The following is a 72089-nucleotide window of genomic DNA, read 5'->3' on the forward strand; positions in this document are numbered from 1 at the left end:
CAATAATCATCATAGATAGGAGGCATGCTTTCATCATAATAAATTTGCACATCAAAACTTGGGAGACTACAAATATCATCTTCATTAAACATAGCTTCCCCAAGCTTGTGGCTTTGCATATCATTAGCATCCTAGATATTCAGGGAATTCATACTAACAACATAGCAATCATGCTCATCATTCAAAGATTTAGTGCCAAACATTCTAATGCATTCTTCCTCTAGCACATGAGCACAATTATCGGAATCCTTATTTTCATGATAGATATTAAAAAGATGAAGCATATGAGGTACCCTTAGTTCCATTTTATTATAATTTTCTTTTATGGACTAAACTAGTGATAAAACAAGAAACAAAAAGATTCGATTGCAAGATCTAAAGATATACCTTCAAGCGCTAACCTCCCCGGCAATGGCGCCAGAAAAGAGCTTAGTTGACGGGGCGTTAGTGCCGCTTACCTAGCCTCCCCGGCAATGGCGCCAGAAAAGAGCTTGATGTCTACTACACAACCTTCTTCTTGTAGACGTTGTTGGGCCTCCAAGTGCAGAGGTTTCTAGGACAGTAGCAAATTTCCCTCAAGTGGATGGCCTAAGGTTTATCAATCCGTGGGAGGCATAGGATGAAGATGGTCTCTCTCAAACAACCCTGCAACCAAATAACAGAGAGTCTCTTGTGTCCCCAACACACCCAATACCATGGTGAATTGTATAGGTGCACTAGTTCGGCGAAGAGATGGTGATACAAGTGCAATATGGATGGTAGATAAAGGTTTTTGTAATCTGAAAATATAAAAACAGCAAGGTAACTAATGATAAAAGTGAGCACAAACGGTATTGCAATGCTAGGAAACAAGGCCTAGGGTTCATACTTTCACTAGTGCAAGTTCTCTCAACAATAATAACATAATTGGATCATATAACTATCCCTCAACATGCAACAAAGAGTCACTCCAAAGTCACTAATAGCGGAGAACAAACGAAGAGATTATGGTAGGGTACGAAACCACCTCAAAGTTATCCTTTCTGATAGATCTATTCAAGAGTCCGTAGTAAGATAACATGAAGCTATTCTTTCCGTTCAATCTATCATAGAGTTCGTACTAGAATAACACCTTAAGACAGAAATCAACGAAAACCCTAATGTCACCTAGATACTCCAATGTGACCTCAGGTATCCATGGGTATGATTATATGATATGCATCACACAATCTCAGATTCATCTATTCAAACCAACATAAAGTACTTCAAAGAGTGCCCCAAAGATTCTACCAGAGAGTCAAGACAAAAACGTGTGCCAACCCCTATGCATAGGTTCATGGGCGGAACCCGCAAGTTGATCACGAAAACATACATCAAGTGGATCAATAGAATACCCCATTGTCACCACGGGTATCCCACGCAAGACATACATTAAGTGTTCAATCCTTCAAGACTCAATCCGATAAGATAACTTCAAAGGGAAAACTCAATCCATTACAAGATAGTAGAGGGGGAGAAACATCATAAGATCCAACTATAATAGCAAAGCTCGCGATACATCAAGATCGTATCACCTCAAGAACATGAGAGAGAGAGATCAAACACATAGCTACTGGTACATACCCTCAGCCCCGAGGGAGAACTACTCCCTCCTCATCATGGAGAGCGCCATGATGATTAAGATGGCCACCGGTGAGGGGTTCCCCCTCCGGCAAGGTGCCAGAACGGGTCTAGATTGGCTTTCCATGGCTACGGAGGCTTCTGGCGGCGGAACTCCCGATCTATTCTGCTCCCCGAAGTTTTTAGGGTATATGGGTATATATGGGAGGAAGAAGTACATTGGTGGACCTCCGGGCTGTCCACGAGGCAGGGGGATCAGCCAGGTCACCGGTGAATCCAAACCCGAGATTTGGCTGGAAGAATACCGGGTGGCAGTCCAGATCGGCGGCGGCAACAACAACATGGCCATGAAACATCTGCCACTCAGGCTTGGCTGACATAGCTCCCGCTGAGTAGAAGCTTCGTCGTCTACAGTCCACCACCCCCGCTTGAACCACACTTGCGCTAGTTTCGCGCGGCACCGAGCGAATTTTTTTTGCCACCGCGGAAATATCTATCTCCCCACCCTTCCCTCTTACCAAAATCCACATTTCCACTGTTCCTCCTTGCTTTCTAAGTTCAAACCTTCACTGCTGCTTACCTCCTTCTGGCAGTGCCACCTCCTTGCTGGCTACCCTTCTTCTTGCAGTGCCGCCTCCTCGCCGGTGACCCTTCTTCTTGCAGCGCCACCTCATCGCCGGCGACCCTTCTTCTTGCTGCGCAGCCTCCTCGCCGCCAACCCTTCTTCTTGCTGCGTGGCCTCCTCGCCGCCCACCCTTCTACTTGCTACGTGGCCTTGCTGATATGATCAGGTAATCCACACCCCAGCCACACCATTCTCCTCCTTTCCCGTCCCACATGCCTCGACTAACGGAGCAACACCTTCCACCGAAATAAGTGCCCCCTCCTCGAATTAAGCACCGCCCACTGTTGGAAATATGCCCTAGAGGCAATAATAAATTAGTTATTATTATATTTCCTTGTTCATGATAATCGTTTATCATCCATGCTATAATTGTATTGATAGGAAACTCAGATACATGTGTGGATACATAGACAACACCATGTCCCTAGTAAGCCTCTAGTTGACTAGCTCGTTGATCAATAGATGGTTACGGTTTCCTGACCATGGACATTGGATGTCATTGATAACGGGATCACATCATTAGGAGAATGATGTGATGGACAAGACCCAATCCTAAGCCTAGCACAAGATGTGTAGTTCGTATGCTAAAGCTTTTCTAATGTCAAGTATCATTTCCTTAGACCATGAGATTGTGCAACTCCCGGATACCGTAGGAGTGCTTTGGGTGTGCCAAACGTCACAACGTAACTGGGTGGCTATAAAGGTACACTACAGGTATCTCCGAAAGTGTCTGTTGGGTTGGCACGAATCGAGACTGGGATTTGTCACTCCGTGTGACGGAGAGGTATCTCTGGGCCCACTCGGTAGGACATCATCATAATGTGCACAATGTGATCAAGGAGTTGATCACGGGATGATGTGTTACGGAACGAGTAAAGAGACTTGCCGGTAACGAGATTGAACAAGGTATCAGGATACCGACGATCGAATCTCGGGCAAGTATCGTACCGCTAGACAAAGGGAATTTGAATACGGGATTGATTAAGTCCTTGACATCGTGGTTCATCCAATGAGATCATCGTGGAACATGTGGGAGCCAACATGGGTATCCAGATCCCGCTGTTGGTTATTGACCGGAGAACGTCTCGGTCATGTCTGCATGTCTCCCGAACCCGTAGGGTCTACACACTTAAGGTTCGATGACGCTAGGGTTGTAAAGGAAGTTTGTATGTGGTTACCGAATGTTGTTCGGAGTCCCGGATGAGATCCCGGACATCACGAGGAGTTCCGGAATGGTCCGGAGGTAAAGATTTATATATGGGAAGTCCTGTTTTGGTTACCAGAAGAGTTTCGGGGTTTATCGGTAATGTACCGGGACCGGGTCCCGGGGGTCCACCAAGTGGGGCCACCTGCCCCGGGGGCCACATGGCCTGTAGGGAATGCTCCTTGGTCTACATGGGCCAAGGGCACCAGTCCCACTAAGGCCCATGAGCCTAAGAGATGGAGAGGGGGCAAACCCTAATGGGATATGGGCCTTAGGGCCCATATTGGTGCGCCTCCCTCTCCCATCCCCTCTTGGCCGCCCCCTTGCTCCCCATCTAGGGCTGCCTCCCCCCTAGGGGTGGGAACCCTAGAGGGGGCGCAGCCCCTCCCCTTCCCCTATATATATGAGGCATAGGGCTGTCCATAAAATACGCGATTCGATCTCTCGTTGGTGCAGCCCTGCATCTCTCTCTCCCTCCTCTTCTGTGGTGCTTGGCGAAGCCCTGTAGGATAGCCACGCTCCTCCATCACCACCACGCCGTTGTGCTGCTGCTGGGTGGAGTCTTCCTCAACCTCTCCCTCTCTCCTTGCTGGATCAAGGCGTGGGAGACGTCACTGGGCTGCACGTGTGTTGAACGCGGAGGTGCCGTGCGTTCGGAACTTGGTCATCGGTGATTTGAATCACGACGAGTACGACTCCATCAACCCAGTTCACTTGAACGCTTCCGCTTAGCGGTCTACAAGGGTATGTAGATGCACTCTCCTTCCCCTCGTTGCTGGTCTCTCCATAGATAGATCTTGGTGACACGTAGGAAAATTTTGAATTTATGCTACGTTCCCCAACAGTGGCATCATGAGCTAGGTCTATTGCGTAGATTCTATGCACGAGTAGAACACAAAGTAGTTGTGGGCGTTGATTTTGTTCAATATGCTTGCCGTTACTAGTCTTATCTTGATTCGGCGGCATCGTGGGATGAAGCGGCCCGGACCGACCTTACACGTACTCTTACGTGAGACTGGTTCCACCGACTGACATGCACTAGTTGCATAAGGTGGCTAGCGGGTGTCTGTCTCTCCCACTTTAGTCGGATCGGATTCGATGAAAAGGGTCCTTATGAAGGGTAAATAGAAATTGGCATATCATGTTGTGGTCTTTGCGTAGGTAAGAAACGTTCTTGCTAGAAACCCATAGCAGCCACGTAAAACATGCAAACAACAATTAGAGGACGTCTAACTTGTTTTTGCAGGGTATGCTATGTGATGTGATATGGCCAAAGGATGTGATGAATGATATATGTGATGTATGAGATTGACCATGTTCTTGTAATAGGAATCACGACTTGCATGTCGATGAATATGACAACCGGCAGGAGCCATAGGAGTTGTCTTTATTTATTTATGACCTGCGTGTCAACTTAAACGTCATGTAATTAATTTACTTTTATTGCTAACCGTTAGCTGTAGTAGTAGAAGTAATAGATGACGTGACAACTTCATGAAGACACGATGATGGAGATCATGATGATGGAGATCATGGTGTCATGCCGGTGATGATGATGATCATGGAGCCCCGAAGATGGAGATCAAAAGGAGCAATATGATATTGGCCATATCATGTCACTATTTGATTGCATGTGATGTTTATCATGTTTATACATCTTATTTGCTTAGAACGACGGTAGTAAATAAGATGATCCCTCATTAAAATTTCAAGAAAGTGTTCCCCCTAACTGTGCACCGTTGCGACAGTTCGTTGTTTTGAAGCACCATGTGATGATCGGGTGTATAGATTCTTACGTTCGAATACAACGGGTGTTGACGAGCCTAGCATGTACAGACATGGCCTCGGAACACATGCAAAACACTTAGGTTGACTTGACGAGCCTAGCATGTACAGACATGGCCTCGGAACACAGAAGACCGAAAGGTCGAGCATGAGTCATATGGTAGATGCGATCAACATGAAGATGTTCACCGATGTTGACTAGTCCGTCTCACGTGATGATCGGACACGGCCTAGTTGACTCGGATCATGTAATCACTTAGATGACTAGAGGGATGTCTATCTAAGTGGGAGTTCATAAGATGAACTTAATTATCCTGAACATAGTCAAAAGGATTTTGCAAATTATGTCGTAGCTCACGCTATAGTTCTACTGTTTAGTTATGTTCCTAGATAAAATTTAGTTGAAAGTTGATAGTAGCAATTATGCGGACTAGCTCCGTAAACTGAGGATTGTCCTCATTGCTTCATAGAAGGCTTATGTCCTTTTTGCACCGCTCAGTGTGCTGAACCTCGAACGTCGTCTGTGGATGTTGCGAACATCTGACATACACGTTTTGATAACTACATGATAGTTCAGTTAAACGGTTTAGAGTTGAGGCACCATAGACGATTTCGAAACGTCGCAAAACATATGAGATGTTTTGAGGGCTGAAATTGGGATTTCAGGCTCGTGCCCACATCAAAAGGTATAAGACCTCCGACGATTTTCTCAGCCTGCAAACTGAGGAGAAAAGCTCAATTGTTGAGCTAGTGCTCAAATTGTCTGAGTACAACAATCATTTGAATCAAGTGGGAGTTGATCTTCCAGATAAGATAGTGATGTTTCTCCGAAGTCATTACCACCAAGCTGCTAGAGCTTCGTGATGAACTATAATATATCAGGGACATATATGATGATCCTTGAGATATTCGCGATGTTTGACACCACAAAAGTAGAAATCAAGAAGGAGCATCAATTGTTGATGGTTGGTGAAACCACTAGTTTCAAGAAGGGCAAGGGCAAGAAGGGATACTTCATGAAACGGCAATTCAGCTGCTGCTCTAGTGAAGAAACCCAAAGTTGAACCCAAACCCGAGACTAAGTGCTTCTGTAATAAGGGGAACAGCCACTGGAGCAGAATTACCCTAGATACTTGGTAGATTAGAAGGCTGGCAAAGTCGATAGAAGTATATTGGATATACATTGTGTTAATGTGTACTTTACTAGTACTCCTAGTAGCACCAGGGTATTAGATACCGGTTCGGTTGCTAAGGGTTAGTAACTCGAAATAAAAGCTACAGAATAAATGGAGACTAGCTAAAGGTAAGCTGACGATATGTGTTGGAAGTGTATCCAACGTTGATATAATCAAGCATCGCACGCTCCCTCTACCATCGAGATTGGTGTTTGCGTTGAGCATAGACATGACTGGATTATGTCTATCGCAATACGGTTATTCATTTAAGGAGAATAATGGTTACTCTGTTTATTTGAATAATACCTTCAATGGTCTTGCACCTAAAATGAATGGTTCATTGAATCTCGATCGTAGTGATACACATGTTCATGCCAAAAGATAGTAATGATAGTACCACCTACTTGTGGCACTGCCACGTAAGTCATATCGGTATAAAACGCATGAAGAAGCTCCATGTTGATGGATCTTTGGGCTCACTCGTTTTTGAAAAGTTTGAGACATGCGAACCATGTCTATTGGTGTATATGCATGAAGAAACTCCATGCAAGTGGACCATTTGGACTCACTTGATTTTGAATCACTTGAGACATGCAAATCATACCACATCGGCAAGATGACTGAAAGCCTCGGTTTCAGTAAAATGGAACTAGAAAGCAACTTGTTGGAAGTAATACATTTTGATGTGTGCAGTCCAATGAGTGCTGAGGCATGTAGTGGATATCGTTATGTTTTACTTCACAGATGATTTGAGTAGATGTTGAGTATATTTACTTGATGAATCACGAGTCTGAATTATTTAAAGGTTCAAGTAATTTCAGAGTGAGGTTGAAAGATCGTCGTGACAAGAGGATAAAATATCTATGATATGATCATAGAGATGAATATCTGAATTATGAGTTTGGCACAGAATTAATATATTGTGGAAATTGTTCCACAACTAATACAGCTTGGAACACCATAGTGTGATGGTGTGTCCGAACATCATAACTGCACCCTATTGGATATGATGCATACCATGATGTCTCTTATCGAATTACCACGATAGTTTAGGGGTTAGGCATTAGAGACAACCACATTCACTTTAAAAGGGGCACCACGTAATTCCGATGAGATGACACCGTATGAAATATGGTTTAGAGAAACCTAAGCTGTCATTTCTTAAAAGGTTTGGGGCTGCGACGCTTATGTGAAAAAGTTTCAGGCTGATAAGCTCGAACCCAAAGCAGATAAATGCGTCTTCATAGGACACCCAAAACAGTTGAGTATACCTCCTGTCTCAGATTCGAAAGCAATTGTTTCTAGAATCGGGTCCTTTCTCGAGGAAAAGTTTCTCTCGAAAGAATTGAGTGGGAGGATGGTGGAGACTTGATGAGGTTATTGAACCGTCTCTTCAACTAGTGTGTGGCAGGGCACAGGAAGTTGTTCCTGTGGCACCTACACCAATTGAAGTGGAAACTTGTGATAGTGATCATGAAACTTCAGATCAAGTCACTACCAGACCTCATGGGATGACAAGGATGCGTACTACTTCAGAGTGGTACGTAATCCTGTCTTGGAAGTCATGTTGCTAGACAACAATGAACCTACGAGCTATGGAGAAGCGATGGTGGGCCTGGATTCCGATATTTGGCTCGAGGCCATAAAATCCGAGAGAGGATCCATGTATGAAAACAAAGTGTAGACCTTGGCAGAACGGCTCGATGGTCGTAATGCTATTGAGTGCAGATGGATTTTGAAAGGAAGACGGACAATGATGGTAAGTGTCACCATTAAGAAAGCTCGACTTGTCGTTAAGATATTTTCTGACAAGTTCAAGGAGTTGACTACGGTGAGACTTTCTCACTCGTAGCGATGCTAAGAGTCTGTTGGAATTATATTAGCGATTACTGCATTATTTATGAAATCTTGCAGATAGGATGTCAAAACATTGTTTCCTCGACGTTTTTCTTGAGGAAAGGTTGTATGTAATACAACCGAAAGTTTTTGTCAATCCTGAAAGATGCTAATAAGTATGCAAAGCCCCAGCAATCCTTCTGAGGACTGAAGTAAGCATCTCAGAGTTGGAATGTATGCTTTGATGATGATCAAAGATTTTGGGTTTATACAAATTTTATGAGAAACTTGTATTTCCAAAGAAGTGAGTGGGAGCACTATAGAATTTCTGATGAGTATATGTTGTTGACATATTATGGATCAGAAATGATGTAGAATTTCTGGAAAGCATGCAGAGTTATTGGAAAGTGTTTTCAATGGAAAACCTGGATTAAGCTACTTGAGCATTGAGCATCAAGATCTATAAGGATAGATCAAAAGGCTTAATGGTACTTTCAAATGAGCACATACCTTGATATGATCTTGAAGGTGTTCAAGATGGATCAGTCAAAGAAGGAGTTCTTGCCTGAGTTTTAAGGTATGAAGTTAAGACTTAAAGCTCGACCACGGCAGAATAGAGAGAAAGGACGAAGGTCGTCCCCTATGCTTAAGACATAGGCTCTACAGTATGCTATGCTGTGTACTGCACCTGAAGTGTGCCTTGCCATGAGTCAGTCAAGGGGTACAAAAGTGATCCAAGAATGGATCACAGGACAGCGGTCAAAGTTATCCTTAGTAACTAGTGGACTAAGGAAATTTCTCGATTATGGAGGTGGTAAAAGAGTTCGTCGTAAAGGGTTATGCCGATGCAAGCTTCGACACTAATCCAGATTATTCTGAGTAGTAAACTGGATTCGTATAGTAGAACAGATATTTGGAATAGCTCCAAATAGAGCGTGGTAGCTACATCTAGGAGATGACACAGAGATTTGTAAAGCACACACGGATCTGAAAGGTTCAGACCCGTTGACTAAAACCTCTCTCACAAGCAACATGATCAAACCCAGAACTCATTGAGTGTTAATCACATAGTGATGTGAACTAGATTATTGACTCTAGTAAACTCTTTGGATGTTGGTCACATGGCGATGTGACCTATGAGTGTTAATCACATGGAGATGTGAACTAGATTATTGACTCTAGTGCAAGTGGGAGACTGTTGGAAATATGCCCTAGAGGCAATAATAAATTAGTTATTATTATATTTCCTTGTTCATGATAATCGTTTATCATCCATGCTATAATTGTATTCATAGGAAACTCAGATACATGTGTGGATACATAGACAACACCATGTCCCTAGTAAGCCTCTAGTTTACTAGCTCGTTGATCAATAGATGGTTACGGTTTCCTGACCATGGACATTGGATGTCATTGATAACGGGATCACATCATTAGGAGAATGATGTGATGGACAAGACCCAATCCTAAGCCTAGCAAAAGATCATCTAGTTCGTATGCTAAAGCTTTTCTAATGTCAAGTATCATTTCCTTAGACCATGAGATTGTGCAACTCCCGGATACCGTAGGAATACTTTGGGTGTGCCAAACGTCACAACGTAACTGGGTGACTATAAAGGTACACTACAGGTATCTCCGAAAGTGTCTGTTGGGTTGGCACGAATCGAGACTGGGATTTGTCACTCCGTGTGACGGAGAGGTATCTCTGGGCCCACTCGGTAGGACATCATCATAATGTGCACAATGTGATCAAGGAGTTGATCACGGGATGATGTGTTACGGAACGAGTAAAGTGACTTGCCGGTAACGAGATTGAACAAGGTATCAGGATACCGACGATCGAATCTCGGGCAAGTATCGTACCGCTAGACAAAGGGAATTGAATACGGGATTGATTAAGTCCTTGACATCGTGGTTCATCTGATGAGATCATCGTGGAACATGTGGTATCCAGATCCCGCTGTTGGTTATTGACCGGAGAACGTCTCGGTCATATCTGCATGTCTCCCGAACCCGTAGGGTCTACACACTTAAGGTTCGATGATGCTAGGGTTGTAAAGGAAGTTTGTATGTGGTTACCGAATGTTGTTCGGAGTCCCGGATGAGATCCCGGACGTCACGAGGAGTTTCGTAATGGTCCGGAGGTAAATATTTATATATGGGAAGTCCTGTTTTGGTTACCGGAAGAGTTTTGGGGTTTATCGGTAATGTACCGGGACCACCGGGAGGGTCCCGGGGGTCCACCAAGTGGGGCCACCTGCCCTGGGGGCCACATGGGCTGTAGGGAATGCTCCTTGGTCTACATGGGCCAAGGGCACCAGTCCCACTAAGGCCCATGCGCCTAAGAGATGGAGAGGGGGCAAACCCTAATGGGATATGGGCCTTAGGGCCCATATTGGTGCGCCTCCCTCTCCCATCCCCTCTTGGCCGCCCCCTTGCTCCCCATCTAGGGCTGCCGCCGCCCTAGGGGTGGGAACCCTAGAGGGGGCACAGCCCCTCCCCTTCCCCTATATATATGAGGCATAGGGCTGTCCATAAAATACGCGATTCGATCTCTCGTTGGTGCATCCCTGCATCTCTCTCTCTCCCTCCTCTTCTGTGGTGCTTGGCGAAGCCCTGCAGGATTGCGACGCTCCTCCATCACCACCACGCCATTGTGCTGCTGCTGGGTGGAGTCTTCCTCAACCTCTCCCTCTCTCCTTCCTGGATCAAGGCGTGGGAGACGTCACCGGGCTGCACGTGTGTTGAACGCGGAGGTGCCGTGCGTTCGGCACTTGGTCATCGGTGATTTGAATCACGACGAGTACGACTCCATCAACCCCGTTCACTTGAACACTTCCGCTTAGAGATCTACAAGGGTATGTAGATGCACTCTCCTTCCCCTCGTTGCTGGTCTCTCCATAGATAGATCTTGGTGACACGTAGGAAAATTTTGAATTTATGCTACGTTCCCCAACACCCACAGCCATTTTACACGCAGTATAATGTGGAGCTGAGTAGCATGTGGCCGCACGCGCAAACGAGGTCGCTATGGTTGCCATGCGTGTCGACCGCCAAATCTTGGAGGAGCACCTCATCTTCAAGGCCACCGTCGACACCGCCACGCGGTTGTCTACTTTAAAATACAGTTCGTGATGTTTTCTCGAGGCCACCGCCAGTGCCTTCTAGTGACTTGTCCTCTATAATATTAATATGCAATCTGATGTTCAGTTAACAGTTTGGTCCTCTGAAATGTAATGTTCAGTTAACACTTTGGTCCAACAATTGCTACATTTCATAGTACTGTTCTCAAGCATTCTTTGCTTTGTTAACTGTCTTAACTTCTAGTACAAGTTTCTATTCTGCAATGTCGTGCTTAGTTAACTATTTTCGTTCATTTGGTCTACTGTCCATTTAACTATTTGGTTCAGTTCTGCAATTTGATTTTCATTTGCTGTGGGTACAATTTTGTATTGTTATGCATGTGACACTAATCGAATTTGGCTATACTCAATACATATTCTACTGGTAGTATGGCAACTCTCAGTTGACTTGATCAAGATCTTCCTTATGTGTGTTGCAGGGAAACAATGGGAGACACTGCGGTTTACCATCGAGGTTTGTTCAAGCAGGGTCCTTTTCTTAATAGCACATTATTGTGTAGTTGCAAGAATCATTCTGATATTTAGGTTTCTTACAATTTGGTCTTGCACATGTAGGTCCTGCTGTGAGAGGCTTAGACCCACTGTTCGACCCATTTTGCATATGGGGAAATGAGATGTCCATGAATATCAGTCAAGTCAAGAAACTCAGAAAGATTGTTAGGATGAAGAAAGTTGCATTGAATAACAACAAGATCATTGTTTGCACAATGAAGAAGACATCAGTCAACTATAGGATGGTACCAACTCTTTTACCTTGTTTTTACCCCTTGCGCCATTTCAAAATTTACAACATTGATTTATGCATAGCTTTGTTTTTAGTACTTGTCAAAGCAGTTCACCGATAATTACCTCTCAAACCACCTGCATGGTCAAGAGGTGACAAAGGTAATCATTCAACACCCATGGTACAATATTGAAGTCTTGCTGAAGGGGATGAAGGTTGGGTAGCTAATTATCCATAGCCACTGGCCTAAAGTTGCAAGGACATTTAACATCATTGAAGGCTCAATATTTGCCTTCCACTTCCGCAATTTCCCAGATGAGATTCATCTGTCTATTTACCGTGTATGATGCTACTTTCCAAAGGTTTTTGATGCTGCATGTGAAACTTGGTGCTATTGTGTAATGACGTAACTGAGTGCCAAAGCTATCTGATGTAATTCGATTATGAAATCCTGGCTGCTTTTATACGGATATGAAATACTTGGCATGTTTTATAAGAAATATCAGTTTGATTAGTACATGGATTATCAATAATAGGCTAATTACCCTGCTTATTGGGGTTTTCTGTTGCAAACAATTACTCAGACAGCACCGTGGGCGATGAACTCAAACAACCTGCACGGTTTCTAGAAAGTAGGCATGTTCGATCAACTAACAATCACACACAGCTTCCGGCAACGAATTGTTTGCGTTAGGCCACCTTGCACAAACGTTTCCACACAAATAACTGTGTGTGATATACATACTTAGGGAAATGTTTTTCTAGGATTCACCGTGTGGGATGTACATACCTACGGAAATGATTTTCTGGGATTCAGCGTGTGGGATGTACATACCTACGGAAATGATTTTCTGGGATTCACCATGTGGGATGTACATACCTATGGAAATGATTTTCTTGGATTATCATGTGGGATGTACATACCTACGGAAATGATTGGGTTTCGATGCCTCACCTGATTGCACATGGCCCCAGCCTGGGTCCCAGGAGGGCCTATCCCCGACGATTTCTGGGTCATGTGGGAAGGACACCCTATCGCACACACTCACTTGGCGCCGGTTCCAAATGTCGTCGCGGAAAGAGGTTAAAAACCGTTTGTTTAGGACATCGATGTACCAGTGAGAGTCACTTGTTGTGGGCAGGGGGAAAAGGCAACACATTACTTACCATCCTAAAGTTCATTGTTGTCTTTGACAAAGTGTAAATAAAGAGCTTAATTCCCATCACCCGTTTCTTTCGCCTAACAATCATTCTTAGTTTTCCTCACTTGACGCTTGTTCATGAATATCTCATTACCCCATACGCAAAAGGGATCAAAGCGTGGATCAGTACCGCTCATATAAGTACCTACAAGCAACTAGTAAATGTTAGAAGTTAAACTGAGATTGCACAAATGATGTAAAATACAACTACCTACGTTCCTAAGTATAAGTATTTTTAGAGATTTCAATATGAACTACATAAGGATGTATATAGAATTATAGATATAGTTTGGATTAGAATCTAGATTCACTCATTTTGCTCCTTACGTAGTCTATATTGGAATCTCGAAAAATGCTTATATTTAGGAACAGATTGTGTATAAGACATGGGATGTCGCTAACCTCGACGGCAAACAACAGCATCACCCATTGTAGCCCTTTTTAAGTACATGGAAAGCCGGTGTTAACTACAACAGGGTTAACATCCACAAAAAATAGCAAATGGTAATAAAACGGCAACATCTGTAGTGATATCTTCATTGCGAAAGAGTAGCACGTAGCAAAGGGACGGACTAAAAAATGGATACAACTGTTAATTGCAATAGGCTTAACATCATCCTATGTCATGTTTTGTAAGTTTCTAGCCATTGAAATACAACTGTTTAAAAATGGATACAACTGTTAATTCCAACAGGCTTGATAGCCATTGAAACCGGTACTGATAAAAATCCAATTGGCAGAGTTAAACATCACAAGGTAGGTGCTGCCAGAGCATAGAATGGCCCAGATATCTATAAAAAGGTAAGGAAAATAGCTAACACATGTTAGACATGTTTACTACAACATGCTTAATACAGCAACCATACAAAACATAGCCATTAATTGCAACTGGTATTGGTAAGATTGAATTGGTGAGCTCATACTTGGTAAGTCCCGAGAGGTAGTTGCCGGAGCACTTCATTTTGGCCAGAGCCCGCCCAAAGTCAGCACCGGCGGAGGTGAGCGCTTCCTCCGGGTCGAAGCGTGGATCAGTGTCGCTGACATGTGTACCTACAAGAAGCAATTAAATGTGAGAAGCCAAACTGCAATTGCACAAATGATGTAAAATACTGTAAGACATGGGATGCAGATAACCTCGATGGAAAACAACAACATCGCCCGCAATGGCCCTGCGCAAGTACATGGAAATGCATGTTAAGTCCAACAGGGTTAGCATCCACCAAATATAGCAAATGGACATCATCTCTATTATATCTTCATTATGGAGAGTAGCACGGTAGCAAAGGGACAGATTAAAAAATGGATACAATTGTTAGTTGCAACAGGCTTAACAACATCCTAAGTCATGTTTTGTAAGTTGGTAGCCATTGAAATACAACTATTTAAAAATGGATACAACTATTAATTGCAACAGGCTTAATAGCCATTGAAACTGGTACTCATAAAAATGCAATTAGTAGAGTTAAACATCACAAAGCAAGTGCTGCTGGAGCAGAGAACGACCCAGTTGTCTATAAAAAGGTAGGGAAATAGCTAAAACATTTTAGGCATGTTTACTACAACATGCTTCATACATTGACTGTAGAAAACATAGCCATTAATTGCAACTGGTATTGGTAAGATTGAACTGGTGAGTACATACTTGGTAAGTCCTGAGAGGTAGTTGCTGGGGCACTTCATCTTGGCCAGAGCCCGCCCAAAGTCAGTGGTGGCGGAGGTGAGGTGTTCCTCCGGGTCGAAGCGTGGATCAGTGCCACTGACATGTGCACCTAGAAGAAACCAGTAAATGTTAGAAGTTAAATTGCAATTGCACAAATGATGTGAAATACTGTAAGACATGGGATGCAGCTAACCTCGACGGCAAACAACAACATCGTTCGTTATGACCCTGCGTAAGTACATGGACATGCATGTTAAGTACAATAGGGTTAGCATCCACCAAAAATAGCAAATGGGCAGCATCTCTAGTGATATCCCGAGTCATGTATTATAAGTTTGTTGCTGGTATTGGTGAAATTGAGCTGGAAAGTTAATACCTGAACATCACACAGTGTTAGGTGTAGCTGGTGTATTTGGCGGTTCCCTATTCAATGCTATGCATGGTTCCTTGGTAACCTCTAGTTTGATCAGGGAAACTATTGAAAATGAATCTGCTAATGAGGGTTACAAATTTGGTCAAGAGGAAGAAACTTATAATATTGTGGCTGCTCATGGTTATTTTGGCAGTACTAAAATAAACATGGCACAAACATGCTTAATACATCAACCATGCAAAATATAGCCATGCAAGTAGTATTGGTAAGATTGAGCTGGTCAGATCATTCCTATCAAGTCCTAGGGGGTAGTCGCTAGGGCACTTCATCTTGGCCAGAGCCTGCACCAAGTCGGCGGCGAAGGAGGCAAGGTGTTCCTCCAGGTCAACATGCACAGTGGCCATCGCGCCATGGACCGCGATCAGCTCCTCGACCTCCATGTAATATGTGGTTGGGCTTGTGCGGCGATGCTCTGGAGGTAGGGGTGGTGGGGATTTGGAGGCATGAGGATGTTTCACAGGCGCCATTTAAGCAATCAGGCCGGGGCTGTGATAGAGATCAGTGGGATACCTGAATGGATTCGAGTAGAATGTACATGTGGTTGAAGCTGTGGTTGCGGCGACGGCAGTTTGAGCTGCCGGTAGGGGGAGGGGGGAGGGGGAGATACTTAGGAAATTTGATGGGTGGGGATGTGGTGGGGAAACACACAACACAGACAAAGCGCGTATAATAATCGTGTGTGAGAAAAGAGAAAATTCGCAAACCCTGTCCCCCAAAAAATGTACATGTGTAGTTGATTTTTTTTGGTCAATGGTACACCTGGTTTATTAGGAAACATCTCACAGGTAACTTACCTATGGATCATTAACGCAAAAAACGCACACGGGTACGCCATAGAAACCGTGTGTTCTGTGATCTTCTAATAATTCTTATATCCATCAGCATCTCCAACTGCACCTAATTTCAAAAATCTCTTTCAATGTACATGAACGAGGCAAGGTGACACCCAATGAGCAATCATCGGTTTATGAAATTCAATCAAGTGTCAACCTGCCTCTCTTGCGTAGCCAGATTTGATCCTAGGCAACAAGGGAGAAGCTTGCTACCATCCGTCGGCATGACAATTTAAGCCGGTATGCGGCTAACTCGCGTGGCGAGGTGGGACTAAAAACCAACTGCGGCCAGCTCCAGTTGAGCGAGTCCTGGATTAAGGGGTCCTCGGGTGTCCGGGCCGTGTTATATGGGTCGGACTGATGGGCCGTGAAGATACAAAGTAGAAGGCCTTCCCCCTTGTCCGGATGGGACTCTCCTTTGCGTGGATGGCAAGATTGGCGTCCGAATGCATAGATTCCTTCTTGTGTAAACTGACTCTGTACAACCCTAGGCCCCTCCGGTGTCTATATAAATTAGAGTGTTTAGTCCGTAGAGGCAATCAGAATCCATATAGGCTAGATAGTTAGGGTTTAGGCTTTACGATCTCGAGGTAGATCAACTCTTGTAACCCCTATACCCATCAAAGTTAATTAAGCAGGAAGTAGGGTTTTACCTCCAGCAAGAGGGCCCAAACCTGGGTAAACATCGTCTCCCCTTTGTCTCCTATTACCTTCGATCCTCAGATGCACAGTTCGGGACCCCCTACCCGAGATCAGCCGGTTTTGACACCGACATTGGTGCTTTCATTGAGAGTTCCTCTGTATCGTCGATGGAAGGATCGATGGATCACCTTGTCATTAATTACGGTATCTCCTCTGGAAGGCCCTGGCTCCAAGACAGGTCCTCCAGCTTGGCGGCTTCACCATGGGCGCCCGCTTGGCCGTTAATCCAAAGGCAGCCCCCGCGATTGCCAATCACCACCTCTGCATCACCCTCGAACAATCCAAGAAGATGGATCTGACAGATGTCTCGTCCTTGAACGAACTACTAGATCACACCGCCGCCCTAGCAGTAGCAATGGATTATGATCGGATTGGGCTAAAACCCGATCAGACGGAAATCAAGTCCCCGCCAATCACCCATCTCGTAGCGGCTGTGGAGGAGCAAGCCGAGAATACTTCTCCTCCCAAGTTAAGAACGAGTTATGTTCGGATTTCCAAGCCCTGTGTGCCGGATACCCGTCTTCAGGAAGGGACGGTATGTCCTTCGAACATGGAATCAAGCGTCAAGCGCGAAAGTCTCCAGGACCCTCCGGATCATGGAGTAGTGACCTCGGAGATTCTTCAAGCTCCAGATCCAATGGCGGGTCGGGGTTTAGAATTTAACCTGCCCACCCACCACAAGCAATATTCCCGAAGAAATTCAGGTCCTCCAAACGTATGTGACCTAATGTACGTATGACAGCAGCCTCAGGAAATGGTCCATCACTTCTCGGCCAGGTTCCTCCTTGTTAAAAACAAGATTAAAGATTGCTGCGAGGACGATGCGTTCTCAGTTTTTTGCCGCAACTATACGGATCACGGAATCCTCAATGCCCTCAACCGCCACCGCATACTGCACTTTGCATATTTGGCACAGATAGTACGAAAATACTATGCAATGGAAAGCGCTTGGAAAGCCCAGACAGCCCGATGGGATCCTCCTGCCTTTAAGTAGCCCACTAGACAGGCTAAAAGGATGCACCCTTATGGGCCACCCAATCATCAACTCATTGACAAGAGAATCAAATCCTTCACAGGACATAGAACTGTCCTTGACAAACGGCTGGACAAGCCCTGTCAGATACACACTACACCGAATACCGAACCAATACATAACCTTCGGGCATGTTGGGTGCTATGGCAAGTGGCTAAGAGCGGCAAGGCCATCCTCACCAACATCACCCTGGAGACGCACTCTTCGGAAGACGACGATCTCAATCTCTTTACGGTCTTTGAGAACTTTTCTTCAAACAATCGGTGCAAAAGGGCGCTCCGCGACCTCGCCGAAGTCAAACAAGTAGTCGCAATAAATCCTTGGAACGATATGACAATTACTTTTACTACCGACGATGAACCAAAGGCCAGATCAATCCGAGCACCTGCCGCCTTGGTCTTAAACCCAATTGTGGATGGTTTTAGGCTCACCAAGGTGCTCATGGACGACGGCAGCAGACTAAACCTCATCTACGAGGAAATGCTCAATAAAATGCAAATGGACAAGAGTCGCATCGAGCAAAGCATTACCACCTTTCGAGGCATTATCCCCAGTCGAGAAGCACAATGCTTGGGGAAAATCAAACTTGATGTAGTATTCAGCACACTGGAGAACTTCAACTCCGAACAGTTACTCTTCCACGTGGCACCTTTCTACAGTGGATATCTCGCCCTGTTGGGGCGTGACGCCTTCACACACTTTCAAGCAATACCCCATTATGGGTACATGAAGCTCAAAATGCCAGGGCCCAATGGAGTTATCACCATCACCAGTGATCCAAACATAGCACTCTGCACCGAAAAAAATCAGCATCCTTGGCCCTCGAGGCACTATTTGAGGCCGTCGCGGCCGAGGAGTTAACCGCTCCGTGGTCCACAGTGGACAAAGACGATGTAATCCTTGATAAGAGGCCCAAGTCCACTTCTTTCAAACCAGCAGACGAAATAGTTAAATTGCAAGTGCACCTGACGGATCCTAACAAGATAGCCTCCATTGGAGCATGTCTAGATCTGACGGTCGATGTCGCCTCACGAGCGTTCCTGCGCGAAAATTGGGACATCTTTGCCTGGCATCGTTCGGATATGCTAGGAATCCAACGAAGACTAACCGAACACACCCTCAACATAATAAAGGGGTTCAAACTAGTCAAGCAAATGCTGCGACGATTTTCCGAACCCAAACGACAAGCTATGGGGGAGGAGCTATCCAAGTTACTTGAAGCCGGGTTCATTAGAGAGATCAAACACCCGGACTGGCTGGCAAACCTGGTCATGGTGCCAAAGAAGGATAAATCCTAGTGCCTTTGTTTCGATTTCAAGGACCTCAATAAGGCTTACCCTAAGGTCCCCTTCCCACTGCCCCGCATTGACCAAATCATTGACGGAACCGCAGGATACCACTCACTATGTTTCCTTGATGCATACTCTGGATACCATCAAATTAAGATGGAGGAGTCCGACTAGGCTGGAACAACATTCATTACCCCCTATGGGCCTTTTTGCTTCAACAGTATGCTCTTTGGGCTCAAAAACGCAGGTGCCACTTACCAACGAATGATACAAACATGTCTGGAAAAGCAAATTGGCAAGACAGTGGAGGTATACGTAGATGATGTCTCCATCAAGACTAAAGATGTCGAATCATTGGTGGACGATCTGTGACTCACATTTGACAACCTCCGAACATACAACATACGGCTCAATCCGGAAAAATGTGTCTTCGGTGTCCCAGCCGGAAAACTACTTGGGTTCATCGTTTCCAATAGAGGAATTGAAGTGAACCCAGCAAAAATCCGGGCCTTGTCACAATTGGCGACGCCAATAGACTTAAAGCAAGTCCAAAAATTAGCGGGGTGCATGGCAGCCCTGAGCTGCTTTATCTCCAGGTTGGGAGAAAATGCGCTACCGCTTTATCGACTACTCCGACACACCGACCACTTTGAGTGGACGGATGCAGCTACAGCCGGATTGGAAGAAATAAAAACTTTTCTAGCAAGCAACCCAATCCTTGCCGCACCACGTGTCGGCGAACCCATGTTGTCTACATATCTGCGACTCACTAGGTAGTGAGCGTGGGACTCGTCATCGAACGACAGGAGGAGGGACATAAATTCCCTCTCCAGAAACCAGTGTACTATGTGTCGATGGTTCTAACACCAGGAAATTCTCGATACCCACACTATCAAAAGATAGCATATGCGGTCTCCATGGCATCTCGGAAGCTGCGACACTACTTTCAAGACTGTTCGATCACGGTGGCTTCCGAACTTCCACTCAATGACATCATCAACAATCAGGATGCCACCGGCCGCATTGCCACATGGGCAATTGAGCTCTTGCCATTTGAAATAACATACAAGCCACGCCGAGCTATTAAATCTCAGGTGTTGGCCAACTTCGTCGTCGAATGGACAGAAGCCGAGCTCCCTAAAGAGTACAACACATATTGTAACTAGGTGATGTACTTTGATGGCTCTAAAATGTTAGCCGCATTGGGGGTCGGTGTCATCGTAACATCCCCTACAGGGGACACAGTCCATTACGTGTTACAAAACAAGTATATGGACTCCAACAATGCGGCCGAATATGCGGCACTATAGCAAGGTCTCCGAATGGATGTTTCCATGGGTATACGACACCTTGAGGTGCGAGGGGACTCGAACCTCGCCATATCTCAAATAAATGGAGATTTTGATGCAAAAGATCCAAAGATGGCGGCATACCGCAATGCCGTACTCAAAATATCAGCTCGGTTCGAGGGGCTCAAGTTTCAACATGTTGCTCGAGACAGTAATCAGGCAGTGGACATCCTCGCTCGAACGGGCGCTAAACACGACCCCGTCACACCTAACAGCTTTGTGGAAAAGCTCTTTAAGCCATCCGTAGTATGGCAGGACGAGAGCGGTAATACCAATCTCAAGCCGATCATGCCCTCAGATGTCGAACACAATTCTGATATCATCGGGAGGCTCGGACACCGAAATGACACCTTCCGCCCATGTAATCATGGATGTCATTGCTCCATGGACCGAACCCTTCCTAGCCTACCTTAATAGGCAGGAGCTGCCTGATGGCCAGAATGAGGCCCGTCGCATAGTCCGATGCTCGAAAGCCTACAAAGTTCATGAATGAGAACTCTACAAGAAAAGTGCTACTAGAGTTCTTCAAAGATGTATCTCCGAAGAGGAGGGGTGGCGGCTCTTGGCTGAAATACATGTTGGTCTCGGTGGCCACCACGCCGCAACTTAGGCCCTCGTAAGTAAAGCCTTTCGTACAGGTTTCTTTTGGCCCACGACTCGAGCAGATATGCAGGCCCTTGTACAACGCTGTGCCGGGTGCCAGCTGTTCGCCAATCAAAGTCATATGCCGCCCACTGCCCTAAAAACAATCCCCATTACTTGGCCTTTTGCGTCTGGGGGCTCGATATGGTCGGACCCCTTAAAGGGGGAAGCCACCAGAAAAATTATTTGCTGGTTATGGTGGATAAATTTAATAAATGGATAGAGGCCAAACCATTCAAAATAGCTGAAGCTAGGCCGGTGATCGACTTTATATCCAGTGTAAACCGTTACGGTGTCCCGCACAACATTATTATTGATAATGGCTCCAACTTTACAGTCGATGAGGTGAAAAACCGGTGTGCTAACCTGGGCATTAAGCTGGATTATGCTTCTGTATATCACCCTCAAACAAACGGTCAGGTCGAATGGGCTAACGGTATGATAATGAGCGGCATTAAACCCAGACTAGTGTGATCCCTACGGGAGTCAGATAAACACTAGGGCGAGGAACTTGATTCCGTAATCTGGGGACTGCGGACAACGCCCAATCCCACGACCGGATACACAGCCTTCTTCATGGTGTACGGCACAGAGGCTTTCTTGCCCTGTGACATCATTCATGACTCACCTTGAGTGCGCATGTATGAAGAGAGAGAAGCCGAGCTTGATCGGAAGGACGACCTAGAGGGCCTGGAGGAGGAGCGCGATGTCGCAAAAGCCCGTTCCGCATTCTATCAACAACAGGCTCGGAGATACCAAAGCAGAGAAGTGCGGGCCAAGACTTATAATGTCGGGGAACTCGTTTTGTGCCTTCCGGAGAATAAAAAGGACAAACTCAAACCAAAATGGGAGGGTCCCTTCATTATCGATGAAGTTCTCACAGGAGGAGCCTACCGACTTCATGATGCTGTGGATCGCCTTGAGCCAAATCCATGGAACGTTGCTCGGCTCCTAAGATTTTATGCATAAGTTTGGCTATACTTCTTTCTTGTTCCTTATTCTCCTCTTCATTTTTTTCTCGTTTCGGTACGATTGCCATGATGCGTTCAGATATGCCGAACACTTGAGGGGTACACATCCTTAAATGTATATATATCCCAGCATGACTGGGGGCTTCTTTAACCGAAGCTTACTATCATTTCGAGCCTGGAGCTCATAATATAAGAGTCGTTTGCTGATATACATCCTTTTTTGCCATCACATGCACCTCTATGACTTAAGTTTTTGCAAAGCTGGGTTTCCTCGCTCCTGTGTTTATGCCCTACGTTCCCGATTGTTCGACTAGGGCGTAAAGGGAGCACCTCTACAATTGTTACAACCGGGTCATCCGGACATATACCTCAGACGGGTGAAGCCGAAAGCTAGCATTCTTAAGAGAATAAGTGGTCGGCAATCAAGTGACAAATTGTTACATTATGGTGACCCCTCTAACACAGTGGGACACTTCTCTCTCGTACTACTGACCAATGTCGTGCCGTGCATAATTCCAGCATGCCAACCTAAGGAAAGGGACCCTTAACGAACCTATTTTCCTTGGAAGATGTTTCTTACATATGTCATATAGCATACATCCTAAACTAAACTTTTTGTCTGTTCGAGCACAATGACTAGGTTGCTTGGTTTTCGGACATAATACATACTTCTTTCATTTCGAAAAAGTATCCGGAAACACTCCACCAATTTTTTGTTCAGAGGATAAAAGCCAAAGGCCTGCGATGACAAAATTTTCACATGTTTGGATAAAGGTACATGTTGACTAATAAAAACCCCTATTCCTTATCTACTCCATCTATAAGACTGTCTAACTTACAGTCCTCCCGCGAGTACTTCGTAGCTACCATTACTTGGTCATAAGACAACTTCACTGGAATTTGTTCCCCGTCTAGTCCCCGTGGTCCCACTGGGGCCATGTGATTTGGATCTAGCTTGGTGAAGCGTGTTTTTACCATGGCCTAGGCTTCTCGTGTGCCTTCCCGACAGGCGGATGTCTTCTATAGCTCGAACCGACGCTGGGCACCCTTGAACAAGTTTGCCAAGCCCTCCATACTTTCTGGAGGGGTATCAGAGGGCCATAATGCCTTCACCATACTCTTCATGGCTTTCCGAGCCCGGGCATGTGTAACGCCCTCGATGCGGCTATATCTCCCATGTGTCGAAGCACGACTTAGAGGCATAACCGCATTCAAAGCAATGTCGCAAGTGAGGTAATCTTCGCAAACAACCCATGTAATACATAAAGGGAAAGAGATACATAGTTGGCTTACAATCGCCACTTCACACAATACATGAATAAAGCATTACATCATCTAGATACAATCAAGGTCCTACTACGGAACCAAAATAAAAGAAGACTGCCCCAATTGCTACACAGATCCCCGATCGACCCCAACTGGGCTCCACTACTGATCAACTAGAACAAAACAACACAAAGGACAAGATCTTCATCGAGCTCCTCCTTGAGCTTGGTTGCGTCACCTGCTCAGTAACATCGGCACCTGCAAACTGGTTTTCGAAGTATCTGTGAGTCACGGGGACTCAGCAATCTCACACCATCGCGATCAAGACTATTTAAGCTTAAAGGTAAGACAAGGTATGAGGTGGAGCTGCAGCAAGCGACTAGCTTATATGGTGGCTAACATACGCAAATGAGAGCGAGAAGAGAAGGCAAAAGCACGGTCGAACAACTATGATCAAGAAGTGATCCTAGAACAACCTACGTCAAGCATTACTCCAACACCATGTTCACTTCCCGGACCCCGCCGAGAAGAGACCATCATGGTAACACACGCGGTTGGTGTATTTTAATTAAGATCAACTTCAGGTTTTCTACAACTGGACATTAACAAATTCCCATCTACCCATAACCGCGGGCACGACTTTCGAAAGTTCAAAACCCTGCAGGGGTGTCCCAACTTAGCCCATCACAAGCTCTCACGGTCAACGAAGGATATTCCTTCTAGAGGGAAGACCCGATCAGACTCGGAATCCTGGTTACAAGACATTTCGACAATGGTAAAACAAGACCAGCAAAGCCACCCGAATGTGCCGACAACTCCCGATAGGAGCTGCACATATCTCTTTCTCAGGGCACACCAGATTGTCCAAGGTTCCAGTAGGCCAGCCCAGAGTTTCCCCTGGTGGCCACCGGCAGCTGACAGGTTGGACCAACACTCAGAGGAGCACTGGCCCGGGGGTTCAAATAAAGATGACCCTTGGGCAGGCCTACCCAAGGGAAAGAAAAGGCTAGGTGGCAAATGGTAAAACCAATGTTGGGCCTTGCTGGAGGAGTTTTATTCAAGGCGAACTGTCAAGGGGTTCCCATTATAACCCAACCGCATAAGGAACGCAAAATCCGGGAACATAACACCGATATGACGGAAACTAGGGCAGCAAGAGCGGAACAAAACACCAGGCATAAGGCCGAGCCTTCCACCCTTTACCAAGTATATAGATGCATTAATTAGATAAGAGATATTGTGATATCCCAACAAGTAAACATGTTCCAACAAGGAACAACATCTCCATGTTCCAACAAGGAACAAACATCAATCTTCACCTGCAACTAATAACGCTATAAGAGGGGCTGAGCAAAGCGGTAACATAGCCAAACAACGGTTTGCTAGGACAAGGTGGGTTAGAGGCTTGGTTCAACAATATAGGAGGCATCATAAGCAAGTGGTAGGTATCGCAGCATAGGCATAGCAAAAGAGCGAGCAACTAGCAAGAAAAGATAGAAGTGATTTCGAGGGTATGGTCATCTTGCCTGAAATCCCGCAAGGAAGAAGAACGAGTCCATGAAGAAGACAAACGGACGTAGTCGAACGGTTCCTCACAAACGCGGCATAATCGGAACCACCCCGAAGAAGAAACATTGGAAAGAAGCACACAACATAGTAAACAACCACCACATAATCATGGCACGATGCACAAACAAGTATGATGCATGTCCGGTTTAATGAGGCATGGCATGGCAAAGTGCACAAACAATCCTACAAATTAAGTGGAGCTCAACATGCAACTCCGTTGCATATTGACGAAACACCACATTCAAGTTATTTAGTTCGATCTCGTTTATGTACCCAACAATATTAAATGTTGTTAAACATGGCAAGAGGGTGAAGCAAAGTAAAACTACCTATCCAGGTAAGGTTAAATGAGGCTGGAACAACAAATGACAAGTCCGGAAAACTCCTCATGTGCATATTTTAAGATTTTGTACTGTTCTGCCCTAAGCCATATTTTAGAGTTGTTAAACATGCAAAGAAAGTGAACCATGTTAAACTAGGCATTTTTCTACCCCATTTACATATATAATTTATTTAATTCAGAGCTATGGTTAAATTAGTTATGACATAAACCATTTTATCATGACATTAATGCAAATTAATGCAAACAACAATTTTTAAAATTTAAACATAGATGAAAGTTCCAAATTAATAATCTACACAAAATTCTAAGCATTTTACATATATAAAGTATTTTAATCCGATGCACGGTTTAGAAGTTATTAAATGCATGAACATGGAGGGGTTTTCTACAAAATCTACAGTCTCTGATTAAAAAGCAAAATCACAGGCGCTGGAAAAAAAATACACGGGCCGAAACTAGTTGGGCCAAAGGAAGGAAAAAAAGAGAGGCACTAGGAGGTCTGCCTCACCATGGGCCTTGGCCCGATTGAGGAAGAAGGCCCGGCCTGGGGAACGAAGATCGTTGCTGGGCTTTGGTCAATATGATAACGAGGAACCGCTCCTCCGTCCTCTGCTCGACAGAGACAGAACGCGGCGCTGAAGGTCAACTGCGAGGCAGCAGTGGGTCTCGGCGCAGCAACAGGCGATGCAGGGGAGTCGACACGGGCGTTGGTCGCTGGTCGTTCTCGTCCTCGAAGCAGCGGGAGTAGGTGCGCGACGGCGCCGGGAACAGCAAGAAGATGGGCTCCGGTCGGGGATCGAGGGACTTGGCCGCTGGGGCTCCAGGTGATGCAGAGGTCGACTGAGGTTCACAGGGAAGACGCAGCGGGTGGTGGACTTGATGGAGCTCGACGAGGGGATCCGTCACGGCGGCGCCGGGCTTGAGAGGAGGCCATCAGGAGGTGGCTTCCTGCAGAATGGGAGGGAGAGAGAGAGAGGTGAGCTCGGGAGAGATAGCAGGAAAAGGAGAGGAGGAGGAAGAACGAGGGAAGAAATAAAATAGGGGTGGCGCTCATCAGTTGGTTGTAGCTGCCGACAACGGCCGGACCTGGAGGCTTCGGTGGTGGTGGTTGAGGTTGCTAGCGGCGGCGATGGGCAGTTGGCTCGGGCGCTGGTTGGCCATCGGGAGCGGGGAGAAGGAGACAGGGAGCAGGGGGGCTCTGGTTGGTGTGGTGGTGAAAGCGAGGAGGGGCTTTTGTATCGGGGAGGAAGCGGATTGGATCTGGATCCCGAGGAAGATACGGTAGGTGGCGGCGGCTCGGCGGGACAAAGTCCCTAGATTTTAGGGTTGGACCTATATATATATAGCAGAGGATTTTTGGGTATGGGCTAATCCGTCCCTCCGATCGTAATCGGACGGTCGGGAAAAAATAGGCTAGGGAGCCCAAATAAGAAAATGAAGACGTTTTGTAGACGTTTGGGGATGATCTGGACCCAACGGTGACGACTGCCCGGGTCGGGTCCGGGACAACTTTCGGACGCGCGTGCAAGGAGGGACGCGGTGTGACGACAGAGGTTAGGTTGGACGTGGCGGTAGGTAGTGGGCTGTGCAGAAAGCCTTGGGCTAAGAGAAGAGAAGAGAGAGACCCGCCGACTGTCTCCGGAGACCGATAACGTCCGACGAAAAGACTGGCTATAATGCCGCTATAGTTTAACGGTTGGGCTATCAAACGAACTGCGAATGCGATGAAACTTGACAGGCGGTCTATCTACACTATAATAAGACCACACATCAACTCTCATCTCATTCCAAGAACATTTTCCGGCCACTTATAAAATAATATTCGGACGTGCCACGAGCGCGTGCAAGTGTGTCTGGGCTCAGAACGGACAACGGAAAGAAACGAGGAGACCGGGACGGATGCAAGTTTTGAAAACATGATGATGCTATGCACATGATGACATGATGAAATGCAACACACAAGCAAATGACATGGCAACGCAGCGAATAACTGGAAGACACCTGGCACATCGGTCTCGGGGCGTTACAACACTCCACCACTACGAGAGGATCTTGTCCCGAGATCTAGAATGGCACCGGAGGGAAAATGAAGGAAAAGAGAAGAGGTAAAACTAGGTTGCTTCTTTTGACAAACGAGTGAAACCAAAGAACCTTACAAGGTTGAGCAAATTGAAAGAAATAAAACAACAGAGAAGAACAAAGTTGAAAACACTCCATTAAGAAAGAGGAAAAGAAAGAACCGATTCGGGTAGCACTTCGGTTGAGAAGGGATGCAGACTTGATAGGATGAAAAAGGACTTGAGCAGAGGGCACAACGCTCCGGTTAAATGGATAAGCACGAATCACACGAACCTGACAAGACAAGAATATTGGTTGAAGAGAGCAACATCACACTGCCTCCGGAACAAACGTAAGAATAGAATGGAATGAACGAAGGGAAACAAGATCTTGAGAGAGCACGCTTACAACAAAAGCTAGGACGGAGTTGTTGGAAAACCACCAATGAAAAAAATAAGGTTGATATGGTCTTATGGAATACATCTCCAATTATGAGGTGACAACCTACCACTCACGGGAAAAAGAATTGGATTGATAAGAACAAGGAGACGAGAAACTTATTTCACCGAGAGGATAAACGAAGAACTTGGGTCATTTATGAGCACCATAAACAAGAAACAAGATAACTCCAACAAAGAGGTTGATGGATTTAATATATCTCATTCTTAACAACATGTGAATCATGAAACATGACTCAAAATATCGAGAATGACATAATACCACCTCCAATGATACGGTATAAATAATTGCACTCTGGATTGCAAGATGAAGAATACTTGAGCTCCTTAGTAAAGAATCTCGATGGAAACTTCAAGAATGAATTAAATACTTGATGAACCATCATGTAGAACCTTCATGACCAACTCCGGTAACAAAAGGATAACAAAAAGAAAGCGAAGTTGAAAACACAAGGTGAAACCTTGTAATGATTTAGATGGATCTCCGTGATAATTAGAGCTTGGATCTGTGAGAAAGAAAAATGATCAAAGAAAATCAAGAATTTTGATGAACCTCCAGAGTAAGGAATTAATCACTTGGATGAAACAAGAATAAGAATTACCTTATGCTCATCCTTCATCAATTAAATTGATGACAAACAATGGATTTGGCATACTACTCATTCTCGTAGAAGGGATTAAGAAGATATAACATAAACTTGAAAAGGTCTTCAACGAACCACTGGTAGGATTGGGACAACGAATATAATTGATATGAAGAAGGGAGAGAAATCTTGCACTAACCACCGTAAGAATTAAAGATGAACGAAGAGAAGATAAAGAAAACACCGGGAAGAATTAGCAAATGAATGAAGATGCTTGAGAGAATTTAGGTACAAGTGAATATAATAGATCATGGGCCGATTAGAGATCACTTGGACAATGCACCGGTAAGATCGGAGAATGATAACTGCAAACTGAGAATGAATAAACCTGAATTGATGGACTCCGGATAATCAACCTGAAAAGACTCCTGAATTGCTCCGGATGGGTGAAAAGAATTCTCATAATCAAAACCAATTATGAGAGGATGGCATGAAGCTAGAGCCATGAATCTTGAAGAGAAAGGAGCAAGATTTAGGGGGGAAATCTTCTTCGGTCTTCAAATGTTGAGAATGACGATGAGAAACACCACTGAGAATTGTTTAGGCACTCTGGGAGAATCAAAGGCGAAGAGGTTGAGCCAACGATGAAAGAATTTTGAAAGATCATGGAGAAAGACATATGATTGATGGTAAATCGTTCTTACGTCAAACTTTAGAAGATTTGAGAATAGCTCCGAGAAAATAGAAGAGTCAGGTAAGATCCTGGGAAAAGACCTGTGGGTTAGGGCCCACTGAAAGATACACCGTTGAAATGATCCAAAAGAAAGATTGCACCGGTTGAATTAAATGGCTTGAATGAGATACCAATCTCGAAAGTGCTTGAACGAAAGCAGAGTGGAAACATGAATCTTCGAGATATCTTGAACGCTCCGGAACAATTGAATAGCGAGAAGTGGATGATTAAGAGGTGTACAGGCATGAGAAGGTTTTTGAAATGAGTTAAAAGGATATGAGCAACACCAAAGCTTGAATTAGATCCACCGGAGAAGATAACAAAAACAAAGAATGATGAACGTGAGGTTCCGTTAGGATCTTCATGAGAATCACCGAATAAAAACATTGAAGGAAAAGAATGGAGAGCCTTCACATCAATAAGATGGATACTCGATAAACAAATCCGAGTCCTTGAAGAAACAAGGGTGGGAGGGCAGGAAAACAAAGGTAACTTGGGACGGATGAAACAAACACCGTTGAGAAGAAATGATAATTGATCTTGCTGATGAAATGATCGGATCCACTTGAAGAGAAACACGCTAGTTGAAAGGATTGACATGACAATCTCGATTATCATGAAGGATTAGTATTCACATAGAAATATGAGAACACCGCTTAGACAAGGGATCGAATCCACACTTGACATTGAAGCAACTCGAATACCACAACTCAAAAGCAAAACAAAGGATTGGCTTGCAGAATAAGCCGGAACAAACGTATGATAGAGATTTCGTCTGAAGTTTTCGTGGTGGGGCCTACACGGGCTCGATCATACAGCACCATCATGTACAAGGCAGTGCACATGACATACGAAGGGTCCCCGAGTCAGCATAGCCAAGAACTCTTTAAGACACAACGAGACCACTGTAAAACCAACCGTGAATTGGCGGACCACTAGACGTCGAACCCCAATTTCATATCATACATATGTTGGAAAGATATCCTGGGAGCTACTTGAATTCCCACTTATGAACTCCCGAACTTTTCCTGGTTATGCAATCAGGTGTTGGGGATACAGGGGAAGCATAATATCTCACCCAAATCTAGCAAATCCTACATCCAGCTGTATCCATCCTTCAACACATAACCAACAAACCTTCGGAAATCGTTTACCTCAACCTTCGAAAAGCATCCGTTATACAAGTTATGGCAATACTCCCAAACTCCCGCCCCAGTACTGGGTGGCGTCGAGGTTATCTCACCAAAAACTGCATAAAAGAGATTTTCGATGTCGGCAAAACTAAACTCAGGTATTCCAGAATTGCAACGATAAAATTGTGACGACAACACCTCAGAGCTCAACTCCCCGGGACACTGCCACAACCCCTAAATGACAGGAGGCACAAAGAACAATGTTCTCATCACAAAACCATCGGAACAATTCCAAGATACCCGCGTGATCCTAAATTTTTTTAGTGAAATTTGAGAAGAGAAGAGTCAAAACTCTACGTCAGGGTGCCTTACCAGAGCGATGAAGGGACTGGGAAGTAAACATAATTCCTGAACTCTCCGATATATATAATCCTAAATGACTCAAAACATTTTTCTAGACTCAACAGTGCCAGCGATTCGATCAAGCAGGGGGCTCCTAAGGTCGGGGAAGGCTCTGATACCAACTTGTAACGCCCTCGATGCGGTTATATCTCCCACGTGTCGAAGAACGACTTAGAGGCATAACCGCATTGAAAGCAATGTCGCAAGTGAGGTAATCTTCGCAAACAACCCATGTAATACATAAAGGGAAAGAGATACATAGTTGGCTTACAATCGCCACTTCACACAATACATGAATAAAGCATTACATCATCCAGATACAATCAAGGTCCGACTACGGAACCAAAATAAAAGAAGACTACCCCAATTGCTACACAGATCCCCGATCGACCCCAACTGGGCTCCACTACTGATCAACTAGAACGAAACAACACAAAGGACAATATCTTCATCGAGCTCCTCCTTGAGCTTGGTTGCATCACCTGCTCGGTAACATCGGCACCTGCAAACTGGTTTTGGAAGTATCTGAGAGTCACGGGGACTCAGCAATCTCACACCCTCGCGATCAAGACTATTTAAGCTTAAAGGTAAGACAAGGTATGAGGTGGAGCTGCAGCAAGCGACTAGCTTATATGGTGGCTAACATATGCAAATGGGAGCGAGAAGAGAAGGAAAAAGCACGGTCGACCAACTATGATCAAGAAGTGATCCTAGAACAACCTACGTCAAGCATTACTCCAACACCATGTTCACTTCCCGGACCCCACCGAGAAGAGACCATCACAGTAACACACGCGGTTGGTGTATTTTAATTAAGATCAACTTTAGGTTTTCTACAACCGGACATTAACGAATTCCCATCTGCCCAAAACCGTGGGCACGGCTTTCGAAAGTGCAAAACCCTGCAGGGGTGTCCCAACTTAGCCCATCACAAGCTCTCACGGTCAACGAAGGATATTCCTTCTAGTGGGAAGACCCGATCAGACTCGGAATCCCGGTTACAAGACATTTTGGCAATGGTAAAACAAGACCAGCAAAGCCACCCGAATGTGCCGACAAATCCCATAGGAGCTGCACATATCTCTTTCTCAGGGCACACTGGATTGTCCAAGGTTCCGGTAGGCCAGCCTAGAGTTGCCCCAGGTGGCCACCGGTAGCTGACAGGTTGGACCAACACTCAGAGGAGCACTGACCCGGGGGTTTAAATAAAGATGACCCTTGGGCAGGCCTACCCAAGGGAAATAAAAGGCTAGGTGGAAAATGGTAAAACCAATGTTGGGCCTTGCTGGAGGAGTTTTATTCAAGGCAAACTGTCAAGGGGTTCCCATTATAACCCAACCACGTAAGGAACGCAAAATCCGGGAACATAACACCGATATGACGGAAACTAGGGCGGCAAGAGTGGAACAAAACACCAGGCATAAGGCCGAGCCTTCCACCCTTTACTAAGTATATAGATGCATTAATTAGATAAGAGATATTGTGATATCCCAACAAGTAAACATGTTCCAACAAGGAACAACATCTCCATGTTCCAACAAGGAACAAACGTCAATCTTCACCTGCAACTAATAACGCTATAAGAGGGCCTGAGCAAAGCGGTAACATAGCCAAACAACGGTTTGCTAGGACAAGGTGGGTTAGAGGCTTGGTTCAACAATATAGGAGGCATGATAAGCAAATGGTAGGTACCGCGACATAGGCATAGCAAAAGAGCGAGCAACTAGCAAGCAAATATAGAAGTGATTTTGAGGGAATGGTCATCTTGCCTGAAATCCCGCAAGGAAGAAGAACGAGTCCATGAAGAAGACAAACGGACGTAGTCGAACGGTTCCTCACAAACGCGACATAATCGGAGCCACCCCGAAGAAGCAACACCGGAAAGAAGCACACAACATACTAAAAATCCACCACATAAGCATGGCACGATGCGCAAACAAGTATGATGCATGTCCGGTTTAATGAGGCATGGCATGGCAAAGTGCACAAACAATCCTACAAATTAAGTGGAGCTCAACATGCAACTCCGTTGCATATTGACGAAACACCACATTCAAGTTATTTAGTTCGATCTCGTTTATGTACCCAACAATATTAAATGTTGTTAAATATGGCAAGAGGGTGAAGCAAAGTAAAACTACCTATCTAGGCAAGGTTAAATGAGGCCGGAACAACAAACAACAAGTCCGGAAAACTCCTCATGTGCATATTTTAAGGTTTGGTACTGTTCTACCCTAAGCCATATTTTAGAGTTGTTAAACATGCAAAGAAAGTGAGCCATGTTAAACTAGGAATTTTTCTACCCCATTTACATATATAATTTATTTAATTCGGAGCTACGGTTAAATTAGTTATGACATAAACCATTTTAGCATGACATTAATGCAAATTAATGCAAACAACAATTTTAAACATTTAAACATAGATGAAAGTTGCAAATTAATAATCTACACAAAATTCTAAGCATTTTACATATATAAAGTATTTTAATCCGATGCACAGTTTAGAAGTTATTAAATGCATGAACATGGAGGGGTTTTCTACAAAACCTACAGTCTGATTAAAAAGCAAAATCACAGGCGCTGGAAAAAAAATACACGGGCCGAAACTAGCTGGGCCAAAGGAAGGAAAAAAAGAGAGGCACTAGGGGGTCTGCCTCACCATGGGCCTTGGCTTGATTGAGGAAGAAGGCCCGGCCTGGGGAACGAAGATCGTTGATGGGCCTCGGTCAATATGATAACAAGGAACCGCTCCTCCGTCCTCTGCTCGACAGAGACAGAACGCGGCACTGAAGGTCAACTGTGAGGTGGCAGCGGGGCTCGGCACAGCAACAGGCGATGCAGGGGAGTCGACTCGGGCGTTGGTCGCTGCTCGTTCTCGTCCTCGAAGCAGCGGGAGTAGGTGCGCGACGGCACCGGGAATAGCAAGGAGATGGGCTCCGGTCGGGGATCGAGGGACTTGGCCACGGCAGCTCCAGGCGATGCAGAGGTCGACCGAGGTTCACCGGGAAGACGCAGCGGGCGGCGGACTTGATGGAGCTCGGCGAGGGGATCCGTCACGGTGGCGCCGGGCTTGAGAGGAGGCCATCAGGAGGTGGCTTCCTGTAGAACGGGAGGGAGAGAGAGAGGTGAGCTCGGGAGAGATAGCAGGAAAAGGAGAGGAGGAGGAAAAACGAGGGAAGAAATAAAAGAGGGGCGGCGCTCATCTGTTGGTTGTAGCTACCGGCGACAGGCTTCGGTGGTGGTGGTTGAGGTCGCTAGTGGCGGTGACGGGCAGCTGGCTCGGGCGCTGGTTGGCCATCGGGAGCGGGGAGAAGGAGACAGGGAGCATGGGTCTCTGGTTGGTGTGGTGGTGAAAGCGAGGAGGGGCTTTTGGATCAGGGAGGAAGCGGATTGGATCTGGATCCCGAGGAAGATACGGTAGGTGGCGGTGGCTCGGCAGGACAAAGTCCCTAGATTTTAGGGTTGGACCTATATATATATAGCAGGGGATTTTTGGGTAGGGGCTAATCCGTCCCTCTGATCGTAATCGGACGGTCGGGAAAAAATAGGCTAGGGAGCCCAAATAAGAAAAAGGAGACGTTTTGTAGACGTTTGGGGATGATCCGGACCCAATGGTGACGACTGCCCGGGTCGGGTCCGGGACAGCTTTGGGAAGCGCGCGAGGAGGGACGCGGTGTGACAAGAGAGGTTAGGTTGGACCTGGCGGTAGGTAGTGGGCTGCGGAGAAAGCCTTGGGCTGAGAGAAGAGAAGAGAGAGACCCGATGACTGTCTCCGGAGACCAAAAACGTCCGACGAAAAGACCGGCTATAATGCCGCTATAGTTTAACGGTTGGGCTATAAAACAAACTCCGAATGTGATGAAACTTGACAGGCGGTCTATCTACACTATAATAAGACCACACGTCAACTCTCATCCCATTCCGAGAACATTTTCTGGCCACTTATAAAATAATATTCGGACGTGCCACGGGCGCGTGCAAGTGTGTCTGGGCTCAGAACGGACAACGGAAAGAAACGAGGAGACCGGGACGGATGCATGTTTTGAAAGCATGATGATGCCATGCACATGATGACATGATGAAATGCAACATGCAAGCAAATGACATGGCAATGCAGCGAATAACTGGAAGACACCTGGCACATCGGTCTCGGGGCGTTACAGCATGTACCATGTACAGTTCCTTTAGCACATCACCTTGAAATCCGGACACTTCCTCTTCCGGTTGACCAGTTAACAGACCTATAGCAACAAAGTCATGACATTCTGAACTATGGACTACATTTGGGCACATAGGATGGTTTTCAATAAGAGAGGAAGACATACAGAACATGTCGCCTTACAGCTTCTCATTTTCCTTTTGAGCGGCCGACAGCTGAGCCCTTAAGCTCTCTATCACGTCAGATTGTTTATCTTTTTTCCCCCTCTGTTCATTCTTCCTAGATGCACTTGTTGCGGCCTTTTTTATTTCCGCCAATTCGGCGGTGACAACATTAAGCTATGCCGGATTCGCTTCTAGCTCCTGAGATAGTGTGGTATTTCTCTCTGAGAACTAGCATGTCATATCGATCCTTAAATCGGTTTCCTTCTGCTTCAAGTCTCGGGGGCTACTGGCACATGGCTATTAAAAATTGCATAAACTTTTACCTGTATATCCTTCAAGAACAGCTGGATGACTCCGAAAAGTTCGTCTCGAGCGGCTCGGATATATGCATCCACCGAACTGAGTGTGGTAAACTCTTTTTCGGAAAAGGATGGAGTACGCATAGCCCCTTTAATCGACGGTGATTCATCACACTCTCCACTTCAAAATTCACGACTGATACCTCATCTGAATCCTCTTGAGGAGGTGGAACTGGCATTGCATTGGCTCGTGTCCTAGTTGGCGAGTAGGAAACCGGATTAGTATACATTGGGCTAATCGGGTGTTTTCCCACAATCAGCCACGTACTCCTCCTGATGTCAAGGATAAAAGGAGACTTCAAACAATCCAGACTCATGCCTAGGCATGTATTAAAGCAAACGTACCTCTTGGAAGACTATGAGGTCTCTGCAGCACTCTCGGTCCCTTTTCGTTTTGAACGACAACCTTGTGTAGGGGCCACCCTTGAGGAGATACGGTCCCTAGAGCGCCGATCCTATTAAAATTCAGATCGGTACAAGAGGTACAAGTGCGGATGAGGATTTCCTTTTAAGAACCCTCTGAATACTCATGATGCAGAAGGGATAGAGGCGGGGCAACCGGCGGTGATAGCCACTTCCGAACCGTCAAGGCTCACTTGGTAAAAAAACCATCGTCGAACTCTACATATTTGTCCGGATCCTCGCAAAAGCCGGGGTCTTTATCATGGTTATGATCCTCTGGCTGGGGAGCGGGATAGTGGACGTCCTCGGTCATCTTCCTCCAGGACTGTTTGTGGCAACAAAGGGAAAGTTTGATTAGTGTCTGTAACATCAATAAAACAAATACAGACGATCCAAATCTTACCCATTCAATAGGACTGCACATGGAATAACCCTCCCGGCAGTTTAACTAGAGAAAATATTCTTTCTCGCCCTTATACAGATCGGCCAACATGATGGCCAGTTTGGCTGGGGTATCTGGACCCTTCCTTCTGTAATGGGACGCGTCGTCTTCTCCATTGTAACACCATAAAGGACTTACTCTGGATTGGAGAGGCTGAACGCACCTCTTTATCGCAATTGCCATGACCTCAATTATCGAGAGTTTGGTATGGGCTAGCAACCTGACCTTGCTAGCCAACCTCTTTATCTCCGCATTGTCCTCTTCCTTGGGTCTTCGTGGACGCCGTCCATATAGAACCATTCCGAAGACTGCGGGTATACCTCTAAAAGGAGCATTGGAAAATTCAAGGAGGCTGCGCCGAACTAGGTCCGGCAGCAGGACGCCGTCCATATAGAACCATTCCGAAGACTGCGGGTATACCTCTTTAGGTGTTCCTATGAGGTATCCGGATCCGGTGATACGCGATACTTTGGCGCGACCCACTTCAAATATAGAACCTCCGCAATGCCGAGGAATGAGGCAAAAGAACTTCCTCCAGAATTCAAAATGGGCCTCGATACCTAAGAATAGTTCGCAGAGGGCAACGAAACTTGAGATGTGCAAAATCGAAACTGGGGTGAGGTTGTGTAGTTGGATGTTGTAAAATTCCAATAACCCCCTGAGGAAGGGATGGATTGGAAATCCTAGACCCTGGAACAGGAATGGGATGAAGCACACCCTCTCCTCCTTATTGGGATTGGGGAAGTTCTCAGCCATCACATTGTTGCGGATTGAGGCCAAACCTGCTCGAACGGAGACTAGATCCGTGGGGGGAAGATAGCCCTGCGTCTGGAGTCGGCTCAGCTAGAGATGAGGAACGGAGCAACTCTGGCAATCACCCTCTTGAGGGCCATGAGGGCACGAAGAGGAGCCTGGCGCACTGGACATGATAGAAGGCTTTGCTCGTGGCTAAACTTGGCAGTTTTCCTTTTGCGCTATGTGAGATGGCATTTGGAGATCTACATCTCCTTATATAGATACCATCCAAGTGTGGTGAGGGGCTTATTTGCAAAAAAGAAAGCATGGACCATTCGTATTTAGTCGTTACGCAGAAATCAAGGCGGCAATAGGGAGGGGACATAAGAGGCAAAAACATCAAGGTCACGGTCGGACTGTCGTTGATTCGAAGTATAATGACGAACCCGCCTTGCAAAGCCGAAGACATATTCCGGATGCAACGTCGTCATTGAAGGCCAGTTCTGGGGCTACTGAGGGAGTCCTGGATTAAGGGGTCCTCGGGTATCCGGGCCGTGTAATATGGGCCGGACTGATGGGTCGTGAAGATACAAAGTAGAAGGCCTTCCCCGTGTCCGTATGGGACTCTCCTTTTAGTGGATGGAAAGATTGGAGTCCGGATGCATAGATTCCTTCTTCTATAAATTGACTCTGTACAACCCTAGGCCCCTCTAGTGTCTATATAAACCGAAGGGTTTAGTCTGTAGAGGCAATCAAAATCCATATATTCTTGATAGTTAGGGTTTAGCCTTTACAATCTCGAGGTAGATCAACTCTTGTAACCCCTATACTCGTCAAAGTCAGTCAAGCAGGAAGTAGGGTTTTACCTCCATTGAGATGGCCCAAAACTGGGTAAACATCATATCCCCCTTGTCTCCTGTTACCTTCGATCCTCAGACGCACAGTTCGGGACCCCCTACCCGAGATCGGCCGGTTTTGACACTAACACTAGTCTCCTCCGGTGGCTGCGGGCGGACATTTCAGTAGTATTTGGGGCCAGGGTGCGGCTACAAAACTTCAGTGAACACATGCTAATCAATGCTCAAAGCTCTCAAAGGATGCGCTTACCGACATTGTACGTTAATAATAGATAGTACCAACTTAAAGTACTACTATTAATTTGCTCTAAGATTAGTACGTATGTAGTACTGGTAGATGCTCATAATTAATTATACAAACTTATGAGCGACACACGCACTAACTACTTCTCACATGCTGCCAATGGGGCATGCTGGCCAGACGCCGACGTTTTCCATCCCGGCCTTGTAGCAGGCAGCCAACCGTGCTTCAATCTCCGCCAAGCTCTCCTCTGCATGACATGCAGCCTCTTCTTTCTTGCGGCGGCGGGACTCTCTTTTCTTGACTGCTTTCTGCCTTTTCCGCACTTTCTATGCGGCTTTGGCCGCCTCTAGATCCACCACCCATTCGGCCATGGCAGCCTCAAAGCCAGCCCACGTAACTGTATGGCCACCAGTAGCGATGAACTCGGCGCAGCGAGATGACGTTGCTTCCTTACCATGTGTGCCGTCGCGGGCGGTGAGGAACGCGGTGTGGTGGGATGCCATCACTTGCTTACCAGTTACTATGGGCCGCAGTGCCATGAACGATGCTTGGAGAGAGCTTTGGAATGGAGTGACCGGGCAGCCGTACAGTGCGGTGGATTTTAAGAGCTCAACGACAAATGACGAAGGAAATTTGACTTCCCTTAAAATTTTGCTTGTTCATTGTCGCAAATGGTTCATCTCATCGCCTCTGGAAACAGTGTGCGCTGAGCCTATTGTGTGTTGCATTATTATTGGCCAGAACCCCAGCCATGCGGATCACGCGTGTGCATCGTAGGATGCACCGTGATCGAACGGCAATCCACGTCCCTCACATCACACTCGTGCAGCTATAGCTAGATTGGATTTATATGCGCTAAATGCCTAGAAAATGCACATAATCCCCTAAATATTGTAAATGAGACTGAAAAATGCCAAATTTGAACACGGTGATTTGTAGGGTGTATGTTTGTCGTAGAAAAAAACTCCATGGGAAAGAACGAAGAAAATTTGGATTCCCCTTCAATCTTGGTGATTTCCTTCTCGAAAGCATGGAACTTCCTCAGTGATTGTTCGATTTATGAAGGGTGTGCATGACGACATAAGCCAAACCTTCTAAAAATTTTACAAGGGCATGGTGAGACCATACCATGGCACCATGCCAGGCATCATGTTTTTCAAGCATTTATTTCATTTTTTTCTACAGTTGAAAACCCAATAAAAACGTTTGTGGTTGACTATTGCCACAGATTTCATCGAAATATCTGCCCATTCCTTCTAAAAGGCATGAGCATTTACTAAATGGCACGAGCATGGTTTTCCAGGCCGTTCTTGTGCACCCTTTCATGCACCCATTGTTTGAACTTGCATTATGTGCATTAATGCCTAGAAAATGCACATAATCCCCTAAATATGGTAAATGAACCTGGAAAAGTGCCAAATTTGAACACGGTGATTTGTAGGGTGTATGTTCATCATAGAAAAAAACCTCATGGACAAAGGACAAAGGAAATTTGGAGAACCTTCAATCTCGGTGATTTCCCCCTCGAAACCATGAAACTTCCTCGGTGATGGTTCGATTTATGAAAGGCGTGCATGACGACATAAGGCAAACATTCTCAAATGTTTACCAGGGCACGGTGAGGCCATACCATCGCACCACGCCAGGCATCATGTTTTCCAAGCATGTATTTCATTTTTGTATAGTTGTTAACCCAGTAAACGACGCATTTTGTGGTTGACTATTGCCACACATTTCCTTGAAATCTCTGCCCATTCCTTGTAAAAGGCATGAGAATTTACTAAATAGCACGAGCATGGTTTTCCAGGCCGTTCTTGTGCACATTTTCATGCACCGATTGTTCGAATTTGAATCATGTGCATTAATGCCTAGAAAATGCACATAATCCCCTAAATATGGTAAATGAGCCCGGAAAAATGTCAAATTTGAACACATTGCATTGGAGGGGGTATGTTGATCGTTGGAAAAAACTGAATGACAAACTAGGACATAAATTTGGATTCCCCTTCAATCTTGGTGATTTCCCTCTCGAAAGCATGGAACTTCCTCGGTGATGGTTTGGTTTATAAAGGGCATGCATGATAACATAAATCAAACCTTCTCAGCTTTTTACCAGGGAATGGTGAGGCCATACCATGGCACCATGCCAGGCATCATGTTTTTCAAGCACATAATTCATTTTTCTATAGTTGATAACCCAGTAAATGACACATTTGTGGTTGACTATTGCCACGCATTCCCTTGAAATCTCTGCCCATTCCTTGTAAAAGGCATGAGAATTTACTAAATACCATGAGTATGGTTTTTCCAGACCATTCTTGTTCACCTTTTCATGCACCGATTGTTCGAATTTGAACTATGTGGATTAATGCCTAGAAAATGCACATAATCCCCTAAATATGGTAAATGAGTTTGGAAAAATGCCAAATTTGAACACGTTGCATTCGGGGGGGGGTATGTTGATTGTTGAAAAAACTGAATGACAAAATAGGAAGAAAATTGGGATTCTCGGCCCCTTCAATCTTGCTGATTTCCCCCTCGAAGCCATGAAAAATCCTCGATGATGGTTCGATTTATGAATGGCGTGGACGATGACATAAGCCAAACCTTCTCAAATTTGTACCAGGGCATGGTGAGGCCATACCATGGCACCATGCCAGCCATCATGTGTTTCAAGCATGTATTTCATTTTTCTAGAGTTGAAAAACCAATAAACGACTTGTTTGTGGTTGAGTATTGCCACACATTTCCGTGAGAATTTACTAAATAGCACGATCATGGTTTTTCCATACCATTCTCGTGCACCTTTTCATGCACCGATTGTTTGAATTTGAATTATGTGCATTAATGCCTTGAAAATGCACATAATCCCCTAAGTATTGCAAACGAACCCGGAAAAGTGCCAAATTTGAACACGGTGATTTGCAGGGTTCATGTTCATCATAGAAAAACTCATGGACAAAGGACAGAGGAAATTTGGATTCCCCTTCAATCTCAGTGATTTACTATCGCACACGATTCATCTCCGTCACCTCTGCGAACCGTGTGTGTTCACCCACACATGCAAAAGGAAAAAAGAAAACCTTCGCCCACTTCGTCCCCACCCACTCGCCGCGGAATCCTCCGCAACTCTGCACCTCATCAACTACTATCGCGGCATCCACCCTAAGCTCGACGGTTGTCGTCCGCGGGTGGAGGTCGCGCTCCAAACGGCACGGGATTTCGCCCCTACCGCTTTCCGTCGCCTATTTGCACCGACATTCTAGATTCTAGTCGATTGGGGTTTTCTGCGGGATTGGGCCAGGGATTTTTCTCATGGAGAAGGTAATCAAGTTAGAAAAATATTCGCTCATCTCTAATCGCAGTCCGTCCGTCGCTGTTAATCAACCAATGGAAACTGTCGTCGATTCATTTTTCTTCTAGCTGATTGGAGGGTTTTCATTCATGTATCCATAGTGCGAGCAAAAATCGGGCAAGTGTGGTCGCGGCCAGTTGGAAACGAAGTTCTATCTCACCATTCCCGATGACTTCAGGGAGCGCTTGGTATGTTCAATCTCAACCTACCATGGTCGGCATGGCCTAAATTTTTGAACATATACTGTCTGTTGCTACATTTGGATAAAGGGTACGGTGCCACGTGTAGCCTAGATGTTGAAGCCGATTCCCCCCCTATATTAGGAAAATATATGATGTATTGTTCATTCAGTTGCTCTCATATTTGCATCAAATCTTTTTTACATTATCTATTTTTAATTATATATTTTTGTACTTTGCTTTCATCTATATATTACTCTGTTCTATGAGTTACTCCCATATTTGCACCTTGCTTTGTTATTTCAATATGTCTAATTTACCATCTTAATTTTCATTTCAAGCAGTACATCCCTTGCTTTGCAAGAACATGAGTAGAAGGAAACCTTGGGCTTTACTTTGTTGATGACTCCATGGATGTCATGTTGACAACGCATCATGGATTTACAATGATGGTTAGCGTAAAACTTGATAAAGATGGCCACTCCTATTTTGATGCGAACCTTTGGAGAAAAATGTCTAAGTGTTATGAACTGAAAGATGGCAATAAAATTCTAGTGCATACACCACAGCCTGGTTTAATTACCATGGATATTAACTTCCTCAGCGTCATTAGCCAATCAAAGTTTGATCAAGGTTAGTGCCCTTTCAACTTTCTCCATGCTGGCATATTGTTTAGCAAAATCAGGGTATTTGTTCTGACTAATTGATCACTATTTAAGCAACCAATTGTGATTTCATTTTCTGACTCTGTTCCTTGGCAGTAACAAATTCTATTTACCAATTCATGCGCACTATATATTCTTCTGCCATGTTCTGAATAAATAATACCTTTCCGCCTTTTAAGTAGGATATGTTGGATGCATAGTGAACGATCTGTATGTTACTAAGCGTACTAAATTTCACTGGAAGGACTTGAAGCATGTCATAAACTTTGTTGATAATCTAATAGATATAGCACATCGTATGAACGCTGGATTTTGGATGGGATTAATTATACCCATGGTGCACACATTGAACAAGACCAATTGTGTGCACAAAATGCTGGTACAAAGTCTTATTTTTATGTTGATGCTCATAAACTATATATATCTTCAACAATATGTTACAATTGGTTTTTATTCTACACTTCAACAAAAATTTGCCCGATGTAGCAGTTCCTGGATCAATTTACCGGCGTGGTCGAATTATAGTTGTGCCTGCTAATAACGCCAAAGTGATTGCAAGGTACTGCATTTCCCGCAGAAATGGAACCATTCAAATTAACAAGTTCTCGCTTGTCGTGGCAATGCATCCATATTGGAAAATTGGAGACACTGTTCTACTCATGCTCTACCAAGGCACATGAGTGCTCTTCCTTTTCATTGACGAGATGTCGAGTCACCATGGTCAAGCTGCTTACAGCAGATAGTTTTGGTTGTTGGCCCTCAGCCTCTTAAAATATGCTAGTTGTTACTATGTTAAGTATGTATATATGAACCATATGGTTGTTGGCCCTCAGCTTCTTAAAATGTGATAGTTGTTACTATCTTAAGTATGTTGATATGGACCATATGGTTGTCAAAACTGTGTTACGAAGATCCTCCTTTTGTCGAATAGTGTAACCATTATATATATGTTACTCAAATGCTGTTAGCCAAGTTCTTCGATTTTCATGGAATGTATTAGTATCATACATAGTTCATTGAGTTCAAGCGTGTGCCCGATGTCCAGAAGGCATTTGCATATTAACAACCATATTGCAAATTCACGCACGTGTTAGCATAAGGAAACGTATGTGTAAATTACTAATAATCACACACGAGTACCCGCAGACGCATCGTGTGCAATACTCCTAGCCACCGCAAGCCACTAGTTTGCAATTTTCAAAGTTTTGTGTACACACAAAATCGCACATGAATTAACTATAGTAACCATCTGTGTTGTAATTTCTCATCGCAAACAGTTCATCCGAGTCGGTTGTTTGCCGCGTATCACACACATCTTGTTTATACCACTCATTTGTGTTCTTTTGGCTCATCGCAAATAGTTAATCTATGTGAACTATATGCCGCATATCACACACATCTTGTTAAGTTGAAATGTTTATGTTGTGTTCCCTAATCGAAAACAGTTTGTTTCAGTGAACCGTATGCCGTATATCACACACACCTTGATCTGGCTAACCATTTCTGTTGCACTCCCTAGAAGCAAACAGTTCCTCTGAGTGAACTGTATGGCGTATATCACTCACACTTTGATATGGCTTCCCGTTTCTGTTGTTCTTTCTCATCGCAAACAGTTCGGATGGATCAACTGTGTGCCCTGCATCGCACACGCATGTAAAATCGGAACCATGTTTGATGTCTCCACCATCGCAAACATTTTGCATCTTTTTTGACGGTTTTTTACATCACCATTTGCGATTAATGCATCGCACACAGTTTCATCAAAGGGTCTATGATCGTACTGTCACATTAGCAGCAAACTGCAGTAGTGTTGGGTCAAGCTTTGGGTTTCTACACGGGAGCGGTGACTTGCTTGCCATTCTTCTTGAAGTTCCCTTTCTTTCCCTTGCCCTTTTATTGAAACTAGTGGTCTTGTCAACCATCAACACTTGATGCTCCTTTTTGATTGCTATCTCTGTTGATTTTAGCATCACGAAGAGATCGAGAATCATTTTTTTCATCCCTTGTGTATTATAGTTCATCACAAAGCCTTTGTAGCTTGGTGGCAGTGACTGAAGAACTCTATCAATAACACTCTCAACTGGAAGATCAATTCCTAGCTGACTTAAGTGGTTATGATACCCCGTGCATTTTGAGTATGTGTTCACTGACAGAACTATTCTCCTCCATCTTACAACTAAAGAACTTGTTGGAGACTTCATATCTCTCAACCCGGGCATTTGCTTCAAATATCAACTTCAGCTCTTGGAACATCTCATATGATTCGTGGTGTTCAAAACGTCTTTGAAGTACCGGTTCTAATCCGTAAAGCATGGCACACTAACTATCGAGTAGTCATTAGATCGAGCTTGCCAGACTTTCATAACATCAACTTCAGCTCCTGCAGTAGGACTGTCACCTAGCGGTGCATCAAGCACATAATTCTTCTTTGTAGAAATGAGGATAATCCTCAAGCTATGGATCCAGTCCGTGTAGTTGCTACCGTCATCTTTCAACTTAGCTCTCTCTAGGAACGCATTAAAATTCAAGGGAACGGTAGCACAGGCCATTGATCTACAACATAGATATGCAAAAACTATTAAGACTAAGTTCATGATACATTTTAGTTCAATTAATCAAATTACTAATGAACTCCCACTAAAATCAACATCCCTCAAGTTGTGTCAGTGATACATGCTCCAAATTAAATAACCCATGTTCGATCATCACATGAGATGGGGTAATCTTCAATGGTGAACATCTCTATGTTGATCATATCTACTATATGACTCATGTTCGACCTTTGGTCTCTAGTGTTTCGAGACCATATCTGTACATGCTAGGCTTATACCCATTGTATTCTGCATGTGTAAAACTAGCTTATACCCGTTGTATGTGAACGTAGAGTCTATCACACCTGATCATCATGAGGTGCTTTGAAACGACGAACTTTTGCAACGGTGCATACTCAAGGAGATCACTTATATCTTGAAATTAAGTGAAGGGATCATCTTATAATGCTACCATCGTTCTAAGCAAAATAAGATGCATAAAGGATAAACATCACATGCAATCAAAAATATTTGATATGATATGGCCATCATCATCTTGTGCTTTTGATCTCCATCTCCAAAGCATTGGCATGATCTCCATCATCACTAGCGCGACACCTTGATCTCCATCGTTGCATCGGGGTCATCTTGCCAACTATTGCTTCTATGGCTATTGCTAACGCATAGTGATAAAGTAAAGCAATTACATGGCGCTTTAATGATTGACACGCAGATCATACAATAAATTAAAGACAACACTAAGGCTCCTGCTGGTTGTCATACTCATCGACATGCAAGTCGTGAACTTATTACAAAACATGATTATCTCATACATCAACATATATCACATCATATCTTGACCATATCAGATCAACATGCCCTACAAAAACAAGCTAGACATCCTCTCTACTTTGTTGTTGCAAGTTTTACGTGGCTGCTACGGGCAAATAGCAAGAATCGTTCTTACCTACGCAAAACCACGACGGTGATCATCCAGTTGCTATTTAACCTTCTACACGGACCGCCGTAGTCACCAGCCAGCCACCTTTATGCAAAATAAGTTGCATGTTAGTCCGTGGAACCAATCTCATGTCCGTGGACATGTAAGGTTGGTTTGGGCCGCTTCATCCCACGATGACGCCAAATCAAAATAAGACATTGGTGGGAAGCAATATGAACCTCACCGCCCAAACCTCTTTTGTGTTCTACTCGTGCATATCATCTACGCATAGACCTGGCTCATGATGCCACTATTGGAAAATAAATAGTTTCTAAGCACACGCAAGATCTATCCATGGAGATGCATAGCTACGATATGAGAGAGCATCTACATACCCTTCTAGATTGCTAACCGGAAGCGTGTATCAACACGGTTGATGTAGTCATAAAACTTCACAATCTGTACCGATCAAGCACCAAACGCACACACCTCTGCGTTCAGCACATGTTTAGCTCGATGACGTCCTCGCCTTCTCGATCCAGCAAGAGAGGCGAAGTAGTAAATGAGTTCCGCAACACGACGGCTGAGGGAATCCTGGACTAAGGGGTCCTCGGGCGTCCGACCTATTGGACATGGGCCGGACTGATGGGCTGTAAAGATACAAAGACCAAAGACTCAACCCGTGTCCAGATGGGACTCTCCTTGGCATGGAAGGCAAGCTTGGAGATCAAATATGAAGATTCCTTTCTCTGTAACCGACCTTATGTAACCCTAGATCCCTCCTGTGTCTATATAAACCGGAGGGCTAGGTCCATAGATATATCCTCCTAATCATAGTCAGACAGGCTAGACTTTTAGGGTTTAGTCATTACGATCTCATGGTAGATCAACTCTTGCAATACTCATATTCATCAAGATCAATCAAGCAGGAAGTAGGGTATTACCTCCATAGAGAGGGCCCGAACCTGGGTAAACATTGTGTCCCCCATCTCCTGTTACCATCAACCTTAGACACACAGTTCGGGACCGCTACCCGAGATCCGCCGGTTTTCACACTGACATTGGTGCTTTCATTGAGAGTTCCACTGTGCCATCATCAAGAGGATTGATGGCTCCTTCTACCATCCTCAATGATGCTGTCCAAGGGGAAGTCTTCTTCCCTGGACAGATATTCATATTCGGCGGCTTCACACTGCGGGCCAACTCGCTTGGCCATCTGGAGCAAATTGAAAGCTACGCCCCTGGCCATCAGGTCAGATTTGGAGGCTTGAACTACGTCGCGGATATCCGCGGAGACTTGATCTTTGATGGATTCGAGAGCACGGCAGCCGCTCCCTGCCACTACGATGAACATCGCGTAAATATGTCATCGGAACATACCCAAGAGATAGTACATGTAGCTGCTCTGGCTTTAGATCCGAAGCAGATCATGCCATCCGAGGACGGGAAGCTCAACCCCGTCGCGGAAGCCGCAGACTCAGCAGCGTTGGAGCCGCACACAGATTTAACTTCAAGTGACACCTGTGTCACCAAAAGCATGGACTCGTCTCCGGCTACATGTTCCAAACCTTGCGCGCCCATGTACATTGAGCTTGATCGTTCATCGATCATCGAATTCAGCTCCGCGGATATCTTTCGGCACTCGCCTTTGGGTGACGTTTAAACTCGTTAAGAGCTCTATCCTTAGCAGGGGGCTCATAGCCGAATTGTCCGGTTCGAACTGGAGGCTGACGACAGAGAATTTTGCTTCCCACCCACTTCCCACTTCATACACACCGTCAAAGACTTAACCTACTCGCTCGACTATGGCTCCGAAGACATCGAAAGTATGGACGATGGTGCCGATGAGGAGCTAGGCCAAGACCCGCCGCTTACCAGACGCTGGACGGCCACCTCTTCTTACGACGTGTACATGGTGGATACATGTAGGATCGAAAGTATGTCTAGAGGGGGGGTGATTAGACTAGTTGACCAAATAAAAACTTAACCTTTTCCCAATTTTAGTTCTTGGCAGATTTTAGCTATTTTAGGACACGTCAAGCAATCATCACATAATTCAAGCAAGCATGAAAAGAGTATATTGGCAGCGGAAAGTAAAGCATGCAACTTGCAAGAATGTAAAGGGAAGGGTTTGGAGAATTCACACGCTATTGGAGACACGGATGTTTTTCCCGTAGTTCGGATAGGTGGTGCTATCCTACATCCACGTTGATGGAGACTTCAACCCACGAAGGGTAACGGTTGTGCGAGTCCACACAGGGCTCCACCCAAGGGCAACGGTTGCGCGAGTCCACGGAGGGCTCCACCCACGAAGGGTCCACGAAGAAGCAACCACCCACAAAGGGTCCACGAAGAAGCAACCTTGTCTATCCCACCATGGCCAACGCCCACGAAGGACTTGCCTCACTAGCGGTAGATCTTCACGAAGTAGGCGATCTCCTTGCCCTTACAAACTCCTTGGTTCAACTCCACAATCTTGTCGGAGGCTCCCAAGTGACACCTAGCCAATCTAGGAGACACCACTCTCCAAGAAGTAACAAATGGTGTGTAGGTAATGAACTCCTTGCTCTTGTGCTTCAAATGATAGTCTCCCCAACACTCAACTCTCTCTCATAGGATTTGGATTTGGTGGAAAGAAGATTTGAGTGGAAAGCAACTTGGGAAGGCTAGAGATCAAGATTCATATGGTAGGAATGGAATGTCTTGGTCTCAACACATGAGTAGGTGGTTTTCTCTCAGAACATATGAGTAGGAATGATGTGTGTGTTTTGATGGCTCTCTCTCTCAATGAGAAGGAGGTGGAGGGGTATATATAGCCTCCACTCAAAATCCAACCATTACAAAGTTTTCCAATCTCGGTGGGACCGAATAAATAAACTCGGTCTGACCGAAGTAGTAAACCTAGTGACCGTTAGGAATTTCGGTGGGACTGACATGCAACTCGGTAGGACCGATTCGGTTAGGGTTTGGGCATAACGTAATCTCGGTGAGACCGATTACACAAACTCGGTGAGACCGAGTTTGGTAATTAGCTAACCAGAGAGTTGGTCTGGCAAACTCGGTGGGACCGATTTGCTCTTTCGGTGAGACCGAGTGGAACTCGGTGAGACCGAAAAGTTACAAAGGGGAAACACTGAGTTTACATTGCAATCCCGGTGGGACCGATTCGCTCTTTCGGTGGGACCGAAAAGTTACGAAAGGGAAACAGAGAGTTTGCAACCCCATCTCGGTGGGACCGAGATCCTTATCGGTAGGACCGAATTGCTAGGGTTTGGCAATGGCTAATGACAGTTGAAACTCGATGGCGCCGGATAGGAAAAATCGGTAGGACCGAGTTTGGCTTAGAGTTTAGGTCATATGTGGATATGGGAAAGTAGTCGAGGGTTTTTGGAGCATATCATTCAGCACATGAAGCAAGAGGCTCATTAAGCAACACCTCATCCCTCCTTGATAGTATTGGCATTTCCTTTGGACTCAATGTGATCTCGGATCACTAAAATATAAAATGAAGAGTCTTGAGCTTTTGAGCTTGAGCCAATCCTTTGTCCTTAACATTTTGAGGGTTCCACTTTCACATCCACGCCATGCCAATCATTGAGCTTTCCTGAAATAATCATCTTGGAATAGTATTAGCTCAATGAGCTATATGTTGTTATGAATTACCAAAACCACCTAGGGATAGTTGCACTTTAAATCTCCCCCTTTTTGGTAATTTATGACAACATATAGATCAAAGCTTTGACAAATGATAATAAGCATGAAGTATATCGTCGCTTTGAGAAGTATGTGATAAGTAAGAGCTCCCCCTAAATTTGTGCATATTTAAAATTTGCTTTGGACTGCAAATGCACAAAGAGTTAGAGTCATGGGTTACTCTTCCATGTCACATACATCTTGGTGGATCGCTCAAAATGATAAGAATGAAATACATGCACTCATCACCAAGAATAGTGAATGATCACAAGCGATAGATAGCATGATAACATTTAAGCAAGCATTAAGCAAACATTAAGTGTAGCTTATGATCAAACACATGATCATCGATGTCTCACACATAATGACATAGTATCAAGCACTCAAAAGCAGAAAAAGTTCGAAAGACCACCAAATAAAGCAAGAGAGAAAAGCAACACTCTCTCTCTCGAAGCCTATGATCTATACATCTTCTCCCCCTTTGGCAACAAGTTACCAAAAAGTTCCTAGAAAATGCATAGTGCTAAGTCGTCGCTCAGGCTTGATCTTCAGGTGGTGGTGGAGTCCGGATCACTCCAAGGATGAAGGCTTCTGTAGATGCTGAAGTAGTGGCTGGAGTTGGAGCTGAGGTAGACGCTGGAGCTGAGGCTGTGGCTGGTGCAGACGTTGTAGCTCTGGTGTCAGCAATTGGCAGTGCAGACGACCTCGGGCCTCGTGGCACTCTAGAAAAAGCATGAGTTGTGGTCCTGCCTCTTCTTTCATTCATGTCCTCCTGGAGCTGCTCCACTACAAACTGGACTTCTGTTACCTTGACATCCAAGTCATAGAACTTCTGTTCCATGATCCTCTCTAGGCTCTGCTGATTTTTGGTGAGGTTGGCTATACTTTGCTCAATTCTCAGCGAGGATGCAATCAAGTAAATGAGCTGCTCTTGCTTGGTTTTCAAGAAATAGTCAGATGCCTCCTCTTGAGTAGGCATCCTGGCAGCTTTCTCCTTCTTTGCCTTCTCCTTCTTTGCATATGCTTGTGCAGATGATGGCTCATTCTCTGTCATCACAACTTCATTGTTCTCAAAATCTGGACGGATGGGCAGGTGTTCCTTATCCAAAAGATATATGCCCGTGCCCATCTTGGAGTTGATGAGCTCCTGAATCTGAGGGGCATATCCACAACTCCTCTTTTGATCTGCAGCTGTCCTCTTAATGGTTTCCACAATGAGACTCATGACCTTGAATTTCTGAGGCACATCAAAGACATGAAGCAGGTTGATCGCGTGGCCTCTGATCATCTTGTGATCTCCAGACTTAGGCAACAGAGTGTGCCTTAGTATCCAATTGATAGTAGGCAATCCTGAGAGCAGATAGTGCACTGACCCAAACTTGAACGTGTCAAGAGATTCACTGGGGATCTCCTTGTACATGTTGGACATGGAGTTATGGTCCATTTTCTTCTTGGCATAGATGTCCAAGTCCTCATCTTGCTCTTCTGGGGCATTGATGATCTGTGCCCACTCAGCCACTGTAGATTGGTACCTTGTACCCTCAGACATCCAAGTAATCCTTCCATCCGGATAAAAGTGAGCTGTGGAGTAGAACTGCATGATGAGTTCCTCGTTCCACTTTGTGAGCTTCTGCCCAACAAAGTCCTCTACTCCACACGCTCTGAAGCTGTCCTGAACTCCTGGATAGTGATCTTCATTCTCCTTGATATAGGTCCAGTCGACCCATCTCATGTCACGAACGATTGGCTTCTTGTCAAGCAAAACAGTCTCATAAAAATCTTGTTGCTCCTTTGTGTGAAATCTGTAGTCCACGGCAGTCCTTCTCCTAGAAGCATACGAGTCTGCTTCTCTCCACTTCCTTAGCCCTGAGTCTCTCCTGAGCTTCATATCCTCAGCCACAGGATGAGCATCGTTGTGGTCTGGGGTCTTGGGCTTTAGCTTCCAGAGAGTTGGTCTGGAAAACTCGGTGGGACCGATTTGCTCTTTCGGTGAGACCGAGTGGAACTCGGTGAGACCGAAAAGTTACAAAGGGGAAACACTGAGTTTACATTGCAATCTCGGTGGGACCGATTCGCTCTTTCGGTGGGACCGAAAAGTTACGAAAGGGAAACAGAGAGTTTGCATCCCCATCTCGGTGGGACCGAGATCCTTATCGGTAGGACCGAATTGCTAGGGTTTGGCAGTGGCTAATGACAAGTGAAACTCGGTGGCGCCGGATAGGAAGAATCGGTAGGACCGAGTTTGTCTTAGGGTTTAGGTCATATGTGGATATGGGAAAGTAGTTGAGGGTTTTGGAGCATATCACTAAGCACATGAAGCAAGAGGCTCATTAAGCAACACCTCATCCCTCCTTGATAGTATTGGCTTTTCCTAAAGAATCAATGTGATCTTGGATCACTAAAATATAAAATGAAGAGTCTTGAGCTTTTGAGCTTGAGCCAATCCTTTGTCCTTAACATTTTGAGGGTTCCACTTTCACATCCACGCCATGCCAATCATTGAGCTTTCCTGAAATAATCATCTTGGAATAGTATTAGCTCAATGAGCTATATGTTGTTATGAATTACCAAAACCACCTAGGGATAGTTGCACTTTAAATACACCTAAAAGAACTAACGACGATGACAAAGAAGATCCATTCGAGGATGAACCTCCTGTGATACAACCAAAACATCAGTGTCAGCAGTGCCGCTCTAAGTCACGTCATGGAAAAGACGACGATACTGGCACAGGGGAAAATAATATTCTGGACGAGGCCAAAGATAATGAAGACCCCGTTGAGATAAACTCCGAACAGGAGGAACGGGAAAACGGGCAAGTTGGTCCTAACGAATAGGTCATAAACGATGAGTCGAAGGACAGTAATTATCTTCCACTCTTCGAGGATGAGGTGAGCCTCGGCAGTGAGGATTTTATCATGCCTTAGGAACCTCAGGAGCAGGAACGCTTTAAGCGCCGGCTAATAGCCACTTCAAGGAGCTTGAAAAAGAAGCAGCAGCAGCTTCAAGCTGACCAAGATCTGCTCAACGACAGATGGACTGATTTCCTAGCAGCCGAAGAACACAGCCTCAAGTGCCCAGCCAAAAGCTACCTGAAGCGCAAATTGCTACCTCATTTCGATGTCAAGGAGCCGGAGCACATACCATCATCGCACAATGCGACTTGACCGACCACCACGTGGTCGGGATAAAGCGGCAACTCAAGCCAAACACCAGCCCGCGCCGCCTCATCATAAAAACAGAGGCAAAATAGCTCGCGGTCATACATATGACCTTTGGCAGGACCTGGACAATATAGCAGGACATACTAGATCGATCTACAAATCACGAGGATGTGCCCCGACACGTGACAACGGCTATCTATTCGGACGTGACAAGCCTAGTTACACCCGGGCCGAAAACCGTAGACTGACTCCATCGGAGCTATGTCGCAATGGGGCCCAACATAGTGGCGCCGCACACCCTCTTTGCTTCCCAGACGAAGTAATGGAGCATGAATTTCCAGAAGGGCTTAAACCCGTAAATATCGAATCATATGATGGAACAACTGATCCCGTGGTATGGATCGAGGATTTCCTTCTCCATATCCACATGGCATGTGGAGATGACCTTCATGCCATGAAATACCTCCCGTTAAAACTCAAAGGTCCAGCTCGGCACTTGTTGGGGATATTACTACTGGAGGTAAACTGGCCTTATGTAGCCGGGTTGACTCTTTGAAGATTAGAAGCCCATGAAGATGTAAAGATGATGGCGCTTTACGGAGGGCCCAAAGGCGGGTTACAGTTTGTAAATGTAAACCGGCCTAGTCATGTAACTTGTATAGTAAGATAGAAAGAGAGAGGCCGAAGCGGATATGTTTATAAACCGGCTTCGGGACTCTGTAGCCCGGCGGGCGTCAACCTATGTATATAAAGGGACGACCCGGCCGCGGTTTAGGGACAGACAACAACAACTCGAGAGCCAGACAAAGCGGATTCGCTCCCTGGCCTTCAAAACCCTAGCAATACCAATCACAACTAGACGTAGGCTTTTACCTTCATCGAAGGGACCGAACTAGTATAAACTCCCGTGTCCCCTTGTCCGGTTTAACCCCTTTAATCTAACCCATTGCGATGGCTCCACGACTAAGTCCTTTCACGAGGACATCTGCCGTGACAAACCCATGACAGTTGGCGCCCACCGTGGGGCTATCGCATGATGGTTTTGAGTTCTTGAACGGCAGCTTCGATGGACTCAAGGGATATGCTGTGGGCCGGATGACGAAGAGTCGTTGTGGCAAGCTCTACATCGACAATGCAGGATGGGGTCCCGAGGCCGATTCAATCGAATACGGGTACCGGGTCCCCTTTGGTGGGATTCACGTCTTCATCGGCAAGATCGGCGAACCGGCCCCCGAGCCAGACATCTGCACCGACATCATCGAAACGGCTCGGCGTGCAAGCTCTTCACCGGTTCAGCCTGAGGCAAGGCATGTTTTTGTAGGTGTCGTCCATGGATCAGGGTACGAGGACGGACCGATGTCCGATGGAGAAACCGTAGTCTGCTCTGATGACGAGTCTTCTCGAGAAACTGAATCACTTTACCAGTTGCAGGACGGCCGAATTGAGGGAGGATCCGAGGGCAACAGTATTCCGGATTCCCCCGGTCTGCCAAACCGGGCCGCCATCTTCATGGCCGGCACACAATCGGCGCCTCATTCATCTACCGCCGCAGCAATGCTCTTCGGTTCAACGACGGCCACACTAGCAGGGGCAGGAAGCTCGGCGCCACCTCCAGCCCATGTCTTGTCTGATTTGTTCGACGCTCTAGCAACATTGATGTCCGCGGAGGTAGACGCAGCAGCCAGGGATCAGCACGATGCGCAGATTGTAAAAGTGAAAGATCAGATAGCCCAGGCTAAAGCAGACCTGGCAGCAGAGAACGCCAGGATGGCTACGGAGCGGGCCGAGTTGGAAGCATAGGCTTACCGGATTAGACTGGATCAGAATGCTTCAGAGGAAGTCATGAGAAGAAGGTACCGATCACGTCTCCCATCGGTTTATGAGCCGCATAATCTTTTCAACACGTCAGGTACAGGAGCTGGTAACCAACCCATGCTAAACCGGGCGGAGGCACCCGGAGCAGGAGCGCCGGTTCAGCCGCACATGACGGACCTGCCTTGCCAAAACAACGTTGTACCATCAACGCCGCCTGGGCATTATTCCAATCCGTTGGACAACATTGTGGCTGCCGCTTCACGCCTAGCGGCCCTCCCAACCGACGGCGAGTCACCAGTTGTAGTGGAAGCGCGTCGGGCCAGGGATCTCCTTCAGATAGCACTAAATCAACAACAAGCATATTCACACAGCCGTGAGAGGATTCATTCCACTCCCCGTCCAAGCCGGAGTTATAGCAGACACGTGGAAGACGAACCGGCCGTGTCCAGTAGTGCACGCCACCGAAATTCGCCATGAGGGAACAACCCGGCCGGGGGAGGTGCTAATACACAAGATGTTGTGGACCATGGCCGCGCACGTCGAGAGGCCGAGTTGACAGCTCGACACGAAGCACGACAGCATACTCCGGTTCACCCCACCGCCTCCGTGGAGCCAGGGGCGATGTTCAGTTCCTTAGGGGTACCATGTTTAACTCCCGCTTTGCGTAATGTGCGACTACCCAAGGATTTCAAGGGACCTCGTAAGGTACCAAATTATACCGCCGATTTGCAGCCAGAGACGTGGGTGGAGAGCTATGAGATGGCTATGGAGATGTTAGATGTGGACGAGGCGGTGTGTGCTAAATATTTCACCATGATGTTGGAAGGAATAGCTCGCACTTGGTTGAAGAGCTTGCCAACCAACTCTATTGGATCATGGGCCAAACTGAAGCACCGGTTTATCCAGAACTTCAAGGATACGTGTAAGCAGCCAATGTCAATTGTAGATCTGGACACTTGTGTCCAAGAGGAAGGGGAGTCGACGACCCATTGGGTCAAACGGGTCTCGGCGATTTTGCATTCATCAGATCATATCAATGCAGACACCACAGTGTTAACGTTAGAGGGCAATTGCCGTTTCAAACCGTTGAAACAGATGGGAAGGCTCAAATGTCACTGCAATGACATGTCAACACTCATGGCCGCTTTGGTTAAATATTCCGATTCAGATAATACCAAGGATCCGGATTCAGAGGAAGACAAACCGGAGAAGGGTAAGAAGAATGACAATGCCAAAGGCCAACAACACAATCTGGTAGGCCATCGGAATGCTGGTAAGCGCAAGGCCGACAGTGGTTCGGACTTTGTCACAAATACCAACGCGCAGGAGAATGGCCAGCGCCGGAAAGGCAAGCATCCCCAGAGGGGTGGAGGTCGAGGCAACAATTTGGAGCGTTTGTTAAATCAGCCCTGTCCAAAGCACGGATCGAAGGAGAAACCAGCATCACATCTCTGGAAAGATTGTTATATCATGCGGGATTTCAAGAATTCCAATATGTTCCAATATGACAGCGGCCCGCCCGGCGGTTCAGGAGGAGGTTTCCACGGGCCGGGTTACGGAGGTGGGGGTTCCGGTTCAGGATTTCCAGGCAATCAAACCGGACACGTCAATCAAGGACACCAAGGCAACCAGGGAGGTTACAACCATCAAGGGAGTCAGCAGCAGCAACATCAGTCGGGTTATCAGAGCAATCCCAAACAACTGAACAACGGGCAATATCATGTCTTCACTACTTGTTTGTGCAAACGTGATCAGAAGCTTCACAAAAGGGCAGTCAACTCTGTTGAGCCGGTAGTACCTCAGTATTTACGCTGGTCGGAGCAACCTATTTTGTGGAGCAGAGAGGATCACCCGCCCCGGGTTGATAATCCAGGTCATTTGGCCTTAGTGGTAGCCCCTCAAGCTGGGGGATATAGGTTCACTAAGGTGCTCATGGATGGGGAAGTAGTATCAATATTTTGTATTATGATACATTCCGCCGTATGGGGTTGACAGATAAGGATCTTAAACCGTCGAATACGGTATTTCATGGTGTGGTGCCTGGTAAGTCTGCATATCCTGTTGGTAAGATAGCTTTAGAGGTAGCTTTTGGAGATGACTATGATTCAAGGTCAGAAACATTGACATTTGAGGTGGTGAAGATCAAAAGTCCGTACCACGCCTTGTTTGGGTGGCCGGTTTATGTTAAGTTTATGGCAAGGCCATGTTATGTTTACCTACAGCTTAAAATGCCAGGTCATAAGGGGACTATCACAGTACATGGAAGTAGAAAGATTTATTTGGAGTGTGAAGAAGGCGATGCGGCTTATGCTGAGTCAGTTTGTGCCACGGAGGAGTTAAAATTCTATAAAGAGCAAGTTGATCCGGTAGACATGACCTCCTTAAAAAAGCCAACTACGGAACATGATCCAACATTGAAGTTCAAATCAGCTACAGACACTAAGATGGTTGACTTTGTCCCTGGCGATTCATCCAAACAGTTCAGCATCAGCGCTAACCTGGATCCCAAATAGGAAAGCGCGCTCATCGAGTTCATCCATGAGAATCGGGACATCTTTGCATGGAAACCTTCTGACATGCCAGGTGTACCGAGAGAGCTCGCTGAGCACACACTCAACATTGATCCTAAATTCAAACCGGTCCGACAGTTCCTCCGCCGTTTCAGCGATGAAAGACGCAAGGCTATAGGTGAAGAGGTAGCCCGTTTGTTGGCTGCTGGGTTTATTGTTGAAGTTTTTCATCCAGAGTGGTTAGCCAATTCGGTGCTGGTTCTTAAGAAAAACGGCACTTGGCGCATGTGTCTGGACTACACAGATTTAAACAAGGCTTGCCCTGCAGACCCCTTTGCTCTCCCTCGCATTGATCTGATAATTGATGCTACGGCGGGTTGTGACCGTTTGTGTTTTTTGGATGCTTACTCTGCTTATCATCAGATCAAAATGGCAGTTAAGGACCAGGAGAAGATAGCCTTTATAACTCCCTTTGGAGCCTTCTGCTATGTTTCCATGCCCTTTGGACTCAAGAGTGCCCAGGCAACTTACCAGCGATGTGTTCAGAATTGCCTTCATAAGAAAATTGGGCGCAATGTTCATGCGTATGTAGATGATATTGTGGTCAAATCCAGAAAGGAGGGGACATTGATAGATGATCTACGGGAAACCTTTGACAATCTCCGGGTTTATAAGACGATGCTCAATCCGGAGAAGTGTGTTTTCGGTGTCCCGGCAGGCAAGCTCTTAGGCTTTTTGGTTTCAAACAGAGGCATTGAGGCTAATCCGGAAAAGATTGTAGCAACTACGTCCTTGGCTAAACCGGCGTGTATTAATGATGTGCAACGTCTGGCCGGCCGGATTACAGCCTTGAGCCGGTTTATCAGCTGCCTTGGAGAGAAGGCCATCCCCTTATATCAGATGCTCAAGCAAACAGATAACTTTTTCTGGATTGAGGCAGCTGATAAGGCGTTTGAAGATCTGAAGAGGCAGCTAGTGGAACCGCTCGTGCTGGCAGCACCGATCGATAAAGAGCCATTATTATTATATGTGGCTGCTAGTGCCCGGGCTGTCAGCGTAGCCATTGTGGTAGAGCGCAAGGAGCCTGGCAAAGAGTATCCGGTTCAACGGCCGGTTTATTATATCAGTGAGGTGCTCATTGAGTCAAAGCAGAGGTATCTGCATTGGCAGAAATTGGTGTATGGGGTGTTTATGGCAAGCCGGAAGCTCAAACACTATTTTCAGGGCCATCCTATCACAATGGTCAGTTCAGCTCCTCTGGATGACATCAATCAAAACAAAGAGGCAACTGGCCGGATTGCCAAGTGGGCCATTGAGCTTGGACCTCACGGGCTCAAATATATACCCCGCACGGCGATCAAGTCCCAGGCACTCGTAGATTTCATCAACGATTGGACGGAGTTACAGGCACCTGAGGAGAAACCTGATAATACATATTGGATTATTCATTTTGATGGGTCCAGACAGTTAGAGGGTTCGGGGGCTGGAGTCGTATTAACTTCCCCACGAGGTGACAAGTTTTGTTATGTCCTCCGTTTAATGTTCCCTTGTACTAACAATGCAGCTGAATATGAGGCTTTACTCCACGGACTTTGGATGGCTAAAGAGATGAATTTGAGCCGGGTTAAGTGCTTCGGCGATTCAGATCTAGTGGCTCAGCAAGTGTCTGGCACTTGGGATTCTAAAGACCCACTCATGGCTGCATATCGGCGAGAGGTGGACGCCGTGGCTAGTCACTTTAAAGGTTATCAGGTGGACCATATAGACCGGCGGAAGAATGAACCGGCGGACGCTTTAAGTCGTCTTGGTTCCCAACGTAAACCGGTTCCTCCCAATGTATTTCTTGATGTATTGCACAATCCGTGAGTCAAAATACCTACCGAAGAAGATTTGGCTATTCCTGATCCGGAGGCTCAGTTGGTGGCAGCTCTGCATGCCATACCAAATTGGACGATCCCATATCTGGATTACATGAACCGGCGCGAGTTACCAGCTGAGGAAACGTTGGCTCGACAGATAATCCGGCGTTCCAAGTCCATGACCATACTCAACAGGGAGTTATATTGTTACTGTGTTTCAGGAGCAATTCAGTGATGTGTTTCTCCTCAAGAAGGTTGTGAGATTTTGCGAGAGATTCATGAAGGGGATTGCGGTCACCACGCCAGTTCAAAGTCGTTGGTTGCTAAAGCTTTTCGTCACGGTTTTTACTGGTTGACGGCGCATGCTGATGCGGAGGATTTAGTCAAAAGATGTGATGGATGCCAAAAGTTGCGCATGTTCCGGCTCAAGAGTTGCGGATGATTCCAATTACGTGGTCGTTTGCAACTTGGGGGCTGGATATGGTTGGACCCTTCAAGCGCTCCAAGGACAAGAAGACCCACCTGTTAGTAGCAGTTGATAAAGTCACTAAATGGGTAGAGGTAGAGCCAGTCAGCAAGTGTGATGCAGCCACCGCGGTTCAATTCATCAAAAAGGTGATATTCCGGTTTGGCTTTCCACATAGCATTATAACAGATAATGGTACTAACTTATCAAAAGGAGAGATGGAAGAATTCTATCAACGTGAGCACATCCGGCTTGATCTAGCATCAGTGGCTCACCCCCAATCTAATGGTCAAGAGGAAAGGGCAAATCAAGAAATTCTATGGGGTATCAAACCAAGGCTTATGGTTCCCTTAAAGCAGACACCGGGTTGTTGGGTCGAGGAGCTACCTTCTGTGTTATGGAGCATCAACACCACACCCAATAGGTCTACGGGTTACACGCCTTTCTTCATGGTTTATGGAGCGGAGGCGGTTCTTCCTAGTGACATCCGTCACGATTCGCCCCATGTGGCAGCTTATGTTGAAGCTGATAATGAGAAGGCACGTCAGGATTCTCTGGACCTGTTGGATGAAGAGCGGGATCTTGCAGCAGCACGTTCGGCGATTTATCAACAAGATCTTCGACGTTATCACAGCCGCCGGGTTAAAACTAAAACCTTTCAAGAAGGTGATTTGGTGCTCCGGTTCATCCAGGACCAGACTGATATGCACAAGTTATACCCCCCTTGGGAAGGACCCTTTGTGGTCAGCAAAAATCTGCACAACGGATCCTACTACCTCATTGATGTTCGAGAGCATGAAGACTCACGTCAATCGGAGGAGGAGACAAAGCGGCCATGGAACATAGCTCTCCTTCGGCCTTACTATACTTGAAGCCATAGGCTCTTCACCTGTACATATTTATGACAGTGTATATACCATATAATAAACCGGAGCCTCCGTTATAAGCGGGGTATCTATTCTTTCTTATATCATATGTGTGCTTTTCCAAGTTAATGGTCAAAGCGGAGTCTTTGTTAAACCGGCTTTAGCAGTTGCATAAAGATAAAGAAAATCACTAGGGGGCTTGGTCATGTTTGAACCATAGCTACACCTCTTGATAGGCATTTCAGCTGCACAAGGAAAAAATTTGTGGAGCCAAAGAGAGTATGGTACACAGTACAAACTCAAACATAGGCACACGCTGAGCATCGCTCACAAAGTTACTTGGGGGCTATTTTTTGCAAAACAACAAAGAGTTTGAAAGCACCCTCGTAATTGGCTATCAAGCCATGGCTTGGAAGCCTGGTGTATTCACCTAAAACCCTGGGTTAACCTGCCTTCATCAAGTAAGCCACTCCTATCCAGGTAATCCTGGCATGACCCATCGAATGTGTGACAAGTCAATCTTTCCCTGACCCTAATCTTGTCACAGTTAAAGCGATGATTGGTTAGTTGGAGGCCCATCTTAAAAGGCTTTGTTAAATGGTTTAACTCAGAGGCTTGGCAGCCCATGAAAAGCCTCGATTTGGAGCCTGGCAGCTCGTAAAAAGCCTCGCATATTTTCCTATTTGATTTTTTTTGTTGACAATCATAAGTATTTTTTTGATAAACTGGCGTCCTTGACCCGACTTGCTTTCCAACCACCAGTTGTTGGCACATGATCAATTATAAACCGGTGGTCATTGACCCGGTCTGGTTTGATTAAATCACCAGTGTTATAAAGAAAATCCGGTGGTTATACCGGTCCAGTTTAATAGATAGACAGGCATTATGAAGATGAAATTACCAAACGTATCGGGTTGGTGTTAAACACCTTTGCTGTATACACGTTTGGTCAATCAATGAGGTATGTTCTGTACATTATTTTTTGTACAAACACTTGATTATTCAGCTAAAGTACTATATACTTCTTGGATATTATGACATGTTTAGCAGTAAACCGCTAGACACTTTTAAGTTTTTTGGACCCAGGAAGGCAAGTCATCATAGGCTATGCATAAATATATCCTAAAGGGAGGCACAGATTGTCAAAAGCGTTATGAAACATGCTCGATGGCATGGCAGATAAACAAAGTTTCAGCTATCCTATTAGATGAAGCTTCAAAGCGGTTCAAACAGTGCCATTGTTTTCCACAGTAGCCATATAAACCGGCGGCCGGATCAAGCCTCTTCATCACGACGGTTTAACGGTTGCGGATCAGTTGGTGTTGGCACTTCTTCATCCCTCCCCAGCCGCTGGAGATCAGACATTGACCAGTCGATTCCGGTTAAAGCTTGGAACACTGCCTCCTCATGGATAAGATCAGAAGGGTTAATATCAGGGGCATAAGTGTGCTTACGAATCGGAGGCACAAGTTCTTCGACTTCATGGATATCGGCCGACTGTCTTTTCCCTTCTGCATCATAAAACGGTTGAAAATGGGACAAATCGGTGTCCTCAGCCAATTTGCTTGCCGCTGGCCGCATCTGTTTGGTTAGCCGCCGAAGATCATCATTGTTAAAGTTTGAACCGTCTTCTTTAACACCTGGATATCCTTTAATGATATCCTTCGCTTCAAGGTCTGGAATCCAGGCCTTGGCTCGAATAAGGGCGGTTAATGCTCCTGCCCTTGTAGCGGCTCTTTTCAACTCGCCAATACGCGCCGGTAACATGCCCAGCTTCTCAAGGGTCTCCTTAATCAATGTTGGCGCCGATTTGTTATAAGCCGATGTACTAATGGCTCGCTGAGATCCAGAGTATGGCTGCTCAACCAATGTATGTGCCGCTTTGAGCTTCATCCGCATATCTGCACCAAGATGAGTGATCCGAGTTCCTGCCAAAGATTTTATCAATATTTTGGTCAGTTTTAAGAGTCATTGACTGGTGCAACATACATAAGAAGACACTTACCAAAGATAGCAGAGGTCATAGCATTGTTTTGGTGCCTCAAACCGGCTAGTTCTTCAACCACCGGTTTCAGGGCTTCCTCGGCATCTATAGCTCTTTTGGTCAAACCGGCTTTTTCGGTTTCCCATTCAGCACGGTCTCGGTTGAAGGATTCTTTCAATTTTTCCATTCCGGCCAGGGCCTGTGTCAGCTCCTCTTTGGCTTTTGCAGCTTCGGCTTGTTGAGACTTCACATTTTCTTGCAAGTCAGAGTTCCGGGCATCTTTGCTTCTCAGTTCAGCCTGCAAAATTGAAGGTATATTCAACAAAACAACATATTTATGCACTAATTATAAAGCATATAACAAGTTATCCACTTCATACTTGGGGGCTAATGCCTATTTTCTCTCAAATACTACCCTCTATACAAGTCTCCAGAACAATGCAAGCATTATCCTAGACACTTGGGGGCTAATGTATGTTTGTTCTAAACCGGCGGTGTGGATTAAAAACCGGATTAACTTGTCAAGTTAACCCGGCATTTGGGGGGCTATGCTGCAGAACGTTATCTAATTTTTCAAACATGAGTCCTATCTATGATTGAGGACATGCCTTCGCAAGGATCAATGATGAAGTGTCACAAAGATCCGGTTTATGATTAACAATCATAAAACGACTCTTGGAGGCTACTTGGAATAGTATTTCAGCTATAAATCAACATGCAAGGGAGAAGTATTTACCTCGTATCGTTCTTTCATCAAATTCACCAAACCGGCTTCATAATCCCTGTTTGAGTGCAGACGGTTCAAGAAGCCGGAATGAAGCTCATCAGCGTTAAGATGAGCATAGTTTGATAAGTCGCTGCTCCATTTTCCTTTATCCCTAGCAATTTGCTCTTCTTTGGCACTATGCTGAGCCAAAATGATGGGATGACCAGGAGAGCTGTGGCCTGTTCCAGTAATAATAACATCATCACCTTGGCCTTCAGGATTTTTGGTGGATGATGATGGAATTTCAGTGTCTTTCATTGGATTAGCCCGGTTTGGTTCTGCCGGTTTAGTATCAGGGGCGGCAGGCTCAGCATCTGTTGGTTCGTCAGTATGTTGCCGTCAAGGGGCGGATCATCAAAAGTTGTTTCAGGATGGAGGCCATCCGGTTCACCAGTCTGCTCCGGTTCGCCTCTGGGTTCTTCTTCTTCGGCAATAGGGTCTTCTGGCGGATTGGTGACCCGCGCTTTCTTGTTGGGTCTGGCTTTGGCCCTGCAAACAGAATAAAAAAGGGTTAACATCCTGTTCAAAAGATGTAGGGCGCATTGAAAGGAAAGGTTTTTCATAACTCACCCAACCACAGTTTTCAAAGGGGGGAGTTGAGTTGCTGTCGATTCACCAAAAGAGGAAGGAGGTGTCACCTGATAATTTGAATCGGATAGATTAAGAGGCTGTCTAAAATAACCTGCCTTGGGATAAGAATGGTCAGAAGTAGGAGAGTGTAACATCCCAAATTTTTAATTTGGAATGTTATACACTAGATCATCATGCATATCATATTTTTCTTGCATTTTGGTTGATCCTAGAAATTTCACGCAACTCAAGGACCCTCGGAGAGAGTTGGAGATTTCGTTATTTTCATATTTGAATTTCTCAAATTTTGAAAAGAAGATCATTTGATTTATTTATTTTATCTTCAATTATTTTCCGGTGTTAAAGTATATGAGAGAGGGAATAATATGACTTTCCCAAAATTGAGGAAAAATGAAGATTTAATAAATAGATCAAAGTTTGTTTGCCGGAGTTTATTCGCATTTTATTTGGATAGGGAAAAATGCGCGTTTTCGAAAATTGCATTTTAGGTCCGGAGAAAAGTTCATTTTGTTCGACTCATTTTTAGGAGTCGGAGAAAATTTACTTTAGATTTTTTCGGAGTTCATTTAGTTCTCTTTTTGTTTTTCTGCGCGCGAAATCAGTTAAAAAAACCAAAAAACAACTGGACCAAGGCCGGCCAGGCCAAGGCCCAGCCGGGCCAAAGGCCACCGCCCCGAGGGAGCCGCGCGCGCCTAGCGCTGGCGCAGGAGGCCGCCGCCTCGCCTCTTGCTCTAAACCGAATCCTAGTAGGATTCTTAGCCCCTCCCCTTTCCTTATTTCGTTTCTTCTCCTAGTTGATCTCTCCTATTTCTTGTCCCCTACCCCAAATTTTGTCTCCCCTCACCCATATAAATACCCAAGCACCACCCCCTCTAAATCATCAAACCCAAAGCCTAGAGCTACACCACACCCCGCGCCGCGCCGCCCTAAGCCGCCGCCCGCGCCCTACGTCACCGCCGCCACCGCACCTTGCCCACGCCGCCGCCCTACGCCGCCGCCGCCGGAGCCCCTCACCGGAGACCTCGCCGAGGTTGCCCCGCGTCTCTTTTTCTCGGATCGTTTTCTTCTAATCATTCTGATTCTTTTCTTCTCTAAACCATTCCGGTTTTCTAGATCGTTTTTTCGTTCGGTTTTCTTCTTCGAAACCCTAGATCGGATTCGTTTTCTTCTCCGATTTAGTTGCCTTTGGACCGTTCGCCGGACTGTTCATCCTAACGAACGTGATCACCGGATTCTTCTAGGTTAACGACGTCCGTTCGTTTAACCGTTCTTCTTTTTCTTTTCGTCGGATTTATTCCGCGATCGCGATCTCAGATCCGATCTTCTTTCTAGTCTTTCTTTTCGCTCGTTTATCGGAATCAGGTGAATCAAGCGCCTGGAGTTTCGTCTCGAAACCGCCGTTCCGTCTAATCAACTTGAACAAGCTTTTGCTACAGTAAAATTTTGACCTAGATTCAACTTGCTAGAACCGAGTTGTTTTCTTCTGCCGCTTGTTTTTTCGTCGTTTGTTCGGTTCGTTCTTTCTTTGCAACCGGAGTTCTTAAGTTGAACTATCTGGTTCGATCTCTTGTTCGAGTTTTACCTGTGCATTAGATGAGTACTTATTGTATGCTTGTTGTTTGTCTATGATAGATTACCCGGATTGCGCCGCTTGTTACTTCGAAACCCTAGGACTCGCGGATCATCAGCAAGGCAAGTAACACTTTGATCATACCTTTTCTACAACCCATGTTTTATTGCATTAGATCAATCCTCACACATTGCATGATTAGGATCTAATTAAATTGTGGGATGGGAAGTAGATGAGGTAGTACCTATTACCTGTATTATTATGAAACCTTTGGGAGTTACTTCTACGTTTGCTTATTATGCCATGCTATGCTAGTAGACGTGGATTGGGTGAGTGATATCCATGACAGATGTGAGATTGATAATTTTAATGGTTTATCTAAGGTGGCAACCTAACACACATCTGGGTGGATTGAGGCACCTGATGTCTATCAGGACTTGCTTGTTTTTTTTGGACCGCCACCCAGGCTCAAAGGGATCATAAGATCTTTCATGCTAGAAACTTCCGTGTGCAGCCACATGCTACTATGGGCTCTAGCATAGTTGACTAAGTTGTGCGAACTCTTACGGGGTGGACTAGCAGATGTAGGGGAAGTAGGTGTATCGGTCTACCCCACATGTAAGGTGCTAGCGCTTCTCAAAGACTATGTCTTGGTCATCCGTTTCTCAAACACCATGTAGTGCGAGAAAACAAACGGAGGCGATCGAGTCATGTGGGGAAAAGTTCGCAAACCTCTGAAGAGTGTACAAACTAATCATGATTAGCCGTGTCCCCGGTTATGGACAACTTGAGTATCTAGTACTTGAATATCATGTGAATCTCAACATGTTACTTCTAATTAATGTTGTTGGGTTTTAATTGTACTTTTAATTGGGATTGAGAATGCTGTCAACCATTCTCAATGTTTAACAACCACCATGATAGTTAAATAAATTTATTCCTTTGTAGTAGGGAAAAACTGGCTTTACGCAAAACTGTAACCATAGAGCTTTCCACCAGCCATATATGCATATAGTATAGCTGTTTCATTCCATTACTCTCTATGTGTTACTTTGCCAGCATATTCCATGTGCTGACCCGTTTTCGGGCTGCAACGTTAATGTTGCAGACTTTTCAGACGACGATTGAGGTGTTTAGGTCGTGGCCCTATACTCAGTGATGCCGCTGGAGTTGATGGACCCATTTATCTTCCGAGTCTTCCGCTGTTATCGATATTAGATGGCCTTCAGCCATATTTATTGTAATAAGTTCTTTTTGAGCCATCGATGTAATAAGTGTGTGATTGCAACTCTGCTATAAAACCTCGATGTATTGTGTGGTGTCAGCATTACTGATCCAGGGATGACACCGTAGCACAGTAGACGTGATCCATTCGGGTCAGGTCGCTACAGAGATGGTATCAGAGCACACGCTGACTGTAGGACACGACCACTAAGTTAAAGCCATAGATCACCCTTCTCTTCTCATTTTCTAACTCCTCATCTTTTCTACTCTATTAGGATGAAGGACGCGAAGATTAAGTACGCTCAACCGGATGAAGGCACACCTTTTGGATTTCACCTGAAGGAAGTCACCAAGTACCTGAACATTGGATTACCAAGCTTTACGGGAACCTTCAACGCCACACTGCCTGAAGAGGAGCGCTGGAAGATTCAAGCTCATGTTTCGGGAAGGACATTCGCGCCAATCACGAAGCCCATAGATAGTGTTTTCAATGCACCAACCTGGAGTCTAGGAAGGAGCATGGCAGCTCATATCACCATAGGACGCATTGGAGAAGTTTATCAAGAAGACCTCAAGGACACTATCTACCAGATTTGCGGACGCCGGGATGAACAATGGGAGTTAGTCAGCACCAAGAAGGATAGATCCATTGCATCTTTCATCCAGGAGTTAAACCAGCACATTCGACGCCACGAGAACCAGATGTGCAATGATATGGTAGAGTTGAAGAATGCGAAGGCAAGGATCATCGAGCTAGAAGGAGAACTGAAGTCTACACGCAAGGACTACATGGACGAGATCGTAGCTCTAGCAAGGCACAATTGCGATCTGAAGCAGGAGATTGAAGAACTCAAGAGGAAGTTAGCAACCAAGGAAGAAGACGAGTACGTCGCATGTCCGGACAACTACATCATCATCGACGACACCGATTCGGATCCAAGTGAACCCGACTTTGAAGACGAAGCTGGAGCAGATATCATGGAGTCTTCCACCGGTTCAAATTTCTAGATGACCACCAGATAGTAGTAGTAGTATTCCCCCATGTAAACACAATATAGTCGAGCACTTTTGCGATAGATAGACCGTTTGTAAGCCCTTGTTTGATTGATTGAAGTGATTTTGTGTGCATTTGCTCATGTGCATATGGGTAGTGTTTTCCCTTTAGACCCCCTCTATTCTTATATCTCGTCTTTTCTAAACCCTCAGATGCCTCCGAGATGTGACAATGGATTTCCACCGAAGCTCACTCAGTTGATCCAACAGCAGAATCAGTTGATGCAGATGTTAGTCCAGAACCAGCAGAACAACAACAACAACCCACCACCACCACCACCACCTGTTGACCACTTAGCCCGTTTTCTTAGGCTGAATCCGCCAGTGTTTTCCAGTAGCACCGAGCCGATAGTAGCAGACGACTGGTTCCGCAAGATAGGAAGGGAGTTGACCACTGCCGGATGCACGGATGGTGAGAAAGTGAAGTTTGCCGCTCACCAGCTTGACGGACCCGTGGTGGCATGGTGGGAGAATTTCACAGCCACTTACCCAGTTGACACTGTCACATGGGATCAGTTTCAGCAAGCTTTCCGCACTGCCCATGTTTCAGCAGGAGCTATGGCCATAAAGAAGCATGAGTTTCGTAACTTACGCCAAGGAGGAAGGACAGTTGGCCAGTACGTTGACGACTTTAGCAAGTTAGCACGTTATGCCCCAGATAACGTTGCTACAGATGCAGCTAAGCAGGAGAAGTTTCTGGAAGGACTGAATGATGAGCTAAGCATGCAGTTGATGGTAGCAAATTTCAACAACTACCAGGAGTTGGTAGATCGTGCCATCATGATTGAAGGGAAGCAACAGCAGATTGAGAACCGTAAGAGGAAGTATGGACAGGGGAAGTATAACTCTGGAGCCCAGCAGAAGCCCCGTTTTACCCCTAAACCGGGATTTCAGTTTCAGCATACCCATGGAGGAGGTAGCTCGCACAACCATAATGGCCACAAGAATGGTAATGGGAATGGAGGAAGCAACGGCCAGAACCGGACCACCCCATCGACCCCAACCAAGAGAGACCTGAGTCAAGTCACCTGTTTCAAGTGTTCGAAGACCGGACATTATGCCAATGAATGTCCCGAAGGCCAGAATGGAAATGGCAATGGAAGATCTGGGAAGAAGCCGAACCCTTTCAATAGGGGACAGGTGAACCACGTTAATGTGGAGGAGATTGAAGATCAGCCCGATGCAGTAATAGGTAAGTTTTTGGTTAAGTCATTTACTGCACTCGTTCTTTTTGATACTGGTGCATCGCATTCATGCATATCAAGGGGATTTGTGGAAAAGTATAGCCTTCCCACTAGGATTCTTAAAACACCTATGCTAGTAAGCTCGCCAGGAGGAGAATACATGGCTAGACAAGGATGTTTCCAAGTGCCATTGAGTATAGGAAGGCATGTATTCCCAACGGATTTAATTATTCTGGAATCCCAAGGTCTGGATGTGATTCTTGGTATGGATTGGCTGTCGATGTATGGAGGAAACATCGATTGCGCCAGTAAGACAATTTTGCTTACCACACCAGAAGGAAGAAGGATCAAGTATGTATCCCGGCATGTGCCAAACAGGACACAAGTGAATTGCCTAACAGGAGTTGTGCAGGAGGAAGTACCAGTGGTAAAGGATTTTCCTGATGTATTTCCTGAGGAATTGCCAGGCATGCCACCGGATAGAGACATTGAGTTTTTGATTGAGTTATTGCCAGGTACAGGCCCAATATCGAAGCGACCGTACCGGATGCCAGCAAAGGATTTGGTGGAAATTAAGAATCAGATTAAGGAGTTATTGGATAAAGGTTACATACGTCCAAGTTCTTCACCTTGGGGATCACCCGTACTTCTAGTGGAAAAGAAGGATGGATCATTAAGGATGGTTGTAGATTATCGGGGATTGAATGAAGTAACCATCAAGAACAAGTACCCACTGCCAATGATCAACGATCTGTTTGATCGATTGCAAGGAGCTAAAGTGTTTTCCAAGATCGATTTGCGATCAGGGTACCATCAGTTGAAGATTCGAGAGCAGGACATACCTAAGACAGCATTCACCACAAGATATGGACTGTATGAGTATACCGTTATGTCATTTGGATTGACTAACGCACCTGCCTATTTTATGAACCTGATGAACAAAGTGTTTATGGAGTTTTTGGATAAGTTCTTCGTAGTGTTCATTGATGACATCCTAGTTTATTCGAAGAATGAAGAGGAGCATAAGGAACATTTGCGTTTGGTTTTGGAGAGACTAAGGGAACATCAGTTATACGCCAAATTCAGCAAATGTGAGTTTTGGTTGAAGGAAGTTGGATTCCTCGGACACGTTATATCCGGAGAAGGTATAGCAGTTGACCCCACAAAGGTTGAGACCGTAACTGAATGGGAAGCACCAACAACAGTTGGAGAGATCCGGAGTTTTCTTGGACTCGCAGGATACTACCGAAGATTCATTGAGAACTTTTCAAAGATTGCAAAGCCTATGACTGAATTGTTGAAGAAGGATACTAAGTTCAAATGGACTGAGGAGTGTGAGGCTAGTTTCTAGGAGTTGAAGAAATGATTGGTTACCTCACCGGTATTGATTTTGCCAGATCAGACCAAGGATTATGAGGTGTATCGCGACGGTTCACGTCGAGGACTTGGAGCGGTGCTTATGCAGGAAGGGAGAGTTGTTTTGTATGCTTCACGACAACTGAAGCCTCATGAGTTGAATTATGCCACGCATGATTTGGAGTTAGCAGCCGTAGTGCATGCATTGAAGACGTGGAGACATTTCCTCATTGGAAATCATTGTGAGGTGTACACGGATCATAAGAGTTTGAAGTACATTTTCACTCAAAAGGAGTTGAACCTCCGACAGAGGAGATGGTTGGAGCTCATCAAGGATTATGACATGAGATTGCATTACCATCCCGGAAAGGCTAATGTAGTAGCTGACGCATTGAGCCGTAAGAGCCATGTCAATACGATAATGACGGGAAGTATACCCAAGGAGTTAGCAGAATACCTTCGTGAACTAAGTTTAGAGATAGTTCCGAGAGGCTATGTAGCAGCATTGGAGATTCAGTCAACATTGATGGATAAGATCAGAGAAGCTCAGAAATCTGACAAAGAGATTGCTGCTATAAAGGAGAAACTTAGCAAAGGAAAAGCTAAGGGATTTCGTGAGGATGAGCACGATACCCTATGGTTTGAAGACCGTGTTTATATGCCCAATGACCCGGAGATCAGGAAGTTGATTTTGCAAGAGGCACATGATTCACCATATTCGATTCACCTAGGGAATACCAAGATGTATTTGGATTTGAAGGAAACATTTTGGTGGACCGGAATGAAGAAGGATATTGCAGCCTATGTAGCAGTTTGTGACGTATGTCAGAGGGTAAAGGTAGAGCATCAGAAGCCAGCAGGATTGTTACAACCATTGCCGATACCCGAATGGAAGTGGGATAAGATAGGCATGGATTTTATCACAGGACTACCCAGGACGAAAGCAGGCTATGACTCGATATGGGTAGTAGTTGATCGTTTGACAAAGGTAGCACATTTTATTCCAGTTAAGACCACTTACACCAGTGCTAAGTTGGCAAAGATATACATGACTAGAATCATTTGTTTGCATGGAGTTTCGAGGAGTATCGTATCAGATAGAGGAACCCAATTTACCTCAAAGTTTTGGAATCAGTTGCATGAAACTTTAGGAACCAGACTAGAGTTCAGCATAGCTTTTCACCCACAGACGGATGGACAGACCGAGAGAGTCAATCAGATTTTGGAAGATATGCTGAGAGCTTGTGCACTAGATTATGGATCTAGTTGGGACGATAACTTGCCGTATGCGGAGTTTTCTTATAACAACAGTTATCAAACCAGTTTGAAGATGGCACCTTTCGAAGCCTTATACGGAAGGAAGTGCAGGACACCGTTGTCATGGAACGAAGTTGGAGACCGTCAGTTCTTTGGACCAGATTTGATTAAGGAGTCTGAACGGAAAGTTAAGTTGATTCGCGATAGGCTCAAGGTAGCCCGGTCCAGGCAGAAGAGCTACGCAGATTCAAAACGCAAGGAGATAGTTTACGAAACTGGAGACAGAGTTTATCTCCGAGTATCCCCACTTCGAGGAGTTAAGCGCTTTGGAGTTAAGGGAAAGTTAGCACCACGTTTCGTTGTACCGTTTAAGATCGTGAAACGTATGGGAGAAGTCGCTTATAAGTTGGAATTACCAGTGGGACTGTCAGGAGTTCATGACGTATTCCATGTGTCTCAGCTGAAGAAATGTCATGCCGAGATGGCAGAGATACCGCTAAGAGATACCGTGCCACTCAAAATGATTCAGTTAAAGGATGACTTAACATATGAGGAGAAGCCAGTCAAGATTCTCGAGTTTGCCAGTAGAGTTACTCGCAGCAAGGTTATCAAGTTTTGCAAAGTTCAGTGGAACCACCATTTAGAGGATGAAGCCACCTGGGAGAGAGAAGAAGATTTGCTCAAGGACCACCCTCACCTATTATCTAGCCAACCCGAATCTCGAGGGCGAGATTCACCTTAAGGGGGGTAGGTTTGTAACATCCCAAATTTTCAATTTGGAATGTTATACACTAGATCATCATGCATATCATATTTTTCTTGCATTTTGGTTGATCCTAGAAATTTCACGCAACTCAAGGACCCTCGGAGAGAGTTGGAGATTTCGTTATTTTCATTTTTGAGTTTTCTCAAATTTTGAAAAGAGGATCATTTGATTTATTTATTT

General features: G+C 45.4%; 1 long non-coding RNA gene across 1 annotated transcript; it reads left to right on the forward strand.

Moving 5' to 3' along the window:
- Positions 1-15346: 15346 nt before the first annotated feature.
- On the forward strand, positions 15347-36330 carry LOC125517515. The gene is made up of 3 exons (XR_007287661.1): positions 15347-15518; positions 29839-29843; positions 36319-36330. It is a non-coding gene; the product is annotated as an uncharacterized LOC125517515 (long non-coding RNA).
- Positions 36331-72089: the final 35759 nt, after the last annotated feature.

Source organism: Triticum urartu, chromosome 6 (assembly GCF_003073215.2).
Source record: "Triticum urartu cultivar G1812 chromosome 6, Tu2.1, whole genome shotgun sequence".
Lineage (NCBI taxonomy): Eukaryota > Viridiplantae > Streptophyta > Magnoliopsida > Poales > Poaceae > Triticum > Triticum urartu.